Raw genomic sequence first — 72,089 nt, 5'->3', positions numbered from 1 at the left:
AAAAAGGCACTGAGTAATTTAAAAATCACATAATTGGATTGAATCTTTGCCAGGTCATAAACAAGTAAAAATTCTTATCTCAAACTGTTTTTTTTTTTTTTTTTTTTTTTTATAAATGTTTTAACTTCTCATTTAACGAAGAAATAGAATATTTAAATTATTTTCACTTTCTATATCTTTTAAATTAAGAATGAAAAAAAAAATTTGTTAGCTTTACGCAGAAATAATGCACTCCACCGACATTTTTTGCAGTTTTTTTTTTTTTTTTTTAATATATAATAGTTATAAAAAAATATTTAAGCTAGTTAAATAACAATAAATAAAAATGTAATAACAAAACTTAGATAGTAGATCTTATAAAAAAGTAAAATTTTTAGTGTGGACATTATACGCGTGTATTGAGTTATTCATCGGACAAAATCAAGGGAGATGCATTGGATCTAAAAACCGTAACAATTAAAAGTTATACCGCAGATAATGCTATAATAGATTCGTACTAGTAATGCTGGTTGCATACGGATTACAAAATCAAAAATATAGTCTGATGATGATATAACCTAGATTAATATTCCAGAATGAAATAAAAATTGCAGTGTAAATAAGCTAACCATCTTTAAATCTGTTATTTTTTATTAAAAAAGCGTACATATAAACTGTTCGATCTAGCAATAACATTTTGCTTAGTAAATCATGAATCTTTTTTAAATTCAATAGTCGAATAAGATATCATTCTAGAATAGATACTAGAAAAGAATAACAAACAGTATCTGCTTTTAGCAGCTCAAGAAGGTTTGAGTTGGTATAACAATTTTGCTATTTTCTCTTTTAGAGTGAAAAGAAAAGTTCAAGTTTTGAGGCCTGGTCGTACTAATTAAATTTTAAAACTATCGGTTCTTTCATTTTATCATCTGAACTCGATCTGTTATGTTTGAATTACGAGTATTAATACATCAAAGCTTGATGATCCTAATTTAAAACACGGTAGCACATGCAGACTTCCAATTTAAATATAAATAACAGACCCAGCTACTTCTGAATTACGACCAAATAAATCTTACACCATGAAAGTATTTGGATTACAAAAAATTTCAGTTGATATTGTTTTTACTCTCCGTAAAATCGTTCATTGCTTGGACCTCGAGAACTTATGGTTCTGAAATATGGTACTTATATTCTTTTCAAGACTACTTAAAAATAACCGCGTAACAAATCAAAATATATTAAGCAAAAACGAATAAATAATGACTGCTGTTAACAACGTAATCTTGTATTAAAAAAAAAACTGGATTTTAATCAATTAACCTGAATTAATAAATGAGTACTTATGACATGAACTTATAACTTATAAGTGAACTTATTAGACATTCCAATAATTAATACTTAAAATGCATAAAGAAAAGGAAATACCTACAATTAATTTCGACTAAATAATTAATTCAGCTTATTCCTACAAATCGTTAACACATTAGAAAAAATTAGAAAACTTAATTTTCAGTTGGCATATTTAACCGTTTTGACAGTATATTTATATGTGTTTGGGTGCAGAAGCAACAGAACATATATAAACTGCACAGTACATAATAAGTAATATACTGCCGAAAAACGCTTGACCTTGATTTAATGACATAATTTATTACATCAATATTTTTGAATTAATTACATTAGAATACATATTACATTGTTTTCCTTCATTAATGCTACAAAAATCTTTAATCCACATTTTGATATACATTCCCAGTTCTCTGTTCACTGTAATTTACTAAATTTCTCTCTTTTTATTTCAGCCAAAATGCAAAAAATAAATCCATACATATAGGAAAAAATGAAACGTCCAACTGAAAAAAATAAAAATAGAATAAAAATATTCTCATTGTAAAATTAAGAAAAAAAATAATTTAAAAAGTTTAACTTCATAAGAAATTATTTTTAAAATTCTGCAATCAACAATGAATAAACTGAACTGATGATCCGATAGTAATGATAATAAAATGAACTCGAAATCCGGAACAGCCTTATTTTTCTAAAATAACTTCGAAAATTTAATTTTAAAAGAAACCCTGAAGAAAATATTATAAATTAATTAAATCCTGTAGGTATAGGACAGTTTGAAACGCCATATAGTTAGTTTAGCACAATGACCGATTAGATTTAAAAATAACAAATAATTAAAATTATAATTTAATTTTACGTACATGTTATGTACATTTGTTATGTATCCTGTAATATATGATGTATATAAAACTATATCGACAAGAACATATGCATTAAATGAGATGGGATAAAATTATAATAATGTAGAAGTAGTGTAACAGTGTTTCGATGGGATTTATTCTACGGGTAGATACGAGTATATACAAATACGTAACGGTGATAAACACTCAGAAGAGTAAAAACTTTCCTCTTTATGTTTCCTCTTACCGTTAGATGCATCAACGCTTAAGCTTAATGATGACTATTATGATAACGCGTTAACTTTATTACATTTTAAAATAAAATGACTTACTATATATAACTTATTAATAAAGCGAAAAAACTTTCAAACGAAGCTTTTTAAAAATTCTGTTTTATAAAAATAAATACTTTTAATAAAAAATACAATCTCTAAATACAATCTGTAAATATCAATAAAATAAATTTATAATCATAATTAATGTTCATTTTTAAAAAGGTAATAAATTTTTTTGTAAATTTTTAACGATTAAATAAGTAATATATTTATTTTATTTTAAAGGTAATTTTCAGTTACTAAGGTCACACGTGTATTTAGTACTTTCGTTTAACATAACCTTGCGTAAACATATTATACTGTCATCGTAATTTCCATTAATTTCCAACTGCAAATTAACAATTTATACACAACTGATAAAAATGTCTATACCAACTTTTTAAAATAAAAGTTTGGCATTACATTTGGTTGCATGGTGGGAGTGGATGTGAAAATGAGTTTTCTTTACGTTTTTAGGTATGACGAATACAAAAAAACCATTCACTTAAATTGTAGTTTCCTTATACATTTATTTATACATATTTATTTAATTATAGGCCTATGTATAAAATTTTGTGACTGGAAAATTTCTAAAACTGGTTAATAAATTTCATTGATATTTATATAAGCTATAGTACTGTTTTTGAAGATGAGCGTGTGAAAATTTTATGAAGATTGGTTAAATTGTTCTTGAGTTACGCTCAATTTAAGATTGAAAATATTTGAGCGGGGCAAGTTAGAAGCATGGTTCATGATGCTACCAAGTTGAAACGTGGAAACAAAATAAAATAAAAAGTTGGTCTTCTTGCGCAGAACTGCGTAATTTTTTTATTTATTTTATTCAAAAGTTTTTAATAGCAGATTACTACCTAAAATCATTTTTTTAATTATATATATTTCGAATATCTTGATAAATTATACAAACTGGTGTGTAATATTTATGAAAAAGGGGAATTTCCGTCAGACTTCAAAAAAAGTGTTATAGTCATGATACCAAAGAAAGCAGGAGCAGATTAATGTGAAGAATACAGAACAATTAGTTTAACTAGTCATGCATCAAAAATCTTAACTAGAATTCTATACAGAAGAATTGAGAGGAGAGTGGAGGAAGTGTTAGGAGAAGACCAATTTGGTTTCAGGAAAAGTATAGGGACAAGGGAAGCAATTTTAGGCCTCAGATTAATAGTAGAAGGAAGATTAAAGAAAAACAAACCAACATACTTGGCGTTTATAGACCTAGAAAAGGCATTCGATAACGTAGACTGGAATAAAATGTTCAGCATTTTAAAAAAATTAGGGTTCAAATACAGAGATAGAAGAACAATTGCTAACATGTACAGGAACCAAACAGCAACAGTAACAATTGAAGAACATAAGAAAGAAGCCGTAATAAGAAAGGGAGTCCGACAAGGGTGTTCCCTTGTCGGACTCTCTGTTACTCTGTTACTTTTTAATCTTTACATGGAACTAGCAGTTAATGATGTTAAAGAACAATTTAGATTCGGAGTAACAGTACAAGGTGAAAAGATAAAGATGCTACGATTTTCTGATGATATAGTAATTCTAGCCGAGAGTAAAAAGGATGTAGAAGAAACAATGAACGGCATAGATAAAGTCCTACGCAAGAACTATCGTATGAAAATAAACAAGAACAAAACGAAAGTAATGAAATGTAGTAGAAATAACGAAGATGAACCACTGAATGTAAAAATAGGAAGAGAAAAGATTACGGAGGTGGAAGAATTTTGTTATTTGGGAAGTAGAATTACTTAAGATGGACGAAGCAGGAGCGTTATAAAATGCCGAATAGTACAGGCGAAACGAGCCTTCAGTCAGAAATGAAATTTGTTTACATCAACAATTAATTTAAACGCCAGGAAAAGATTTTTGAAAGTATATGTTTGAAGCGTGCCTTATATAGAAGTGAAACTTGGACGATCAGAATACCTGAGAAGAAAAGATTAGAAGCTTTTGAAATGTGGTGGTATAGGAGAATGTTAAAAATCAGATGGGTGGATAAAGTGATAAATGAAGTGGTATTACGGCTAATAGATGAAGAAAAAATCATTTGGAAAAATATAGTTAAAAGAAGAGACAGACTTATAGGCCACATATTTTGGCGGCGTCATGGAATAGTCGCTTTAATATTGGAAGGACAGGTAGAAGGAAAAATTGTGTAGGCAGGCCACGTTTGGAATATGTAAAACAAATTGTTAGGGATGTAGTATGTATTAAGTATACTGAAATGAAACTACTAGCACTAGATAGGGAATCTTGGAGAGCTGCATCAAACCAGTCAAATGACTGGACAAAAAAAAAATTTAGAATATGCAATTAACTTCTCTTTCTTCTTTAATATTAATTAAAATTTTTGTTAAGTTTTTAAATACTTGTTAAGATAAAAATACCAAAAAAAAAATTGCAATCAATTGGAATAAATTTATCGAATAATTTGTATCTATCATAAAGCAGATTATTTTTTATTCTAAAAGTGAACATAAGATAATATAAAATGAAAAAAGTTCACTATTTTTTTTATTTTTTTATTTGTATATACAATATTTTGAAACTAAAAATTTAATTATTTTTTTTCTATTTTTAATTACATTAATCAAAACAAAATACGAGTAATAAAACTAAAAAATATTACTAAATTGTATCACTATTCTTAATAATACTAATACCACTAGCAATCCTACCTTTCTAAACGGCATTTGTATGTGTGTCTGTGTGTGCGTCCCCCTTAGCTTAGCACCGGAATGTACCGATCACTAGCGGAATATCCCGATTCGTTCTACATGTATCGTGATGGTCTAGTGTATACTTGTTACATTATATCAAATATATATATATATTAATACATTTTTTTATGTGATATATTTATTATATTATTATTATTTATTATATTATATTATTATATTTATTTTATGTGATATATTTGATTATTTATGTTAAGACTCAGGCTTCATTTCCTCTGTTTCTATTTGTAAAAATAAGAATTTTTTACTTTTTTCTTACTCTATAAATGTTCAATCTTTCTTTTACTCTTTATAATTCTCACTTTTTTTGTTACTATTATTAAATATATTTGTCTAATGCTCTACTGTTAGTCAGTTTTGTAATAATTATAAAATAAACTAATAAATTTAACTACCGTAATTCATTCATTCAATATCGTAGCAGATCTTAAAAGACAACTATTTTCGATACAAATCAATACCGAAAATAATATCGATTATCCATTTACAATCGTATATATGATTTATTTTTGGCCTTGTAATTAAATTTAAATATACATATAGGCAAAACACGCGGGTCATATCAAATGGTAAAAAATAAAGATCAAAATTAGAAGAATTTTGAATCCTGTATATCCTTAGTGATTTATTGATTTTGAAGCCAACTTCTCTTTTCTTATTCTGTCAAGGAAGGTTAGTTTCGTAAATTGAATATAACATATAAATAATAAATTAATTAATCTAATTTATATTTAACCTTCCAGCTCTCGTATTGTTGAATTTGCATAGATATTATGTATATTGATGAAAATGTGCGATTTTTAAAAATGCCTAAACTGATCTAAACCAAATTTAATTGGTAAGATTTGCTGATATTTTTTCGCTTTTCCTTGATCATTTTTTATCATTAAAAAAAAAAAACATTTTTACAGAAGAGATAATAAATTTTGGACACCTAATAGTAGCATTCCTAGACGCAGAGCAACCCGCCCGGAGGGCCTAACTGCGGAGGCGTGACGTAGGCGCGCCATGCAGCTAGTAATATTACTATATTATTATAACTGATGCCCACATAAGCGAAAAAAAATTGTAAGTAACAATGTGATTAAAAATAGGTAACTACATAAAATTTAATAATTTTTACATTTGAACGTAAATATTACTCAATAAATCTTTTTGTACACAGAATTATAAAAATCTTTTTTTTTTAAATCGGTTTAAGGGAGGTAATTTTTTTTCAAATAAAATAATTCTTTTATGAAAAAAATATGCCGGATACAGAAATCAAAAATTATACATATAATTCTGAACAGAATAACCACATTTCAGCTGAAATTTCCTAACGGTACAAGATTAAAACAAAAACCGATCAACTACTACGGAATTAATTATGTAAATTTCAATTATATCTTTAAAGATTTTTCTTCTTACTTCATTTTTTTTACAAAGATTTTTAATTTTTGTGAACTATAAAATTAATTTAAGGATAATTAACTTATTTTTTTACCTTAAAGAATCATTATAATAGAAAATATATTACAAACAAGCATAATTTTACATGTATATTACATTAGAAAAGAGCAAAGATACTTTTACTTGATACGGTTACATATGAATTTATTCCGGATGGAATCCGTTAAACTTCTCATGAAGACGCACGGGCGAATACTGAACATTTCAAACTCAACTTACGGAGAATTTTGCTCATGCGCTGGAAGTAAGCGCGCAATGACTATTATCACCACCAACACCTCTACTATATAGTATTATTCTCACCTACCCTACTATCTGTCTCATTCCAATCTAATCCCTCTCAACCAACAGTCTGAAACATGTAACACAGTAATTATCTCATTTTTTCAGTTACATACATGAAATATTTAAAACGAGATGTAGGAACAGGTAGTTACCAAAACCTAAGCACAATCATTGTTAAATATAAAACTGTTTACCGTGTTCCAACAAACACGAAAGAAAGGAAATAAACAGATATACGACAAATTGGGGAGACTGGAAGTTTTTCATGTTATCAAACTTCGTTTTTATAAGATTTCGCTTTTTTTATTATGTAATGTAATTATTTTAAATTAAAAAAAACTTTAAAAAATGAACACATAAAAATAAGTTTAAAAAATCCGTAACAAATCAAATGAAATTAATAATTAAAATAATTAATATTTCATTAAAATTAATAATTAATAAATATATATTACGAATGGGTTGGCTTTTTCGGAAGATTTTTCGGTAATTGTGAATTTTTTGGCTAGTGCAAAAAGTTTGGCCAAAAAAAAACTTATTTGGAAAATTTTACCGCACCACCAGAATAAAACAATGAAAACCAAAAAAAAATCAAATAAGCGTATAGATAATAATTTTTTTTTAAGAATAAATTAGATAATAATTTCTTTTTGGGGTGGAGTTAGTTTATTTAAAACATTTTTGTCGATTGTAAACGTCATTTCTAGTATTCAAAATGCAACGAAATTTACACGATATATGGGTTCCCATCCCCCCACTGCGTAAGAAAACATGTTACATCTCAGGGAGGTAAGGAGATAAAATCCCTTAGGATATCAGCATCAAATTTTAATGCCATATAATATCCCAGATATAGGTATAGTATTATATGCCGTATATAATCCATATATATACTCGCATATAAAAATAAAAATAATAATATCGGTATATTATGAACCAATAGAATATATCGCTAATAACAATAAATCGGAACAATAAGAGATCATATTTTTGACTGAAAGCAATACTTTCCATTTTCCCACTGCACATACAAGAGTCGGAAACATAAAATAGATTGTTTAAAAAACAATCAATACTTTTATAGCCTTTTAATTTTGACTTAAAAGTCTATGCCATACTAAAAACAATTTATTAATTCCTAATTTAGCAACGACTTCAAAAATCGAAGTTTAAAGAAGGTTTTTAGCATGTTTTTTATGTTCATATTATTTTTAATTTTATTTTAATTTAAAAAATCAATAGCAGTTAAAATGTTTACCGTATGTTGTCTCGATGGAAATAAAAACGGAATATAGATAAATGATATGTTAAAAACTAATACTGAAAATGAACAAGGATCACTGAAATATGAATTATTTTCCCTTTAACAGCTTATCTTCTTGATTCTTCGAATGAAAATACTTTGAATATCAGAGTGACATCAAGCTGTATAACTTACAGTTCAATAATCCAATACTAATCAAAAATTTCAAAAAATGAATTTTATATAAATTGAAAATATCTATGTTCATTCCTTTATCTACAAAGCTTATTCAAGTAACACTATATTAATTAAAATCAGCGGTGCTACGATCAATCAGTGGAAATTATGACTTTAATTATTTCCAAATAATTAATAAGTTATTAATAATTATTCCTGGGAAAACTAATATCTGATAAAATTCCCGATTCCCATGGTCAAGTGGTAGTGTATCGGCCTTTTATCCAGGGGTCCTGGGTTCGAATCCCAGTCAAGAATGGTATTTTTCATACGCTACAAAATTCCATTTTCATATTCTCACGTACAAGGTTTTAAAGCTTCTGTAGTGTATTAATAAATTTATTCATCAAGCAAAAAAATACAAAAAATAAAAATTTAATGTAATTTATAAACATAAAATTGAATTTCTTCTTACTTTCTTCATGAATTTGCGCCTAAAACAAAACTGATGCTGAAATGTTAATCGTACCAGTTTATTTCCTGTTCATCATGTAACATCTGTGAAACAGATTTTAATGAAACTTGTAGGGAAGTTAATATTTACTATGATATTATATCATTGATTATAAATTACTTAACGTATCTCACCCACTTTACTTCTTTTAACTTAACAAATTTTTAATTTAATCATTCAGATTTTATTTTTTTTAAATTTTAACAAATTTTCATTTTTCATTCATTTTAGTAAAAATTTCACGGACACAAATTTTAAAAAATTTAGAGGTCGGTTTTTTTTTAAAATTGTGACCAATTGAGCTAAGTTGTAAGTAACAATGTTATTAATTTTTTTTTTGTGTCTATATATTTTTTTCTTTGGTTAATGATATAATTCACCACAAAATCTTAAGCTTGTGAATGTGAATATGCAATGAAAGTTTTGAATGCGTATGAAGAATGCCATATTAATCGAGATTTCCAAACATTTATTCGGAAATAATACCAAATGCTTCAATAATATGTGCTAATAGTACAGCGACCCGGGTGAAGCCGGTACTGGCCGCTAGTTAAAAGTAAGAAGACGATATAATTTTAATTGAAGTTTATAATTTAAATTTATAAATCTTTAAAAATAATGCTTAATTTACCCAATTGTTTAACATTATATTTCTAAAAAAAAAATAATTTCTTGATTTAAATAGCTACGTTTCTCTACCTTAAAGTTTTCTATTTTTGTTTTGAGGGTGTAGATAAACATGCTAGAAGCAAAATAATGACCAACAAACTTGGCAATGTTCTCTATTGTCGTTTAATAACCTTCATACTGTACAGTAGAGCCGAGTCGAAATGTGGGTAGAAGTATTAAATCCTATAATTCTTCATCCGCCTAAAAAACTGTTATATTTTAAAATTAGAAATGAAGTATTAATATTAGAATTTAAAGAATTTTTTTCAGAGAAATTAATATTAAAATGTTATAAAACAACAGAAGATTTATTATAGAATAAACTTTCATAGAAGTAGACCACAATCAATCAGACATTAAGATTAAGGTTTTTTAGGTTAGGATTATTATTTTTATTCAAAATTTTAATATTTTATATATAATTAATTATTTCACTTAATAAAGAAAAAGTAAATAATGCATTTCAGTATGGAAAGGAATACATTAATTTCTTCTTCATAAGAAACTGAGAGTTATTATTTTATACAGAATAACTTTAATAAGAATTCAAGATACTTTAAACACAAAGGGAAATTTTTAAAAATAAATGAAAAAAATATCAATTTTTCAGTTTGAAAAATGCTTTACAATATCGGTTGCCATATCAGAAATATTAGTCGTAGAAATCTAATATTAATGCAATTTCAAGTTTTCATTAAAAAAATTTATTCGGAAAAAAGTAGCCAAACAGAACTGTTAGAACACATAAATGAACTGACATTGATTTTCCTTAGACCAGTATACTTAAGCCAGAGATCCCCATCAATAGTTTTAATAATCCAAAACTTAACTAAACTTCTACTCTTCTCATATTTATTTCTAGCAATTCCAAAAATAGGAGACGTTCCTTTACACAATATATACAATGGTTGAGCGAAAAAAATAGTTGCTTTATATTAAGTGTTAGTATTAGTTGTTGTACATAACTTTACAGCTTGAATAATGAAAGAACTGACATAAGAAAGAACAATATTAAACGAATTAAAATTATACTAAAAAAAGATAGTATTTCATAAATACTAGATAGAATATCCTTTCCTTTTATTTAGATACATATGACCGAGGAAATACATGATAAAATCCCAATCCAAATCTTAGGATGAATAGCATAAAACTAGATAGATCGCGTCAAAAATAAAAAAATTTAAAAAAAATATTTAATTCAATTATAAATTAAAATCATAATCTCAGGCGATTAAAGTTATAACATATAACTAAATAAATATAATTAAATATTAACGTAATCATGAAATACACAAACTTACTATTTTTAAAGATGATTGGAGTTGATGTTCCGGTGTTAATTTAAATAACTGAATGATGCAAACATATCTCAGGAAGGCCCAACATTACTGAGACTGCTGAGTCGTCTTCATAAAATTGTTACTACAACATCAGATATTTATTTATTTTCGTAGCTGTAAACCAAAGTAATGTTTAAATAATCTTAAGGTCTCTGAATCGATATTTTTATGAATCCAGTTAAGATTCTCACTAACATAACAAGAAGAGAAACTTTGAGCGTAGCTCGGGCGAGTACGTTTATGTATAATACCATTGTTCAGAGTAACAGTTAAGTAATCGGGTGGGTCACTCAATATATAGTTAAAGGATAATAGATATCAATGTGACATTTCATTTATCCTAACCACCGTCCACAAAAGAACGACGTCGCCCGATTGCTTCCCAAACTTCTCTCGCCCCGCTCCTTCTATAGTTTCGTGCTTCGCTCCAGTAGATACTAGTACCAATTGATTACATTAAAGTTATTCCGATGGAAGGTTTTTCTTCCATTCTCTGTTTTTGGCCTCTATTGGCAAGCAATTTATAAAAATTAAATATGCTTTTACAGTATTTCAATATTGCAGTAATACTTTACAGGAATAAATTACTCATCCTACTAGGGATGTGATTTAAAATTTGTAGAAAAAATAAGATCTTTACCACAATATACTGGAATAAAAGTCTATCAAGTAAAAGGTATTAATTAAAATCCATCTTTATAATGTTCTGAAAAACAGTAATAAATTTACAAATGTTATACGTATTCACAAACTACATTACTGTTGGACGATTGCATTATTAATATTTGACAGATAATAAATAATTATGACCTATTAGAGATTTTAACTGAAGTATTTACAAACTGTTTTAATTGGTCTTTTCATTTCCCAAATTAAAATATTTGTAAAATTTTAAAGCAATTTCTTGTAAACTTGTAAACTCGTAGATTTGATAAATTAAACAGAAAAATAGAAAGATAGATATTCAAATTAAATCAACAGTTTAAGTTTCAGTTGCATAAAATTGATTTAAACACTAATTAATAAACATTAACATTATAAATGAGCAATATATTAATTAAAACACATAGTTTAATATAATGGCAGGCAATATAGTTTGTGACTGGTAATAATAAAAGAAAAAATTAACCACTAAATAAAACATAAGCCTATAATAATAAGATTAATTAATGCATTTCTAGAATATGACAAACTTGATCCGGCGCTTAGTGCGCATGCCAAACAAATAGTAAAACGGAAAAACATTAATGGAAACACATTTCCAATATAAAACAGTCTTATTTTAATTCCATGCCGTTTCTCTGTATGTAAAACGGAGTAGGCAGATAAGAAATTTCTTTACTGGAACAACTGCTGGCAAAAATTTTAAAGTCGTAACAGCGCCATTTAAAGCCCTAATGTAAGCGATTATCCAACTACTGTCTATTCACAAACTGAAGAAACCAATGATTTTATTGATACATATATCTTAAAAGTAAAGTGACTTAACATTCAAATCCTTCAAACTCCTCAGAAATATATCAATTAAAATCCGTTATTTTGAATTTTCCAACTAAATAACAATAAAATCTTTCAAAGTTTTGAAAATTAGTTAGTTTCTAAAGGTCATAAGTCATAAATCGTTAGTATATTTCACATAAACAAAATATATCCTACTGCTTCACACAATTTATTACATAACATTTTATTTATTTATTTTTTTTTAACATTGAAATGGATGGGAGATATATAGTTTTCAGGTAACTGTTGATTATTTAGCGATTTTAGCAGAAAAGTAATTAATTTACAACCAATTATTTTGGTTGCGAATTCAAGGATTTCAAGATTTAAAATTTACTACAAAAAAAATTCAACAGAATGATAAGGTGATCTACAGAAAAACGACAAATTCATCAACAAAAGAAAAACGTATTGTTTAAATGTCTTTTCAAGCGAATTTCAAAGAATGCCGAATGTTAGATATCTAGAAATCAGATTTATACGAAATAACATATTAAGGACATGCCGTGAAGCACGGTGGCAAGGAGGGAGAATAAATATGATAATAATAAGTGAAATATCAATTGAAGGTTTGTATTCATTTTGTAAAACAGGTACAGGTGAATTTAGTACTGATTAATTTCTTACCACTCAATAAGGTCATATTTTTTTATTACATTATTGATCAATTGACAGCGTGTATATCAACTGATAAAAGATCATTTTAACAGAGGATTTACCTTTGAATTTACGCTGATATAAAACAATCATTAGTGTTTGTTAATGTGATAAATTTGTATTTATTGACTGATGAAAACAAAATCATTATAACAGCTTTATTTCACAACTAATAACACATTTGTGGGTTTGTGTTTGTTTTTCTTTTTTTTTTTTGTAAAACGGTTGCATTGAAACTCTGAACTTAGAAATAAAGTTAGTTGAAAAACTTTTACTATATTGGGGATAAATTAAATTTCTGCACTTCCAACGAATGTAGTTTTATTTCAATGTAAACACTGCTTTTATGAAAGTGAAAATTCAGATGTATAAATATAAAAATCTTATTATAACAAATATTTGTATTACTGAAATTATATACATAATATATACAATTAGTATAATAAATGTTTCATATTTGTTTATTCATTCAGAAACAATTTTGAACGTTTTTAAATTTAGATTAAATTGATAATACAATTGTAATAATAAGTCAACTAATCCATCTATCACTTAGTAATAGGAAATAAAACATCTCATTTCCTCAGTTATGCTTATGATTTAGAGACAAGAGATTCTAAAACACCTACAAATCTATCAAAGACAGTAATCTCCTTTTCGCCTATATATTTGGTATTGTACGTAATCAAGAAAGGACGGTAATTATTTGGGGTATAGAAATAATACACTTAGAGCCGTCTTAGCTGTAATTACAGATAATAATTAATCGGATAACATGCTAAGCAATATATTCAAGCTGCTTTCCCTTTTGAATGTAACAACAATAAGAAACCGCAGGATTATATTCAAAGAGAAGACTAACAAAGCCCAAAATTTGGTCCGGCCATTAACTTTGACGTAATAACTGGAAGCGTGTAGAGTTTACATAAAATTACAACACAAGACTTATAAATAAAATGTGTGGGTGAATGTGTAGATGAGTGTTAATAAGGGTACGCTTTTCTGTATAGGAAATGCTAGAAAAGTTTGTATTGTTATGCAAATATTCCATAAACCCATTCTATGTACGTCCCAATATAAACACATTTTTTTTTTTTTAGAACAAATTATAGAAAAAGTACTTTGCAAAAACATATTTCTACTGCAGTGTAATGTTACTGTAAAGAAAGGATTATGTATAAATCTTAAACCGTAATTAATCTAAAACTTAATAATTTTAATAATGTTCCACTAAAAAGTAAAGACTGTAAACATGTCAAACATCGTACTTTATTATAGAAAGAAACGTGGTTTTTAACTTTTAAAAAAAAAAAATATTTTAAATGACTTTTAAACACACAGTAATAGGCTTGTGATTTCAGATAACGTCATCGGAAGGCTTTTTAAAGGCCATCTAATCGTTTAAAATCCGTGTAATACTAGTATCTTCATATACGGAATAATTTAGGAAATATTTTTTTATTTTTTTTAACAAATAGTCAATAAAAAAACAAGCAAATATAATCAAGCGATAGCTAGTCGAACAAAGAATAAAACAACTTGTAGCTACAAACAAAAGAAGTAAGCAAAAATAACAGCACTAGATTTGGCGATAACTGACAGATTATGCAAACTATCATTCAGTAGCACTTAAGTCGAAACGTTTCAACCTTCAGACCTCCCAACTGTTATCAAGCAGATTGATCGCTAGGAATAAAATACAAATGAGAAATTTTAAAACAAATTATTTTGTTTATTTTTATTTTTTTTTTTAAATTAATCATTTTTTGCCAAAAAGAGTTGAATTTTTAAAGATAATTTGTACATCTTGGTATTTCGTGTGTGTAAAAAAAAATATTTTTGATAAGAAAAATTTCAAACAGATGAAAATATTTAAATGTAAATCAATAAGTAAGATTTTTCCCAAAACCTTACTTAAAAAGTCATCTTGTAAAGAAAATTTACTGTGAGGTTTGGCTGCCAGATTCAAACATTTAATATTATCCCTTCGTTAATTCAGTACTTGCAGTATTTTTTTGTCCGTTTTGTAATTAAAACTGAAAATTAAATCAATTAACTTTCCTCATTGATTATCTAAAAAAACTATTTTTATTGGATTAAAAGTACATATTTTTATTGAATTAAAAGTTTTCCAAATTGAAAAAAATATATATATTTTAGCTGTTGTATTGGACTATCGTAGAATTTTTATAATCAGTTGTTAGTTCAAATCCAAGCAAAGGTACCATTATTTTTAATTGGATTAAATCTAGTGTAAATAATTCATTTAAAACTGTTGTATAACTTAAAAATCTGTTGCAACTTATACCTATAATTCAATTTTATATTTTTGATTAGGTTTCAATTAATTTAACTGATTCAGGATTAACGATCTAAGTCTGGGAACGGAACCAGTGATAAATTAAATTGAACTCTCAATAACGTTGCATTAAAATAAATGAATAACTACCCTCCACACTATCTCATTAGTTTGTTAGAAGCATTACACTGGAAGATCTGTGCATAATTCAGGTAAGATCCAAGCTTTTAGAGTCCCAATCTAACTACCATGAGTTTAATTAAAAGTTTTGACAACAGATTGCAGCTATTAAATAATGCAACCCTACGTAGTTTTCAGGAGATAAATGAGATTGCTATTCCACTTTCGTTGCGGCTTCTTACTTACAGAATTTAAGACCAAATATTTTAATGAATAATTTTTATTCTCTTTTTGCAGGCTCTAACCGTCTAATCATTCAGTATTTCTTCAATCTATACTCAGCTTCTTATCTATATTGTCAGGAAGAAAACAGTCCTTCAGTACCAAAAATTGTTTTCTTTCTTGACAAATCTGTTTTCTATGTCATGTTACTATCTCAACAAAAACCTTAAAATATTATACGAATATCGAAATAAATATTGCACGAATATTCATACTCTGAGAAATTGTTAGAAAGCCTGCGTTTATCTTATTAAAAATATTGAACTAAAATCCTATTTCTAGTCCGACCGAGCGTTCTACTGGACGGATCGGGCTGATTTTTTTATTCTGCTCAGAATGACCACCAGGTATGTCATCAAGCACCACCGGACCCCAAACTTGAGTCTCCTCTGATAAATCCTCAAAAAACCCACATTCATTTCTTAATTGAGGGGATTTCTAAGGTTATTACTCACAGAAAATTGCTTTGAGGTCCGTTGATGCTTGATATATCTGCAGGCCATTCGGAGAGAATAAAAAAAGATTATCCCTAACCGGCTAGTAGAACGTTTTGGCGGAGTGGAAATAGGTTTTGAGCATACATTCTACCTGTAGTAGAATAGGGGAAAAAAACAAGAGGGTGAGAGATGAGACGTGTTGCAAACAGAATAGAATTTTAGACGATTTTTTAATATATAGTATCGCTGAGAAGCAACAAGGGGCCACTAGTAAATAAATACATTTAGATCGCAAATGCCCTTATAATTCATTAGGAATTTTTATAATTTTATAATTCTTATAAAAATAACAACAATCTAGCATTATCGGTTTAAAAAAAAACTTTCAATAAACCTCTTGTACCATCACTATTAGCTTACGGTAAATTACCTTCAAACACAATCTCATACACTTTTACTTAGCAAGAGATTCTCTCTCTTCGTTTAAATACCTCGTACTTACAACTGTCTAATAAATTTTTAAGTTCACAAACCTCAAAATAATATTCATGTATATTAAAATTTTGTTAAGATTTTAAATTAGCTATTAGTTTCCATTATATTATGGAAATATAATGGAAACTAATAGCTATAATATAACTATAATATTATTGTTAATTTGAACGCAAGGATAGCGGGAGTTTATTATCTCCATACTAATCACAAAGCGTGGAAAAATGTCCCGTGCTACTGTGTCTTTGGTTTATCGGGCGGGTCATTATTTATTTAGGGGCGGTAAAAGATTTTATGTGTTTTATTTATGGACGAATTTGGTATTTGCGTTCCGGTCCCTTAGATCAATGAGAAATAATTGCCGGGCTAATCGTAGGAGCTAAGCGCATATGAGCTCTTGAAGCGGCATGATTCCCCTTCTGTCCCTCTCCTGAAGTCCTTGCGATGCTAGCGCCTTTCGACCTAACAGGAATTTTCCTTCCCGGGACCCTAGTGTTTGGAGGAAGCAATGAGCTCACTCCCCTTTCCGGAGGGAGACGCATGTGCTGGTTGGGAGCATAATTGTAAGAGTTTAGGTAAAGTTGATAGTGGTTGACAGGTGAAGTGAAATTGTTTGTGAAGTTTGTACTCTTCCTTCACTTGGGCTGCCTTCGCTGCTGCGTCTCTGCTGGGCTCCGTCGTGCCGGATTCCTCTTCGTGTTGGCGGGCCGATTTTTACTCGTTTTTCTTCTGTTCTTCTGTAGCCTGCCTTTCCGGAAACCGGCTGTAAGTAATTTACAAACCGTAACCCCGTAGCACGGGGAAAAGAGCAGGCCTCTTCTCTCTTCCATCGGGTGACTGCTAGGCTTTTCTTCCACAATCTTCACTGTCCGCCGGTGGTCAAAGAGGCTCAATAAATGTAGAACTACATCTGTGTTTGTGTGTGTGTATGTGTGTTTATGTGTGTGTGTGTGTGTGTGTGTGTGTGTGTGTGTGTGTGTGTGTGTGTTTATTTATATATATATATATATATATATATATGTGTGTGTGTGTGTGTGTGTGTGTGTCTGTGTGTGTGTGTCTGTGTGTGTGTGTGTGATATTTTGTGATACAAATCATTACAACGGAAAGATATTTTTTTATTTTTTTTGTTGAGGTTTTTAGGGGCATCGACTACTTTGGTCATTAGCACTGTCCAACTTCAAAAAAAAAAAATAAAAGGTCATAATTTCAGATTTCCATTTCACTTTCGTATCCTAATTTTTAACGCCTAGGCTTTCCTTTCGGCCATCCTTTCTTGCACCGCTTTTCCATTCTTCTTACGGCCTCAACTTCTGATGATAGTGTGTCTGAGGCCTCGAACATGGCATCTTCTTCTCATGCCAACGACGTTCTCCGGCTTCCATCAGGTGATGAAAGCTTCGTTGGTGCAGTTAGCATCGTTGCTATTGAATCTAAACTAGCAAGCGATGCATTTTCGCGGCTGATGAACTGGATTCGATCTCTAAGGGTGTGCTGGGGCCGGCTGAAATAGACGCTCTCACCGAAGCTGTTCTCTGTGCTTTTGGAGGCTCTATTGGTACAGTTTTTATATCGTCTGTGTCTGGTGCTTTCTCGATAATGACTTGCACCTCCACTTCGGTAGACTCAGATTTTTTCTGTACTCTTGTCACAATTTCCTTAGCCTTATGACTAGACGACAGAGTGATCTTTTTTCTTTTCCAGATAAATCAGGATTTTTATTTGTTACGTCAATTGGTGGCGTTATGATCGCAGGTTTTGCTAGTTTTTTATGCTGCGCTGGTATGTTTCTTATATCAACGACGTCAGTACGAAAATGAGCCTTCTCATGTTTAATTGGTTCTGTCCGATGAGTCGACTCAATCTTTGAATCAATGATTCTTTCTATCATTGTCGCAAGACTTGGTGCCATCGTATTAAGCAACTGCTCTACGTTAATTTTAGATGTGGAAGGGGCAGCAGCTGCTTCTGCCTATGTGGTTGATGGTCGTGGTGTTCGTGCATTGACAATTTTCTTCGCTTCAGGATAACTTACTTTTTGGAGCGTTTTAACTTCCTGAATAGCCGTTTCAAATTTATATACTGGGCAGTTCCTTGATCGACAGTTGTGGTGCCCTTTACTGTGATGCAGATTGGAGGGTCTTTACATGGATCACCCTCATGTGTTTTCATTCCACATACGCAAATTTCTGGCGCTTCGCATCTGGCTACAGTGTGTCCGAATCGTTACTCTAGAGGAACCGGCACATATCCTGGCAGAGAGCGGATGCGCAATCTCTGCACTGACTCCAGGCTCCTACTCACCGAAGCTTTCAGAGCTCCCATGCACGAACATACATGAGCACCACTGCTATATGCTTGCCATCGCAGGGGGCATGTGGACAACGGAAGGGTCTCCGTTACACCTGCAACAACATTGACCCTGGCCGCCACATCGCCAGCTCTAAATACGGTATGAGTCCACTTCCAAATCGTTTAGTTGTCCATGATCTGCAGGTGGCCGATAATTCCAGTCCGTCTGGTGACCTGAAGGTGTAAACAGGTCAAAAAGTGTAACATATCCGAGGAATTTACTCGGAGCCCCGTTAGCCAGCTATATGTATTGAACGTAAGTACAGGTGTTGCCGACCTGGACGTGGAACGTAAATGTTGTGTTCCGGACGTGAGGATTATCTACCTCAGGGGATTATTATTATTATTTATGAATGACACCGTTAAAAAACACTGTAAGTTGTATACTGCACATAATCATTCATTCTCACATCTGTAACTTTCAGCGCATAAAGGATTAAGTTTTTAACTTGTTTGTATATAAACATATTGTAACAAAGTATCCATGTATTACTATAATGCACACTTTTATAAAATCATATGAGAAATTATTTCATTCTTTATGCATTTTATATAAGATCGTTATGCAGTTAAAACTATTGTCATTTCCAATTAAAATTTTTCGAAGGAATAATAAAACTTTATCTTAAGATATAAGTACGACAATAAAATGTATTATTATTCATAAAGTAAATTTATTGCTGACAACATTATGTACATGGAGAACCGCTAGTTCCTCTATAATGTCATTTAACAGCACCGTATCTCTTTCAAATAAGGGAATCATTTTTTTATTAATTTTGCTAATCAATATATTTTAATACTGCCTTCTTAAAATCAATGTATCTTAAATTTCATAATTTAATGATTGTAAATGACTTGTAATGAGTCGCTAATCACTTATGAAAATTACATAAATTACTCCCAGAGAAAGTAACTCTGGCTGGTGCCTTTGAAAGACTTTGAAGAAACAGTGTGAAGCAACAAATAATTCATCCCTTTCTTTTGTAGAACAGTAGAAAGAATGTGTTCTTAAACATACGGCTTTAAATCAGAAAAGAACTCCTAAACAAAAAACTAACGTAAAATTTATTTCTTAGAAATAAACTTGACTGTGATACTATAATTAGCTTGAAAAGCTGATGAGGAATCTTATACTTGGCTGAGCGAAGAAGATAACATAAAACCACTTCATTCCTTATACTTTTCCTGACAACCTGTGGATATGCTAGTTATTTCAATAACAAGCATTAAAATGTTATTTCATGACATGCTTATTATTCCTAAGAATGGCTATGTAGTTTTTGTTACTCAATTATGACTAATGTCAGATCGTATACAACTGTTAACGGTTATGGACTACATACATACAAATACAAAAAAAAAATCTGTGCTAATTTATTTATATATTTTTTTTATATCAACATAACCTTTCTTTACTGGCCTTACTTGGACTTGACGATGGAACTCTCGACTTCGAAATCAGCTGATTTGGGAAGACTCGTTCACCACTAGACCAACCCAATGGGTTTTATCAACCAACCTTTTTCTTTCTTTTCCTGTTTAGCCTCTGTTAATTACCGTTCAGATAATACTTCAGAATATGAATAAGGATAATACGTATGAGTATAAATGAAATGAAGTCTTGTATAGTCTCAGTTCGACCATTCCTGAGATGTGTGGTTAATTGAAACCCAACCACCAAAGAACACCGGTATCCACGATCTAGTATTCAAATCCGTGTAAAAATAACTTTCTAGGACTTGAACGCTGGAACTCTCTACTTCCAAATCAGCTGATTCGGGAAGACGCGTTCACCACTAGACCAACCCGGTGGGTTTTGTGCTATCTCCTAGGCAAAATTATTCATAGGAAGTTTTATATGATGAAATAAGGTAAACGTATTTCAAAATCCCTTTACAAATACTTTTTCATGTTTTTGCAGATCTCGTTGTTTTTTCATTTAATCTAATATTTTATTGACTTTTCAGGCGAAAAATAGTTTTAAATAATATGCTTCTGAATTTATACTCTTCACATGTATATAATAAAACTTTAATGGTAATATATAATATTTTAACAGGAGGTTGCCCTTAAATCCAGGTAGAACGACCTTAAGACAGATTGCTCTTAGAACGCTCAATGTTTGAAGCTAGAAAATTAGATGTTCAATTAAATATCACAGGAAGGAAAATGGATACAAAATGATTATTTTACTTGGAGACAGATACGATAATTGAAGGTAGATGAATGACTACTGCGGAGTAATTCTCAATTCTCATTTAAATCACATAAAAGAAATCATATCTTAAAGGCTTTAAAATAGTTTTCCTATCTTACTTTTTTTAGCTGTTATTATTTTTGTAACACAATTACGGCAACAAAATTTAACTTCGTTATTTTTAGCTAAGAGAAAATCATTGAATTTCTTTTATAACAAATGTATAGCAGCAGATACAAAAAATTAGCAACTTTGAAAGAAATTATTTTATATATTCTTTGTACAAAGTACAAGAAGTATTGTGATCGCGTAAAATTTTGGTTTTCAGATTTCAACGGAAGTCTATTTTGACCATCCCTGAATCCATTTTTACTAGTTTCGGCGTAAGGTCTGTACGTACGTACGTATGAATCTCGCATAATTCAAAAACGATTAGCCGTAGAATATTGAAATTTTGGATTTAGGACTGTTGTAACATCTCGTTGTGCACCTCCCCTTTTGATTGCAATCGACTAGACCAAGACTGTCCAAAAAAGCCCCAAATCCCAAAAAGTTGCAATTTGGACTTTTTCTTAACAGAAAGTATATTTTATTTAGGTAATAAGAGAATTATATAATATTTTTAATTCGTAAATAGTAATTGTTTATTTAAGATATAGTAACAAATAATTCAGTATGCATCACTTAAGAGCTAAGTACAAAGATTTTACTGGTTGTTTAATAGTAAAAGGCATGCATTTTTATTTAGTATTGGTACCAGAATTATAACCAAATGAAACATTAATTAATGAAATTTTTGGATCGGACAAAAAGAAAACATATCGGTTTAAATCAGACTTCATTTCATTTTTTTTTTAACTTTTTTTCATTTAAATATATTGATTTATTAACAATTATTAACCACCGATTGTAAAAAAATGTGTATATATAATTTAGTAGGCGTATAAGGAAGTCATATGGTGTCCACATCAGATATTTTAACACAATTTTATCGAATTTTTTTTATAATAGTGATTGATTTAATAATAATCATTCTGAAATAATCGATGTTTAATTTACTTTTACATGCATTGGTATTTATTTTCGCATACATACAATGACAACTGTTTTATATTCTATCGAATAACAAAATACTAACCTTTTCTTCTATTATAATAAAATTTTGAGGTTAAAAAATAAGCAGAGTGATCGTTCAGTTTTTCCTTTTAATAATACTCCCATTTTGAGATCAATCCTATTTCATATTCTTTACAAACGTCGACGGTTCTTGATTTCCCTCACCATTTTCCTTCATTCCTTTAAATTGGCTGCCATATTATGCTAGTCCCCTATCTTTGATACCAATTTTGTGAAATATTTCTTTACCCCATCCCCATTTGTTCCGTGACCAAGAATCTTTCAACCAGATAAAATAATCCAATAAAAAAACTGTAATATATAATAACATTCTAATGGCATTACTGCTGATTAGTTTTTCTGCTGACAGAACAATTTCGTCTAATGCAACTTCATTCTCTTAACGGCCATTTATATAAATGACAAGTACCGTTAATATATTTTATTTAGGTTATAACAGAATTAAATAATATTTTTAATTCCTAAATAGTAATTGTATATATAAAATACAGTAACAAATAATTCAGTTTGCATAAGAGCAAAGTACAAAGATTTTACTGGTTGTTTAATAGAAAAAAAGGCATGCATTTTTATTTACTAATGTACAGTCCTTAAACAAGATATCAGTCGTTCACTACTCTCTAAAGATGGTTCAAAATTACATATTAAAAATTAATTAATTATATAAAATTATTTATTTTTGCTACATTATTAATTTACGCTATAACTTCAAAGCTTATGGGTAGGAATATGATATGAAATATGTACGAAAAATGCTAAACCTGCCAGGATTCCAACCCAGAGCCTTCCAGATGAAAAAAGAAGACGTTGCCATTCCCCCGCGAAGATCGGCGTAAAATAACAAATATTCATTTCATTATTAGAATTATTAATTTCATTTTTAAAAATAGCTGGCTTTCCCGGTTACGCCGGTCAAATCATGACTTCCAAAATAAAATTTAATCATCGAGATTCTCAAATTTCAAAGAGAAAACCTTTTCATTTTAGGGGTTCTATACTCTGTGGGGAAATTTTATGAAAAGTTTATTTGTATACAATTGATCTCCAAAAGAAAGAGATTAATTTAGAAGAAAATTGTTTAAAAAATCCGATACCCTATTTTTGACATGATCACCTTACTTTGCCCTGTGATACAGCTATTCTAGCTATATTTTCCGCGGAATTAAAACTATTGAAAAGATAATATATATAACCTCTATAAAAGAAACGAAAAAATTGCTTCTCATTTTTGAGCTCGGAATATAATACAGGTGATAAAGCTACTTTAATTCAATACTCCTTTATATTAAGTGATGAAGAAAAATACAAAATAATAAAAATTAAAATAGTTAGAACCAAAAAACAAAAAACAGTACATAATTTTTTAGAGGTGGGGAATAAATTTTAAGAAAAGCTTTTGAAAACATATTCCTACATAGGTTAAGCTTAACAAATTTGCTTCAGTAAACTTTCTCTAAATCTAACACACCCTTCAATAAAGGCTAAATAAAAAAAATAAAATTTTCAAAAAACTTTCTTGCATTTTAGGTCAGGGGTCTATAATTATAAAAATTTTGGCATTTCTTGATAACTCTATATCTGAAGAATAAAGCTACAACATAATTTTTAAAAAATTTAAACCGAAGGGAGTTAGAGCAAAAGAACAAAAACGTATACGTATTTCAATTTTAAAAGGTGGGAGTTGATTTTTGTATTATTTATTTATATATATATATATATATATATATATTGTAGGTAACATATTTCCTTTAATAGAGTTTTCTCTAAAATACCTTTGGAGAAAATCGAAATGGTTTTTTCGCGATATTCCCCACCCCTTAACAAATTTTGAAAAAAATATTATGATCAATGTCTCCCACATATAGAAATATTTGAGGCAAATTTGAAGAAAATCGGTTCGGTCAATCCTGAGATTTAGGCCAAAAGCAGTGCGACATACGTACATACATATGTTTGTTTTTTTGTCTAAATGAACTAGTTTTACCCTAAAACGTGAACATTTGCAAAATACCAATAGCTTATTTTTGACATGATCACATTAATAGACATTACCTATTAACAGAGTTATTAGTAAAAAAGTTATTGTAACTATATTCACCGGGAAAGTAAAAATAAAAAGAAAATTGCAAGTCTCATTTGTCGATTCTTTCTAGAAAAAAATCAATTGAATCTTTCTAGAATGAGCAGTCTCTAACAATTGAGAAAGGTACTTTGTAAAGTACGATATGATGAAATAATAGAAAAAAAAGACAAAAAAAAACAAATAAATACGTAAAAGAAATTGATTAGATGTAGTATTATTATCTCTTATTGTTATTAATATGTGCAATAAATATGTGAGAAGGTAATCAAGATTTATTGCCAAATTTAATAACTCGTTTCGCAAACAATATATTACACGACATAAAGAATTGCCTCTATAACTTAAGACTAACAATTCTTACACTAGTAAACAAGATATGAAAACAATATTAAAATTAATTTATTTTTTAAATATTAAATCGATTCAAAAGTGATTTTTAATCATTATACATATTTTATCTTCGTTATGTAATTAAAATGGTAGATATTTTTTTTTGTTTACTCGCTTTTATTCTGAAAATTTATCTAATACAAATTTTCAGACAAACTACTTGAAAAACATGTCAATTGAATATTTTTTCCTTTATTGAAGCTCCTAAACTGTCTCGTAAAAATATTATTTTATGTTATCTTCTGAAGGAAATGAATAAATTCAGAAAATAATATGCTTTGATAAAGAATGCCATTTATCACATTGCCATTTATCACAACTGTACTAAGGAGTATGTAAAAAGCTATACACTCTACGGGTTGGCATACTGCGTCCTGTATCTTGCAGTACTCCTTATGTTACGAGTAATAATTTTACAAACTTTTACAGGTACAGATAGGTATTAAACGAATCGAACACACAAATTTCCTTTTTCATATTGAAAAAAAATAAAACTCAAACAGAAAAGTTAAATTAATTTGTTACTTTACTCCATCTGTCCCAGCCATTTTTATAGCTTTATCGCGTGCAAAACTTCTGGGATACTAGAAGCACTACTCAGATTTACTTTTTCTTAGAGCAATAACGTTTTGTATACACCCATTTCCAGTAGTGAACATGGTGAAGATATTATCAGCATTGAATATGTCCTGCATTTTGGTGAGTTAGGCATGTCGAATGCAAAAGTATATTTGGCTAAAAAAATTTGTTAAAATATAACTTAAAAATTAAAAAAAAACTAAAACTGTATTATAAAAAAAATCCTTTCCCATTTTATTAATCCTGAACTCAAAAGAAATAGCATTTATTGGAACACACTTTTTAAAGCTTTTAGAGTTAAATTCAAAAACAAGAAATAAAGATTAAAAATTAAAATACACTAAACAAAAATTAAAAACAACTGCTAAAAAAAAACATTGCGCCTTAATATAGGATAATGAAAGAGCTTGTGGGTGACAATTTTGTACATAGTATTTGTAGATAATATAATTTTTTTTCTATGTTTTTTAAATTTATTTTAACATATATAGTTTACATATATATTTATGTAGCCTATGCCACTCCTGGTAACGTAAGGATTCTAACGCGGAAGTCATACGTCTAAATCGGTTCAGCCGTTGAGCTTCTACAGTGAAACAAACATACAAACACCCAAATACACTAAACTCCGTTTTGGGTAGTCGTGTAGAAAATTAAACTTGATAATTTTAATAAATATATAATTTTAATTGTAACAGAAAAAATTAATTTTGAGAAAAATGTATAGGAAGCTAAATATTATATATACGACTGTGTGTGGGGGGTGTGAGGGTGTGTGTGTGCGTGCGTGTGAGAGCGTGTGTGTGTGTGTGTGTATATATATATATATATATATATATAAATAATTATTTTGTATATTTAATTTTAAAGACTACTCTAAAAAAAATGTTAAAAGTTTAATGAACTAGATCAACAATTTTAATGTCTCTGAGAAATTTTCAAAACTGATGCCCTTAGTTTTCCCTATAAATCATTGACTGAAATTGTGAAAATGATATAAATTCGATTGTGAATTTTTAACCTCCGGGACCATCAGGGATTGCTTCAGAGGTTGAGATGAATGATTTGTAGCGTGTTTGAAAATGCCATGCCTGACCGGGATTCGAACTCGGAACCTCCAGATGAAAGGCCGTGACACTACCACTCGCGCCACGGAGCCGGCAGGAATTTAATATTGCCTGTAAATAAATCAACTCTTAAAAAAATATGAAAATCTAATGAACATTTTCTTTTTATATATATTATAAAATAATCTATAAATCAAACTTTAACCGGAAGATATATCATATCTAAAAGTGTTTCTGATAAAAAAAGGAACAGATCACTATCCTATTCCATTTATTTAAGATTACAATACTAGTAACGACTATAAAGCAGCTGCTAATGATTAGAATGGACAGTTTAAACTAGACTAGGTAGATGATTCGAAAAGAACAAAAGTTTTGCTAATAGAAAACAGTAAAATTAGGAACTAATAGATAAATTTATATTTCACTGATTATTAATTTTCTTGTACTTAATTCCAGATTATACAAATTATAAATTTTAAACATCATTTAACAGCTAAGAGTTCAGAAAAACTTGTTTAGAATAAAAATATCTCATACGACGCGAATTTAGAAGTAGAGCGGCTCATTACGTTTTTTTTATATGAAAACAGAAAAAAAAATTCTTTATTTGGATGAAACTGTAATTATAGTAATGTTTTTTAAAAATAAATTACTTGATTTAAATTCTGAAACGGTATTTCAACACATATAAATGATAAAATGATATGGGAAATTATACTAAATTTTTTTTAACAACACAATATAACATCAGATACATAAAATTTTACAACACATTTTACATGTCCTAGATAAATGTAAATAATATTCACTTTTCTTGTAAAACATATTATTATATTACGTTATGTTAAGTAACTTCAGTTATTAATGGTACTAAACAGAATATTTATATGTAACCACGCGGTGGTAACCGCTAAGTTGAAAAACCTTTGCTTAAATAATCTAACCATATAAATAATCAAAATGATAACAATAAAAACAGATACTTAACACGTAAAATCAAGAATAATAAATATTTTGTAAATTTTAAACAAATAAAAATTTTGAATGTATTCATATCAGCAAAAGCCTAACCATTACATAACACGAATGGTATATTTAATATGAATTTTACGTTTTACGTTTACTAAATACAATACTGAAAGAATTACGTAATTTCCGAATCGGAGTGGTTTTCTTAACAAAACCTATTCCCATAATAAATCAGTACTCTATTGTAATGAACCCATTTTCATACAGCTTTTTTTTTTGTTTAATCTCCCGGTCTACCGTTAGGTATTGCTTCAGAGGATGAGATGAATGATTTGTAGCGTGTGTGAAAGTGCATGCCTGACCGGGATTCGAACCCGGGACCTCCGGATGAAAGGCCGAGACGCTACCACTCGCGCCAAGGAGGCCGGCCAAATTTTCATTCAGCTTCAGAAATTTCATAGCGACTCACAACGCTAATAAAGTAATAAGACAGATAAAATTTAGTTACTGTTTTCTTAATTAAGAATACAACTTCCAGTAATAAAGAATTTGATAGGAAAGTCTATTAGTTTAGTTGTACACTTTTAAGTGCTACAAATATCTAATAATTTGCAAGAATGTATTTCTTTCGAAAATCCGAGCAATTTTGGGTGGCCATTTAGTTCCCGAAGAAAAGGAAAGGTTTATTACAGGATACAGTTAAGCTACTCAACGTAGTAAGATGCTAGTCTATCCTAGCTACATAAATACCCCGATCTTCCACGAAACTGAAGGCAGAACACCGCCCGCTACTAAACTCTAAGCGTATTTGATTCTTTTTTATTAACGTTTTCCTTTTTATTTAGATTGACTTTCTCACTTTTCTTCCCCTCCTATTCCCATTTCTTGCCTCTTTTATTCATCCTTGAGTCCTCCCTTTACACAAAGTTCAGTAAGATTGGTAATGATCCCTATTCCCCTAAGCGTTGCAGGTTTTTGGAATGGGCCGGGTTTATTTGATCACCAGTTCGAGAACTATGTTTCCCTTATAACGATGGCACAATAATCTTAATAGCTGTAATGCTTCTTGAAATTCCTCTTAATATTATAAGTTACGAAGTAAAAGAGAAAAATAAAAATTAAGATGCATACAAATATATATATATAAAGGATATATATATTTTTTTTTTTTTGTTATTATTGAATTATTATTTATTATATTTTTTTTATTATAATCACGGGTTAATAATAAATATTAATAAATTAACATATTTAAATTTAAAAAAAGTTAAAAAACTAAATATAAAAAAAGAAGTGAAGTCTCATTCGAACCGATGTGCCTCCCTTGTAAAATCCAAATATTTCATTAATTAAAATTTTATTTTGCTAAACTCTAGAATCAATGAAAATAAGTTCCACTTATTATAATACAGTTGGAATTATAACCCCTCAGTGAGGGGTTATTAATGCAGTTAAGAAAAAGTCAAAAATCCAAATTTTGGGGAATTTTAGCCTTTTCTGGACCCTTTTGGTTAGTCGATTGCAGGCAAAACAGGAATTAAACAACTAGATGTTACAACAATCCTACATCAGAAACTATGAGTAGTCTAAGAATGCAGGTTTCAAAATAGTCGGGCATCATCTTAAGAATATTAGTTATAACTGGTTACCCGTACCAAGTACGGTTAAAAATTATTTCGTCCGGTTCTTAGCGATAACTGGTTACCCGTACCAAGTACGGTTAAAAATTATTTCGTCCGGTTCTTAGCGTTACTTTATAAGCATCAATAGGAGGTGCCTGTACTTTTTTCTCATTTTTTAAAATCTTTAATTACTTCTGTTTTATGTTTTGGCGTGAAACGTCTTTAAAATCACATCGAAACATACGGGTACCAGAACAGATATTTGTAGCGTAACAAAAAGGTCTATATCGTCCTCCCTTAATAACTCCATAAATATTAGTTTCAGAGACCTAGATGCCGTGCCATTTTATAACTTACATGGTCAGCTCACCGATACGACTTTGAGTTTGCGTCACTGGTGAACGGGTTGGTAGTGAGGAAGCACAGCGCAGATTGCAAAACTGGCGCTCTCACTTATTTCCATTCAGTGTAGCTCACGATTTAGACGTGATAGCGCGGTGATTCGTGTGTTTGTGTTTAGAGTTTGTTGAGATAGATCGATTTAAGTAATAATAAGTTTCTTTTGGGCAATATTTAAGTGTAAAAAATTAAATTAAACGTGTAAAAAAGTATGAAAATTCAATATGTCAGCCTGAGCCCGCACAAAAGCCAGCCGGAAATATAAATTACGCATATCGTTGGAAAGAAAAAGTTATGGGTCACGCACAGGTACCGCAGGTGTCCGGTGCCGAGCGTTTGAGACTGTTTTAGGAGCGTCGCAAAACTGGCACAGCGCGGTCAGTGAACGACGCCAACGGCGCGAGCACCTCTACCGCTGCTTATTATACCTTATGTCTCTTACTTCTCATATCACAGACTAATGTTGAACAAAATTGTCAAGTATTAGTCAAAATAAATATCATGTACCATTTAGTGTCTGTTTTATGTTAAAATTAATTTTAGTACGCAGTCAATGTCTCGTTTTTATTTCAATCCAATACGACTAAAAGTAACTAAAAGCACACAACCGTTGGTTTAACGTGAAACCGTGCAGACCTTGGATGAAGTTCCTCTGAGCTACAGACCGACCAATGTAACTGTAGAGTTGGCCAAATGAAGAAACTAAAATTTTCCATTGGAGACTTTTAAATTTGTTCAAAAAAAAATACGATGGCGGCTCTCCCACTTAACTCTACAGATAAGTTGGTCAGTCTGTAGCTAGGAAGAACTTCACCCAAGATTTGTAAGATTTTACGTTAAACCAACGGCCGTGCGCCCCGACACAGCCCCATCCGATTTTTGTTTTAGTCAATAACCGAAGGCAGATACAGCCAGTCATGTCGCACATATAGTAACAATGGCTGAGTTGGTTGAGCCCCCACGCCGTACACCGCCGCACCCCTTAAAAAGTTGAAATAAAAAAAGGCCCAAAATTGGTTTTTATATTATTATCTGAACAGTATTTTCAACCACCATTCTAGTAATTACCTTGTTTAGAATAGTCAGAAGTGGGGAAAATTTGGAATCATCGTCCATATTTATTTTACTTTCCTTCACCTTTTTAAGGTCGAATTTCGATAAATCTAGAAATCAATTTTTAGATATTTATACGAAAATTACACACACCAAAAATCTCAAAATTAATTTTAACCCTTTAAACTCGGAATTTCAAAACATCTAGAAATTGGTGTTTAGATATTATTCACACGAAGATTAGACACACCAAAAATCATATCGATATGTTCATTTGTTACCTATAAATTAAAAAAACATCTTTTCTTAGAGGGCACGTCACCGTAAAAAAAATAATAAATATATATATATTGTCATCAATTTCTCTTCCTTAGTTTTTGCTGGGCGTTGATGAATCATTCAATCAGTCAGTCAGTCAGGACAAGATACGATAATATTAAAATTAAATCACAGCAATCGGTACACATATTCTTCTCACGTACAGTAGCAACAATTTTATAAAGTAAAATATTGGGCGTTAATTTTTTTTTTTTTTTTGTTATTTATAACAACTTTTACTGCTACACTTTATTGCTATACCTGTGGATTTAACAGCTATTATTAACGAGCAATAACAAACAGAAGAGTATTAATAAAACGCAATATATTGCAGACCTTCAAATATTCAGAAAGACAAACGAGACGGTTTCGAAAGTTTTACATTTAATCAGTGGCGGTCCGTAACAATTAATGAACGATTTAAAATATTTGAATTATTTATGAAACTATTTGATTAAATAAACTCTTTAATTTACATTTTTCATTTCTTATATACTGTTGTTAAATCATATAAAAAAGCTGGATCAAATAAAAAAAGCGGTAAAGTAAATTGGTAAATGAATATTCGGAAGGAATGAACCTTAAATCTCTAAAAAAAGAGGTTGGAAAAGATATTAGTAATTCTGTTTAGAGTCCCCAATTATTGATGATTATTTTATTAAATATAATTCCTTACAAATACTTAAAAATGCATAAATTTTCTCTGTGTTTGCACGTGTGTTAATCACTATCTATTTTTATAACTGTATTTCATATAAATCAAATGATTGGTTGACCACAATATTTTTGTTAAAATTACTTCTAGTTACAATATTTCTAACAATTATTTCTATAACGGAAATTATTGACAAGAGTGTAAACAAAATTAAGTAATTTTTGTTTTGTTTCTCCGGGAAAAATAAATAAATATGAAAAAAAGAATAAAAATCGAAACTGTTTACAATTATTTACTCTCTCGTCCCACAAGCCACGATTATTAAACAATAATGTTGTTTTATCACTCTTCAATGATATGTTTTGTGAACTAAAAAAACAACAAACATGTTTTAAGTGGCCATCTATGGTTAGTCCTAAAATTGAAAATTCTTAAGGAGGCTATTTCTATAGTGAAGGAAATAATAAAATGACTAACTCGTCACTCGCTTGAGTATTTGCTATAAAAAAGTTACATTTCCAGACAGTCAGATAAGAAAGTTATGTAGTTCTTTTCAGCGTCGATTCGTATAAATTTAAATCTATTCTAAGAAAATCCTCATAACTTGATATAAAAGGAAAATTTATTTTCCTGTTTTACGTCTGTTTATCCATTTATAGGGATAAAATATTCTGTATTTCATTAGAGAAAAGTTATAAAAAAAATCGTCATTTGTTTTTAAAACACGTGTATTCTTTATCAATTTATAGTCAATATTTTATTTAGACCAAAAAACTAAATAAATAAGATGTTAATCGATCACAAAAACCCTATCGTTTGAAACTTTTAAAGATAACTTTATCATTTAAAAATATCTTTATCACTTTAAAGATATTTTTGTTATTTTAAAATTCTAAAAACCAGGGAAAAAATTGTCTCTGTACATATAATTACTCTCTAGATACGAAAAATCACAGAAAATGCTGAAAATTAAAAAAAATCTTTCCTTTGAGATCATTTAAAATGTACGCTTGTTATTACAATAGTAACATCGTTAAAGTTGAAGGTTATTTAACTAATAAAAAACAATTAATTGCTGTGTAAGATGTTTTTTTTTTTTAACATAACTACAGTTACAAAATATTGAACTATATAACGAAGTAAATATTAATGTTAAAAACAGAAATAGAAATATTTACTATTAAAATCATACTTTATATTTTGACGAATAATGTGCGATATAAAATTTAAAAAAAACACTATCGTAGAAGGGAATGATTAATTTATTTAATATGATTAAAAGCGTACAGCAGTTGATTTATTTTGTTTAAATTAAAAATAAGTTCAAAAAAATCTGATGTGAACAACAGATGACACTTCCTTGTACGCCTATTAAATTACATTTACACATTTTTTTAAAATGAAAAGTATATAAAATTTTATTTCATTAACTTTTGATGTTTTTTTGTGTTATTATTTTTTTTACAATGTGCAATTTTTTTACAATGAGAGGTTAATAATTATTAATAAATCAATATATTGAAATTAAAAAAAAGGAGATGAAATCTGATTCGAACCAATGTGCCTTCCCCTAATATCCAAATATTTCACTGATTAAAATTTTATTTGGCTGCATCTCTGGAACCGATGAAAATAAGTACCACTTTATGATAGATATATTGTTGAAAAACACTCAAAATGAGAGTTTATCGCTGCAGTTAAGAAGTTCAAAATCCAATTTTTTTCGATCACACTTTTTGTTCAGTCGATTACAAACAAAATGGGAGGTGTACAACTAGATGTTACAACAATCCTAAATCCAAAATTCAACATCCTATGGCTAATGGTTTTTGAGTTATACGAGATACATACGTACGTACATACATACAGACGTCACGCCGAAACCAGTCAAAATGGATTCAGGGATGTTCAGAATGGATATTTCCGTTGAAATTTGGAAACCGAAATTTTTCGCTTTCGCAATAATTCCTTTACTTCGTACAAGGAAGTAAAAAAGGATTAATTACAGAATTTACAAAACCAGTCTGTCTACTCTGCATACTTCTAAAGAAAGGCAACCTTTATATAAATAATATTTTTACACCCGCGCACACAAATATACCTACCCATAAGCAAACTCGCGCGCGCGCACACACACACATGTGTTAGAATTTAATGATTTCTACACAAGTTAAGAAATAAATAAAACTGGAAAAAAGTAATTGTGCTAAACAAGACCTCAATTCATATAAATATAAAATACACTCAGTACTAAATTACACAATCCTAAAACAAAAAAGGATAAATTAAATTATGGTTTTGCGTATTAATAAAATTGTCTCGTTAAACAAAACAATTTCTGTTTGAAGCTAAATATCACAGCAAAGAATATTTTGCAATACACTGATGAAACATATTATTCCCAACTACAAAAAATTAAAAATAATTAATGTTCTAGATTTTATACAGATATACCAAACGCGCGCGCACACAGGTACAATGCAGTAAAGATGTAGAAGATAAGAGTAGAATATTTTTTCAAACAATTCTGTAGAGTACGCGTTAAACAATAAATTTTGAGCACAAGTTATAAACATAAATTATTGTTAGATTGCTTCTTTAAATTAACCTCAATGAATACTATAACAGACATAAGCCTATTCACTAGATTAAAATAATAATAATAAGAATAACAGATCTATTTCTTACTGCCGTTAGGCTAAAAACATGCACCGCCAAAAATAAAACTACGTCCTTCTGATCTACAACTCAAACGATGAATGTTCTCCTCAACTTTGATCAATTAAAATTTAAATCTGAAATATTAACAAAGAATTTTTTTTAGAATCGATGAATTAGCCTACAAATAAGTTTAATTTATTTTATTAACATTACGGTAACGAAAAAATCAACTTTTCTATACGAATGAAATACACCGAATCAAATAACGAATAATAGAAAAAATATTTGAATAATTTAAAAAAATAAAAAAACAGCTTATTGAGTAAATAATTATTCTGATGGGAACCAGATAATATATTACTAGTGCAAGGAAAAATATAATTCAGTATAATTTTGAGACTATTTGTAAAGGCTGAGCATCTGTTTTATATATTAAGAGATTAAAAATTAGTCAAGTCAAATTGCTATAGTAATAAATTCTTTTGAAAATTAAAAAAGAAAACGTGTAATTTAAAAGAAAGTTATTCTTATTGAAAATTAAATTCTTATCATGAAAATTCATAAAGCATTATTTTACTCATTTATCTATAGGTTACTTTACATAGAAAAATTACATTTTTAATTGGTAAAATTACATTGCATTAATACATACCAGTTAATATTGTGAAAATGTACTTGTTGTTGTGAAAATGCACTTATTTTTAAATAAGTACGTACATTTATAATGGAATAATGTGATGAAAAAACGTATCCGATAAATGTTCATTTAACACTTACACAAATTAAACCGATAGTAATTAAAAAAACAATACGCATAACTTGTAATTAGATAAAAATACGATTAAATACCATGAAAAACTGTAAAATATTTCGCTTTACAATTAACAGTAACTCGCACAAAATAATCATAATGCAATTTTAAATTTCACCTGACAACAAACACAGTCAACCTCACCCGCACGGGAACGATAAACAACTGGCAACTGTAGGCTGATAAAGACGGAATACAGATAGAAGACTGCTTACACACAGTGGTCAGTCGACGATCATATTAACAAAAACATCTACAGTAACTCTGATCTCCCACTCCCTCCTTCTACACAATTAAAATAAATTCATAAACCCACCGTGACTTATTAATTGCATTTATACAGTCTAACTACATATTAATAAGTTATTAAATATTATACTTTGTTTAAAATTGTTTATTAAATAATAACATATCAAATAGCTATTATAGTGTCCACCATCATTTAATAAAAAGATTGTTTTTGAAGTGAGATTGTATTGTGAACCGCTTGATGAAAATAATTGAGTTTTGTATTTATTATTAAACCTTATTATTTTCTGCGTTATACTTGTTTTAATCTATCTGAAGAGAATTTTTACTTAAAGGATTACCTTAATTTACTCACAAAAAGTATCTCGTTCTTCCGGTAGTCAATTTCAACGATATGTAACTTCATTAATAAATGAATATATAAAACTTTGCGTATAAATTTATTTCCGAACATGATTTTATGTGATTTCTAATGTTTATAAAATGTCTCTCGTGTTGGATTTCAATACAGTCTCCATTTAAAACAAAAATTGCTGTTTGTAACGGTAGGAAATCATTTTACACTGAACTGTATTTTATCAGAAATATTACGAGTACATGTGCCTTTACATAATTTCACTCAAAAAGGGATGGGTAAAGATTTATGAAGAAAAGAACTTCTATTAAAATTGGTAGATGTAATGTTGATCGACTATTAAAAACAACAGCATTGCTTCACTTACAAGCTTACAATATTGTACGGACCTAATATTTGTCTGTACTTCTATTGTGCTGTGGAAAACTGAGCGACTGCATTCCTCTTTAACAAATTTTCGATATTTTTTCAATGGCAAAAATACATTCTGTTATAAACCTTTATCGTCCTATTGTTAATATAATTATAAAAATTTTCATCAATTTATCGCTTTCTTAATTTTAAATTGTTTTTAACATTTAATAATAAACAGGATTTATTTTAATAAGTTCCGAGATTTTTGACTGGCTTTCAAGATTTTTGACCGACTGATGAATTTATAATGACGAATCTTATTTATAATTTATCAGGCATATTGTCGTCGGCATAATTATAGACTGAAAAATTAGATAAAGTTTTTAAATTTTTCTAAAATTAATATTCTGCAAGTAAAATTCTCATTACAAGTTATATCTCTAGAATTTTTTTAACATAGATTTTGTAAAAATAAATATAAAAAACTTTAAACTGGTATATTTTTTTAATTTCGATTCTTTTAAAGGTTAATAAAAAAAATAATACCAACATTATTTTTTAAATCGCTTTAAGAAAAGATTTTTTAAATTTCAACAATATTAGTTTGGTGTCATATTAAAAAAAAACAATTGGTAACAACTTACTAATTTAGTGAATAACAGAGGTACTAAAAATAATTACAAGATAATATTAATTTAAGATCTAAAAGTAATTCATAGATATACTAATAGTAAAGCTGTAAATAATTATATAATACTATTTTAAGGAACAGTTTTATTGAAGTCGTTGCATTTAATAAAATTAAATTTTGATAATATATCTTGTTTAATGTTAAGACTGGTCAAATTGGGAATTTTCTATCTTTTTGAACCTGATTAATAAAAATAAAGTCTGATAAGGAAAATCTATTAACAATAAGTGATAATTTTTTTTTAATCTTCTTCTAAATTTCGAACGTAAGAAATCAGCATCAAATAAAACAACTAAAGAAGGTTTAATTTGAGCCGAATTTAAAGAGTCAAATTTTTAAATAACATTGAAAAACTGTTGGATTTTTTTTTAATGCAGTTTTACAAATCATGTTGCGTTTGCAAGAAATGAAAATATGGGAAACTTGCAATGTGATAAAATAATGCAAAGAAATGAAGTAAACAGACTGCTACCGAGCGAGAACTAAAGCATTCTGAAACGCAAAAAAGCATTTTATAATCGGCAGTCAGGAATAGCGCTATTTTCTTGCAATAAAAATTAATATTTTTTCGATAGTTTTGACGTGATAGAGGAAGCTTGTAGAAACAAGATATAATCAGTTCCCTTTCAGGCTTAAGGGTCAACAAAGTTTTTACAACCTTCAAATGCCAAAGAAAACACCCAGATCATAAAATCGCAGATTACAAAGATGCTATAAATAGTTATACAAAAACTTTTAAAAGATGGATTATTTATTTATATAATAATAATAATAATAACAATAAACTTGAAAATAGATTTGAAGGGGATTAAACAAAATCAATTATAAAAATAAAAAAAGATCGTATTTAATCATAAAAGTTTTTTTTTTAAATAATAAACATTAAAAAGTAATTTAAGATAGACTGAAACTTATTTATTAGAAATTATTAAACAGAAATAGTTAAAAATTATTGAAGTAACAAAAAAGCTGACAAGTCAAAAATATGTTATGAATAATTTTTTCAATTTTAAAACATCTGAATTTTCATGAATAATGTATCAAAATCCTTGTATATATCATAAGAGTAACATTTTGTTTATGCTAATTTAAAAAAAAAAAAAATAATGTAAAACAACTTTCGTTAATGTTGTACAGTCATTTTTTATTTACATAAATTCTTATTGTAATGTCGGACTCTTCTATAGTCCATTTTTCTTCATTTTTAACGTCCTCCTGGTTTATTATTTGAAGGTGTTCTGACATAATTTTTTACCATCAAATGTCATGAAAAGTATTTCGTTGTCAAGTTGTTTTGTCAATTTTTTAACATCTATTAATATTTTGAATGTCACTGATGGCATTTTCTTTCTTAATTATACACAAACATTAATCGAATTTAAATATAAAAGCACATTTACTTAAAGAAATATATTAATGGATTCGTCTTCCATAAAGTTTTATATTTGTTGTAAAATATTGTTCCTGTAAACAAAAAAAAAAAGATTAATAATAAAATAAACAGCTGTATTTTAATTAAACACACTGAACAAAATTCACTTAACCTGAAAATCACATGATATAGGCTACCAGATCATCTCGCAAATTTGAAGAACTTTTAAATAATTTATTATTATCGCTATTTAAACCAACAAAAAAGAAAGTTTTTTACTTACCTTACGAAGCAAATGAAATAGAACTCTTTGAAACCGAATATTAGATCATGTTGGTATAGTTACACGATTTGAAAAGTGCTTTTATAATTTATAAATTTATATTTAACATATATATCGACCCAATTAAGTGATATTTAATTTACAGTGTACGAAAATGATTAAAAGTGCATTGAAAACGAATCTAAAATATTTAACTTTCCTTCATAAAAAAGCTTACATTAACGGGGAATGGGTGCATGCAAACAGCAAAAAAACATTTAAAGTAATTAATCCTGCTAATTTAATGGAAATTTCTCTTGTACCTGACATGAATTTACCTGATGTTCAGGAGGCGATAAAGGCAGCTCATACCGCGTTTCCTGCATGGTCATCATTAACAGCTAAGGTAATCTTTTTAAATTTATTCATAAAAGTTTAGGTAAACTTATAAGGCTGGTATTGAGTCAATTTTTTCAACATACTGTAAAAACATTTGTCTAGGACTTTTCAGTTGCTTATTTTTTGCCTGTAATTTTTATTTTTCATCGATTATTCACTTATAATCGAAAAAAAATTCAGTAGGAATGTTTTTATATATATATATCACCTTATCTTACGTTAATTGTGATAAAAATTATTTTGGTTATGCAAATGTATTTGCGTTTTTTTTTTGTTTTTTTTTTTAAGGAAAGAGGTAGTGTATTAAAAAAACTGTGCAACCTACTCCTACAAAACATTGATGAATTTGCTAAAATTTTGACTTTGGAATCTGGAAAACCGATAGCCGAAGCAAAACAAGAAATCCTGTACAGTTCCTCATTTTTTGAATGGTTTGCAGAAGAAGCTAGAAGAATATACGTAAGTAAAGTGTACATTTTAAGTTAGTTCTATTTATCTTAATTCCTTCTTCTTTCCGCATAAATTAATTTTTAATTTTTTTGAAAGTTTTTTTGTAAGAAAATTATATATATTAAAAGAATGAAATTAAATTTTAATATAGATGTAAAAAGAGTTACATTACTAGATTTTATATAATTTTTTTCTGAATATTTAAGCTACTAATCGATTATTCGTTTCACGTATCTCAGTATTTTTCTTAATTAATACTCCTTTCAGAGGAGCTGAATATTTTATGCATATCACGTTATATTGTTAACTAAAAATCAAAAATACCAATAAAAAATTAATATTATTACCTACCCTGAGACTTAATGTGCACGAAGAACGAATTACTACACCAAAGAAAATCACGGTTTTAAATTTTGATGTTTCAAGTTTATAAAAACTTATAAACTTTATAAAAACAGTAATTCATATACAATGAAATGTGACATTTTAGTAACTAATTGCAATTTCTGTACTAAATAATTAAAAGTACTTAATAATTATTATTAAGTAATAATTATTATTATTATTATTATTAAGTACTTAAATAATTATTTAGTACTTCTGTAAAACAGAAGTATTTAGTAATGCTATAAAACAGTATTAGAGGTGCTAAAGTTTATATGTTATCATAAGAAGTTTTAAATCGAGTGCTTCACTGAGATACCAAAAAGTACAAAAAGGACTTTTTTTAATATTTATGTTAAAATATTACGTAAAATATTTTATAAATATCGAGATATAATTGTATAGAATATAAATTAGTCCCAAAACTATTCTATAATTTTGTAAATACATTATAATGTTTTTCAAGAAGATTTAAAAGCATTTAAACAAAGTCATAAAAGTCTATAAACATTAAAAGAATTTGTATAGAGTATAGAAACTATACTCATTACCTTTGTGCAATACTCGTTCAGATACATACATCATGATATTTTTCTGAATAAACAAGTAAGTAGCATACACATATAATATGTATGTAGTGCTACCCAAACAATCAATTGTTTTTGTTTTTTACATGTTGAAAATGGAATATTGAGAAAGTATTGTGGGATTTGCATTTAGGATGTGACCTAAAGGTCACATTTATAAGTTAACTTACTGTACCTTATAAACCCCACGCTAGAAATACAAAAGTGAAGGAAAACAGTCTTCAAGTTATTCTAGAGAAATGAACACCAGAAAGTAGAAGTGCTTTACATTTGTCTATGCATTCATTTAATGATTAATTTTTAACTTTTTAATGGATCAACTGACTTCATAGCAGATATCAAATATAATAAGATTTTTTTCAAGGAACATCTTTACAAATGTTTTACTTCTTTTTTAACCTGGCAAATTGAATTTGTTTCTATTACATACTCATATTACATATTACTCCATCCAGTTTTCTGTTTTAAATTCTTTATTTTATTCAGGTAATCTATAATTTTATTAAGCTAAATTATTATGTGCATACACAAACTATAATGACCAGTTGGAGAATAGAAATGAATAAGGCAATTATTCTGTAAACTATGATGAAGTTTTCTAATACAAAGTTGATTTTTAACAAATAGTTCTTATCAAAACTATTTACAGAGAAAAGGTTTTATCTCATTCAAAATAAATCTATCGAATCTCTCTGAAGATTTAATCATGATAAATTTTCAAAATGATCATTCCTTTGGGAATTAAAAACAAAATTTAATACTACTCAGTGTCCAACTATGCAATTTCACAATAATTCATTAATTAAAGCTTAATATATATTTCTAACATAACCGCTATTACTATTGTGTATTTATTACTATTTTAAGTGTTATTGTATTTCATGTACATATCCAGTTGCTACACAGTGACAACTAAAAGTCTCAGTTCCTTTGTATATATAATTGCTATGTAAATACTCATGTACAATGATGATAAACATGATTTATATTCCATGTGTTAATTTACGTTGTTTATTTCAAATGCTAACCTCTGTTTATTTCATTTGTAGAAAAAGCAGATGCATTATATATTCAAGACTTTTTAATTATTATACTGTAATGTAATGATAATTTAAAAAATATTAGTCATTAAAACCTGTGTTTTTTTTAAATTCATTTATATTTAACATTACTTTTTCCAGGGAGATATTTTCCAAAGCCCATTTCAATCAAGTGAAGTAATTACAATCAAACAACCAATTGGTGTTGCTGCTCTTATAACTCCAGTTAGTAATAGTTTATTATTATTAATATTATTATTATCATTAATATTATGTACATAGTCTGTACAAATTGTTCCAAGACTAAGGCTATAAAACAAAAATAAAATCATAAAAAACTCTTCATATTGACCAAAACAAAATATTTCAACTAACCCAGCCTAAAAAAATATAAATGCGTAAAAATTATTTTTATGGTTTGTTTAGGTTTTTTCTTGTATAATTAAAATTATTTATTTATTTTTTTCTACATAACCTCCCACAAAGTGATAGAATTTCTAGATCAGTTACAAAGGTAATTAAAAGCCCTAGAGAAGTTTCTCTTTTAATGCCTTTAGGATGCTAGTAACACATTCCTCTATGGCAACCCGTACTGAGTCAATAGATTGTACTGTGTAATAAAATGTCATCAATAAGATGGCCTCCTTCATGGCCATCTTGACTTTAGGAAGTAGAAAATTGTACACAGGGGCTATATTTGATGAGGATTATTAAAACTGTCACCTGTCATTTGATCAAAAACTGCGTACAGCAATCTTTGATCAATATATTTAGCTCATATAGCCATCATTGTACAAATAATGGCTATATGAGCTATGCATTGTCATGAAGCAGAAATCAATCTTTGGTTTTATGAAAATGCGGTCACTCAACAAATTCATTTCAAAACATCTTGGGTAGACAGCAATGAGTAATTCATGCACAGTAGACAGCATTCAGTAATTTGCAAAGCCACTATTGATGTTTTCATTGCTACAATATGTTAACTGTCTCTTCTATCATCTTGACATCAGACCATCACAAAAATAAGCAATCACTTGAACACATGCATTCAAAATTCATTGCCACACATTTTTTTCATAATTTCAAACATTTCTTTAGTACTTTCCAAGCATGAAACAAAATTTTATGTAGACTCATTGTTCCTTTTTTTAACTACAACATGCTCAAAGATCCTTTCACAAAACCAGATACATAACTCAAAACCACTAATCCATACTAAATGAGTTTAGATGTTGCTCACAAGGCTTCTCTCGATAAGTTACAACCTCACCCAAGAGAGTTGTTCTTTTGTTTTAAAAGAAAATTTGTTATCTTTGATGACAAAATAAATCATTTTTTTTACAAAGCATGTTTTCTTTCAAACATTTGCTTGTACTTAGGTAGATAATTGGTGATTTCTAAAGACATTGCAAAATGCAACAATCAAAACTTATTTTATGGTTCATCTCTGTTAATAGCAAATAAGCTAATCTCAGGTAAAATGGTTTAAAAGTCAATTGAATACTTTCACATAATTCTGAGGATGAGCATTTTTTTTGTTTTTTGTTTTTTTTTAAGAAACCACTGTTGTCTTAGATAATTATTTAATATCTGGGGAAATTTAATATATTGCAGGCAACATATGAACTGATCAGAGTAAAACCACTGATATGGTTAGTAATATGCCATTTCAGTGCTGAGTAAAAACACCTATATCTTCTTAGGAATTATGGTTAGGACAGATGTCTTCTGTGTGAATGAAGCCTTAAAATAAATCTAAGTGGATTTTTGCCTTGTTTCATGTCAATCCTTCCTCACTAAACACTTTTTCTGTAATCCTTGATCCCTTCCTCCATAGCGATGTTCTACAGTTTTGTCTCTAAAGACTAACTGCATTCATGCTACAATTAGTGATCCATGTCATTTTGTGATTCTGTTTCTTTTGTATATACATGGTTTTGTGAGAGCAGTTCTACTTAAGACCTACCCATGGGTTTACTATTTGGTACTGTATAAAGTCTAATCTGCTGCTGAGATACTAAATCAGGAAGGCTGAGCACATAATCCTTTCTAATCCCTCCTAATATATACATTAATAATATCTAAGCTATCAAAGCAGCTCAATTTATAACTGATCTATTTCATACATTGTTTATTTTTTTATTGTTTTAGTGGAATTTTCCGCTTTCATCAATAACGAAAAAAGTTGGAGCTGCTCTTGCAGCTGGTTGTACATGCATTGTTAAGCCATCAGAACATACACCACTTTCTGCTCTCGCATTGTGTGATTTAGTTACCCAAGCTGGTAATTGTAACTGATATTTTCTAGCTTGTAGTGAAAGGTTTAACCTGAAGCAGAATTTGTTAATTTTTACATGTGATAAGGATTATTAAACAGGATCACAAAAACCACAATCTATGAACTTATGACACATATCAGCAGCACAAAATCAAGCCACATCTGAACAATAAGATCAGTCACTTTGCATACAAGTGAGAAAAAACAACACATGAAATTGAAGTCTAAGCGTAAAAATTTTTAAATTCTGCTTAAAGTTTCTGTTTAAAGATTGCTAGTAATAATGCTACTAAAAATTAAATAATTATATCATTATTCTGCTCAAAAAAAATTGAATCTCAATTCTGTACATTTTAAAGATAATGTCTTCATTTACTTAGTATTATTATTATTATAAATTATTTTAATTACTATTCCTGTTGTTTTTATTATTATTGATAAATTGTCCTGTATAAATATAGATTGTCTCACATGAGTGAGACAGTTTTAGATGTAATATAGAAATAATTAAAAGAAAATTAATGTTTGTATGAATAAGCTTCATGAACTAATGTCTGTAAATAATAAATAGTAGTTTATAATTTTAAAGGAGTAATGACATATCAATTAAAAATCGACTGAAAGATTTTATGAACATCCTTACCACAACTTTACCAACAGATATTGGTACAAAAAACTTTTGTTAATAATACATTTGGTTCTTTATTCAAAACAGATGCTAGCAAATAGTAAAAATAAACAATAATTTGTCAATAACTGGAGATAACTCCATTACTCCTCATGGTACTACTCATCAAATGTGAGATAAAACACAGTATATTGCATAGTTTGTGCTTGATGATTATATTATAACTTTGCTCATTATTTTTTTCTGGTTCAAAGACATGAAATTGTTACTCATTGAACTTCTATTATACCGCTTTGACTGTAAAATACCCTGTATTGGTTAAACAGAATGTAGCTTCAAATAAAGATTCAATCAAGTCAGAGTTAGAATTTCGCAACAAATAATCTCATGGATGTAAATTACAAATGCACAAATAGAAAATTTTAATATTCTACACATATGCAAAAGAGTAGCCCTTTTTTGTGTTGATGTTCTTGAATATTATAAAATGTATAAACATGCAAAAACATACAAAAATATTCTAAATGATCAAACACAATTCAAACCAAACAAATATTTGAGCAAATTCTAAATATTTTCTTCTACATTACTTTGTCAACTCTAACAATCACCAGAAATAACATTAGCTCATGCCAGGTTGAAAACATAGGCATCTATGACTGAAGATGGCTGCAAGAGAAACAAAAAATGTTTTAAAAATTACATATTTATTAAATTTAGTTAGCTTGTCCTTTAAGAAATTTATTGTTTTAAAAAACAAAGTTTTCAAAAAATAAATATCTTATCCAAATTCTATGTTTTTTATTTTATGAGAGCCGATTGAAAAGTAATGCACACTCATTAATAATTGACAAATGGAAAAAGATATTTAAACGCAAAGAAAGATAACCTTCCTTTTTGTCCAAGTCATTTTATTAGCTATAAGACTTTACCTTTACTTTTGAACTTAGTCATCATTTACAGCTGTACATTTCTCCCGACAGTGAATCAGTTTCCTCATCCCATCAGTGAAACCTCATCCCGGTTGTCTTTCCTGAATCCACGTCCTCACTGGCTTCTGCACTTCATCGTTCGTGGTGAAATGAATGCGTTTAAGTTTCCCTTTAAAATTGAGAAGTGATAATCACTTTCCTGTAAATCCGGCGAGGATAGAGAATTCGAATTTCAACTAACAACAGCCTAAACTATAGCTAACTATGTGTGTGGTCAGGAATTATCGTGTTGCAAGATTATCAACACAGAGTTTTGTAGTAAATCAAACTGCAACACAGGTTGATTTTCAACACGACATAAACGTCTTATGAAGTATTTTAACGTCTCCATACATATAAAGTCCCATATTTCTTACCGATCATAGGAAAGGTTCGACCACTGCGAGATGCATCCTCAATATTCGCTTAACAATTCCCGAAACACTAAATTTTATTGCCCACCTATTCATAAAACCTTGATCAAGTTCCATCACCTTGAAATGACGAATAATAAATGGCTAATGATTATCACCACGTTCGCTTTTTCAGCAGTTAAAAGTAAAATCCCCACACATTTTAGACGACTGATAGCAGGCATCCTCGAATTCTACGTAACGGCTACTTAAAAACAACGTGTGAATAGAATTGAATGAGACTTGGAAAATTTATATAATATGAAGGAAAGTAACGACGCTGTAGCAGCACATACCGTTTTGTAGGATGTTTTGTTTTTCCGTTATATTCTGTTACCCGTTACTTACCAGTCGTGCCTCTATGTTTATGCTCTATGTATCTTAATTTAACTGTCGAGTGAATTTAGTTTTATACTTGGCAAAAATTATAAAACAAAGTGGAATTATAACCTCCGTCAGCATATTAATAATCGTGATGACGAATGTTTCAACAAAACTATTTGTATACTCCACAAAATGTCAGTATAATAAGACACCAAAAGAGAAAATTTATTTAAATGTGTTACTCAAATTCCGATTTTTTATTTATTTTTATTGAAATTCTATAAATATTTTGTTATAAAATTTAACATGATCAAATTCTTAAACATTTTAAAACAAATTTATAACTTTTCCTATTCTTCTGCTCTATGACAGTTGGTTTCTATTATACATCTATTTCATGTACAGCCTTCATATCAAATTCCTATTCCAATTAATTTCACGGATTAGATTACTTGGTAAAATTTCATCTCAATTTCAATACCATAGAAAATGAATATAAAAATCTCCTTCTTAGCAGGAGGTTTACATTACAAAACAAAGCTACCTGTCAAGTTTCAAGCATCCAGCTCTTGGGATTAGGAGAAACAGTGATGAGTACGCCAGTAAGTCAGTAAGGTCTCTGACAAACAAATATGTGCATTAGTAAACAGTGACAAGCACAAGATGCATTTGAGAATAGAGGAAAGTTGTAAATCTGAATACATTCTCAGAAGGATTTATAATACCATTTGGATGCAAATGAGAATATTTTTAGTTGGAAATGTCTTAAATAATGAATGATGCAACACACTCAGTAAGCATGATTTTTAATTTTTATTTTTTTTATTTGTAAATTTTTCAAGATTATTTTGAATCCTATCACAATTGTCAAAAATGTCATTTTCCATTATAAAGGTGCACATTTTCTAGTAAATTTCCTACCTCATTCTCCAGTGAGCCTATTTTACATACACACCGTAGTTATTCGAATTTAAGACGCATTAGAACTTTAGTAGATAATTTCTGCAAAAAATAAAAATATCCAATAGAAATATTAAAATACTACATAATTTATTTATGATAGATTACGGTAAAGTCATATAAACACTTTGTATGTATTTGTATTTTTCATTAAGTTCATCCAACTTTGGAAAATGAATATAAAACTTTGGAAAATGAATATAAAAAGTTAAATAGTAGCTATTTAGAACAATTTATTGAATAATACAAATACGCAGTAAAACGCCTAAATCGAAAGGACTTAACACTATATTTTCTATTATAGTACCTCAAATGTAATGTAGTTAGTTACAGTCACTTTGTATGTATTTGTATTTTTCATTAAGTTCATCCAACTTTGGAAAATGGAAAATAAAACTTTGGAAAATGAATATAAAACTTTGGAAAATGAATATAAAAAGTTAAATAGTAGCTATTTAGAACAATTTATTGAATAATACAAATACGCAGTAAAACGCCTAAATCGAAAGGACTTAACACTATATTTTCTATTATAGTACCTCAAATGTAATGTAGTTAGTTACGTACGTATTTAGCTTTATAAGTACAGTATCTACTAACCACAGTAATCTTACGTGACTAAACAGTGTGTCTCGTTAGCTTTATATGTTGTTGCCGAGTCGTCATCGTCGTCTTCAGTTTCATCAGAGTCGAATTTTGAATCGGATTCATTTGCGTCACTATGATTTTTTCTTCAGAACCATCCAATGCATTCGACAAGCAGCACTTCAAGAATGAAAATTTCTGATGGAATCATTCCAAGCTTTCGAAATCCATTCTACAATCGTAGCTGCTGACGCTCGTTTAATTTTGCCGCACGGTGTAAGAGTATGATCGTTTTCAGTCAACCACTGATTTTATTGTGTACGAATACGATCTTTAAAAGATTTATTAACCTCGACACTCAACGGTTGTAATGAACTTGTCATACCTCCAGGGAATTACAATTAAATCAAATTTTCCATTTGTCAGTTTGTTTTAATGTTGTCAGACAAATGATCATCCAACTCTAACATACTCTTTTGTTTCAGAAGTCCACCCGGCCTACATTCCCACACATATCCTATCCGATCTTGCATTAGATCGCTCGTCATCTAAGCGTTCTGTTGAGCTCGAACAATTATACCATCACAGAACCTTTCTTTTGGCACAGTTTTCCTGTTCAAAATTAAAAATTTTAAAAACGATAATATATTTCCGTCGGCAATAGCACTCAACATAACAGTTTCTCTTACTTTCTCGTATTCAGCTGTTTTTACCGTTAATTATTTTTGTCCCTTCTCACTTACTGTGTAATTTGGTGTCATATCAAAGAACTCAGCAACTTCATCAGCATTACCAGTTTGACTGAAACAATATTGTTTCTTTAATCGTAGATCGATTACGTAACGTTGATGTTACACTAATTTATGCTCGTAATCTGTTTGTAACTTCTGACAAATGGAGGTTCTGCGACGCAATGACATATTGCCTTTTCATGAATTTCTCACACTATCCACCGCAAGCTTTAAATTGAAGACCATTATTTCTGGCAATTTCCCTGGCCTTTTAAGATCAGTTCATCTCTTTATCACTGGAAGATCTTTTGTGCGGAGTTCCTTGAAATAGGCTTAAACAGCAGCATCAATTTGCTGATATTTTCCTTGTTTTGGACCTGAAAAAGTTTCTTTGTTTGTTTACACGCAAATAATTTCTATTTCATACTACGCCACCGACGTACATTCGCTTTATTTACTGAGAATGTTTACCGGCGGCACGATTTTCGATCTGTTCAGCACCTAAAATAATCTTGCGTTTAATGTCTCCGTCGTTTATGAAACGCTTTTCCATGATTGTGAAATGTTTAGAAAACAAATTAAATAAGTAGAACGGAACGATTAAGAAAAAATGCACCTATTTACAAATATAGTAGTAATACTGATTGTTCAACATCGAATGGAGGTTAGACAGAAAACCTAGAAGAACGTTTGTCATCATGCATAGAGCTGAAATTCCAGAACGATGACTCATCACTAAATTATGATGTCAATAGCGACAAATTTGTTGAGATATAAATTTGTTTGAGATAGTCATATTTCTAAAAATTTGTGTACGTTCTCTACACGATGACAAATTTTCTTTCACGTTTCCTGCCTGGTCTTCGTTCGATGTTTAACAGGCGTACGAATTCAGAAACTTTAGCTTTATACCTATTAATTATGCGTTTATGTCAAATAGCAATAGACTCCGGTTGAAGACTCACCTCGACTTAAGACGCACCTGACATTTTAACCCTTTAATGTATAAAAAAATGATGCGTATTAAAATCGAACTAAGTGCGGTATATATTTGTTATTACTACTACCACCTCTCCCTTACGTCATCTCTGGTTAGATTCATTTCATTTCTAATTTATCATTATTAAAAATAAATTTTCCTCACCATTGAAAAATTGTTATTTGTTTTATGATTAAATCGTTTTAGGTGTACCTAATGGTGTAATAAATGTGGTAACATGCAGTCATTTTAACGCTCCTGCAATTTGCAAGGAATTTTGTCAGAATCCTTCAGTTGCTGGTTTATCTTTTACTGGTAAGTTAATTTTGATAATTTTTAAACATAATATTAATTTCTCATAATCATCATTGATAGCCCTAATAGATTTTGACACCACTACCATCTGCAGTTAGGTTAACTTTCTTTAAGTAACTATTTCAAGAAAAAATAAACTTGTTTTTTTTAAATCACAAATAGAAAAACGAATCAGAAATAGTTTTAATATTTTATTATTTGTTATATAAAATAAAATGACATAAAATTTTCTGTTCAGTTATTTTAGGGTCAAAAAATTTAACTTTGTCTCATATTGAATTTTATTGAATTTGAGTACACGATACAAAATTAAAATTATATAAATTTTATAAACTGTCGTAAATATATTTTTTTTATCTTTCTGTAAAAATTTCATATTATATCTTTTAACCTATTTCAAATTATTTTATACAAGGTAGAAAAAATTACTTACAAAGTATATTCAAAAAAAAGGAAATGAAGAGGAAATTTTGACTGGTTATGTCAATTTGTAATTTTTGATTTGATAATTTTAGAATGAAAAATATAGTGATCACATCAATCAGACTGTGATGCCCAGGAAATAGAATTACTCCATTGTAGGATATTAATTATTTTTAATTGTTTACAGGTAGGAATATTATATTTCATCAGTGTATTGAACAGTAGGTCTTTGTTGGATATTTAATTTCAATTGAAAATTGAAAACAATTTAACTGAAAACATGATATTAGGATTGTGTAATTTAGCATCCACGTGCATTGAATATTTATATAAACTGATTTCTAGTTTATATATTTTTGTTTTTTATAGTTTGTTTTTTATAGTTTTATTTATTTTTTAACATAATTAGTAAATTTTAATATCTGTATTTTAAACTGACAAAATTTCCATTTTTGGTTGTAAATTTTATTTAAATATAGATTTAAATTAAAAGGTTTCCAAAATAGGCCTCTATATTCCATTAACTGTATCAGTAAAATAAATATTTAAATGATTTTTTTCACCCATCCCCTGGAGAAATCACATAATAAAAATGAAAAAAAGAAAACATAGATGTAATGAAAACTAAAATTCTATAAGATTATCTTTACGTTGTGTTCGTAACTCAAACAGCATATTAAATAATATTAGTTTGTAAACTTAAAATTAATAAACAAAATTGTTTTAAACAGGTTCGACTTCAATTGGTAAATTACTATATGAGCAATGTGCTAGTAGTATTAAAAGACTTAGTCTTGAATTAGGTGGCAATGCTCCTTTTATAGTATTCAACAATGCTAATATTAACAAAGCCATTGATGGGGCTATACAATCCAAATTCAGAAACAATGGGCAGGTATTTATGTATTTATTTTTTAATGTATTTTCTCATTATATTATTAAAGATCTTATAAAAATTAGGATGTAAATCATCTGATTTTGAGTTCTATTTAAAACAATATATAAAAAAATGTCCTTTATTCTTAATAATAATTTCAACTAGAAGTAACATTGTTATGTTGCTAAATAATATTATGCCAAACTTGTGTATCAAACACATAAATAAATGCTCATTGCTAAAGTAATGAACAGTTTGGAATCAGAACAAATATAATACTTTTTATGTAAGTATGTAGCCTCCAGATGCTATGCTCAGAACAGATTTCCCCCTGTGACCCCCTAGCTATGCCATTGCATTTACTTATCCTGAAGAAAATAACTTTGAGCAAACATGACTGGGGAGAGTTTTATCTGTTTTATGGAAATGTGCTGATTTTTCCATTTCTATACATCATAAATAATGAAGATGCTGTTATCAGAATTAGGATATATAAGAAATAATTATATGAGAATTGATTACTTAAAGACCAATGTGTTTTTTATGTTGCATCAATACAGTTTAAACTAGATGGTGAAAAAGTAACAAAACTTAAACTAGTGTCATTAATTACACCTAGTATCATTCACTAGGCAGGCACTGAAAAAAGATTTAAAAAAGTATGCTTTTGGACAGGCCTGGATGTCAATACTTAAATTAGTTAATGGTCTATTCACAACTCTCATGACTATTTCATTAAAGTGTCATTTTTACATGAAAATATTTAACATAACAAGTGACAAAGAAGCACCTTTTACTCATGCAGAATAGTAATTTGAATTGTACTTGTCCACTTTTAATAATTTGTTAATCTAATGTATAAAATAATTTCTTTTTTTTTTTCCAACTCTAGCTACTTTTGTGGTAAAGATTTATTAAATTGCCATTCTGTTATTTATTATTATTTATTTAAAACATTCAGCCAAGAATTTAGGATTTATGTATACCTGTAAGATAAGCTTACAGAGTAGGAAAAAAGAAAGTAAGTGCTATCACTTCATCTTTAATTCACAAAATTCTGAATTTGAATACCACTTGGCATTTTTCTTATGCTACAAAATTTTTCATAAACTACATATCCATCTGTAAGCTTCGTCTAAGTTATGTGTTGAATTAAACAATTTTAAAAAAAAAAGGTCAGCCACCTACAGTGGAAAATCAAGATGAGTGATGAGTGACAATTTATATGGTTCAAACTCTGAAGGACAAACTCGAAACCGGATGCAGATCTGAAATTTATCTTATCCCAAGATATCACTAACATCAGGAATACACAAAGCCTTTCAAACTGATTCAATCTCAAGCAAACTATTAAGCATATTTAGAATTGCACTATTTACAGCATACAATTACTTGTACTATTACATGTGTAGCATACAGTATTTACTTCTTTGATAAATTCTCAATTACAAATATATGCATTTTGATTGCATCTCTGAACTTCATTAATTTGTATTTTTTGTCCTTCACTTTAAACTCACATTTAATATTTAAAGTGAAATTTAAAACTGAATTTATTTTGCAATTTTAATTTAGATGTGACCACAGGAAGAAAAAATTTAGGGTACTCCCAGGGAGGTAAGCGTCCCTCTTATTTGGATCATTCAGAAATTATTTGATATATATTTCACTGATTTTACCCTCCCCCTGGCCAACTCCTTGTACATTTGTAATGCCCAGCAGCTACTACACTTAAAAATTATGTGAATTATGTCATTAAATCCACTGTAACCACGCAAAACTAAGATTTTAATATTAAATTAATATAAATAAATATGCACGATTACTGATTAATTAATTTAATTTTTCCCTATACTTCTAATATCAGTCAGAATAAAATTTAAATAAAAATAAATTGAATAGCACCTGTACATCAAAATAAATGTTAAAAATTTTAAGTAAGAATTTTTATAACTACTCATAATATACTTAATCACACCTACGTTATCCATGAATGTACATACACATGTTTTAATTGCTGCTAAACTAACATAAGTAAAATATACTGACAAAAATTTTTTTAAATAAAGAATAATGAGCAAAAAAAATTGTCTCAATAACAGAAATAGACATTGTTCTTTAAAAGTTATAGATTACCTTTTTCACACATTTCACTAGCCTGTCAAAGAACAACTGATTCAGAAATTAGGATACATTCTCTATGAAAGATTATGTGTAACAGTTATTTATCCCCTTCAATCTAAATATTTACTTACTTTTTAATTTAAAATTATTACTTTTGAGGAAACTTTTGACCTCAATTCTCCATGATGGCACCATAACAAATAAAACTTCCTTCCCTCACCAGCATGTGACATATCTATGTAAACACTTTAAAAAAGTGTTTAAAAAAAGAACAGTTGATTTCAGTCAAGATTTTATCTTAAATAAACAAAAAATATAACTAATTACTTAGATGATACTAACTTATGAAATATTATATTTAAACTACATTATATTAGTTTTTACAAAATTTCTATTACAACCCTTAAAATCTTCTGCTCTCCTTTCTTTTTGTAGCATTTAAAATCCACCTTTATTGTTAGATTAAGCTTATTTATAAAATTATATAAATTGTTATAGGAATAATAAGCAAACATAGTACTCAATAATACATCCTCTCAAATGACTTTTTATGAATATAAGATGTAGTTTGATACTAGTAATAAATAAAATATACAAAAATAAAATTCTACACGCAGTCTTCATATTTGGTAATTTAATCACATTACATTATTTTCTCAAGTAACCATTGCATCAAATTTTATCATTATTTCCTAAAAAATGAATGTACTTATTACACTGTAAATTTTATTTTATATGCTTAATTAATGTATACAATGCATGTTATTCCAGGCATGTGTCAGTGTTAACCGATTTTTGATACAAGAAGGTATTTTTGATTTATTTGTCTATAAATTAGAGAAAAGAATGCTTGATTTGAAGTTAGGAAATGGTATGGATGAGGGTGTTAATCAAGGACCACTCATAAATTTAAATCACATAGCTACGGTGAGTTTAATTATACATTTTATACCGAATTATTTTGTTGGAATTAATCATTTTAAGATTCACATTACTCTTCTGTAATGTTAAATTATATTTTGAATTTGATTAACATAAACCACCTATTACAGAATTTTAAGATAAAAGTTAAGAATTTTAAAGATAAAAGTTGAGGTAAGGTATGTTACCTTAACTTTTATCATTATAATACTTTCATGGGATCCTGCATCTTCAGTTATGACTGAAATCATTTAATTAAACTGCATATTAAATAAAGATATTAAAAATGTTAAAAATTAAAAATACAAAAACAAACCATGTGTATGGTATAATGTTCATTATACTACTGTAAAGAACATTTGATACATTTATACTGAATTTGTAAAAATATTCTTTTTCATGAACACATAAATAATCTTATCGTTGCACACAATCTAATTGTATCTTTCCCTTTTTTTATAAAGAATTTAAAATTATAACTACAGTGACTACAGAGTTGTTTTTTTTTAGAAACTATATAACTGGGACAGAGAATCTTCCGAAATCTAAAATTTTGTTAATGTAACAAATAAGTTAAATGCGTATTAAAAATGTCATACAAGTATTTAATTTTAATTATTTATGATCACATTCAGGACTTAACAATCTTAAGAATACTGAATTAAAAATTTCCAGATTTTAATAGATTTGTAGGACAATCTTTCCATTTTTTTCATTGAGCAAGGATAAGGATAATTCTCTTAAAGCTTTTTAAGGTTAAGGTTTCACACATTCTTTTGTAGAATCTTACTGTAAGCAATAATGTTAAATGCCTAACTTAATGCAAGAAAACTGCATACTAGTTTCTAAAGTATATTTCTTTCCTTTTGTATTATGTTGTCAGTTTAATACAGAATAAGAAACTAGGGAATTATTTGTAGGAAATTACAAAGCGAATATAAAAACCATCCAGTGAACCATTATAACCTGATGTTTCTATAACTTCCAGAATATTTTCAGATATAGCAACCTAAAAATGAATAGGTAAAATGAAATAGTAACAGCTGATAACAAATTTAACAAACGTTAATTCTTGTTGACAAAAGTAAATTAAGTTTTAATTCCATTAGATTAGTGATCTAAGTCTAAGTGTAGGTTTCTGCATGTTACTGGCTATGATTAGACACTATTGATTATTTCTGTCTATGCCATTTAAAATTTATTATATATATGAAAAGAACAAGGAGATAGAGTGAATTAAGGTTTTTAAACTGTAAAAAAAATTTCAAAGTATTAGAGAAATTACTGTAGTATTGGCTGGTTTCAAATACCATCAGAAACTAGTAATGCATTAAGCATTCAATCTGTTGACAATATTGTCAAGTATAAAAAATTACATATAGAAGGTAAAGATGCAATGTAAAGTGAAAAGTGTAAATTGTAAATAACTGGAGTCAAATTAGGCAATTAATTTTAATCAGTGTATTTATATTTATTTTGTTACTCCATTTTCAGATTGAAAATATTGTAAAAGATGCTACAGATAAAGGAGCAAAAGTAATATTAGGAGGTGAACGTGCAAGAGAAATAGGTGAACAATTCTACAAACCTACTCTTCTGACAAATATTCAACCAAACATGTTATGCTACAATGAAGAAATATTTGGTCCAGTAGCCGTCTGTATCAAGTAAATTTCATTACAATTCATTAATTTCTTTTTATTTCTTTCAGTAAATTTAGAGTTAAAAACAATCAAAAATAAAACTTAGTCTTAATGATAACACTGATAATGATGATAAAACTTTAAACTTAATGATTGTAAACATATTTCATTAACAGTTAAAAAGAATACAATATATTACATAACGGTTTTATTATGCCTAAGGAATAATTCATTGTAATGCAGATTTGCTGTTTAAAATACTTACACTCAAAAATTTAAATTCAACCATTTTTATGCTAAATTTTTTGACACGTGTTAGAATTTATTGTAATGAATCTCTTAATATATACTTAATATGTAGAATAAAGGTAATTTATAGTAGAGTACATATCATCAGAGTGGTCTAAAGATCAATAATGTATTCTATTCTGGATATCCACTAGCTGAAAGAAATCTTGATCACACCTTTGGGTAGGATTATTTGTCTCTTTGTGGTCCCTCTATTGATAGATTATCCTTTTGTATTTTTGGTATTTGCATGGTTTATTAGAAGCAGCTCTACATATGGACCTATCCAAGGACTCTGTGTCCTATCCAATAGCTTTGCAAAAATCTCAACTGGGAGCTAAGGTCCTCAAAAGGTAAAGAAAAAGTATTCAAATGTTAAATGTCCTGATGTGATATTTTTTCACTATGTGAAAAAATCTTAAGAGTTGTATTACAAAAATTCAAGTCTGAGATACATATTACTCTCATTTGTAGTAATGAAAACACCCATGTAAATTTTTGATAAATTTCCAGCCACAATAGAGTTTGAAAAATAGTGAACAAGCCAAATTATCAATGAAAAAAGATTATACTTAACTATTTTTTGGAACAGTTTTATTACGTCAAATAATTTATACACAATATCACATAAAATTTATGCTACAGTTGACCTTCTCATATGGCTGAAAAAAGCATTTGAATGCTTTAACAAAGTTGACAGTTTATTCAACTGCTTATTCAAAAGCTATTGTACAACAGTCTATGGCATATAAAAGATATGCTATTGCTATAAAAATAATATTACTTGATACTCAGTAAATAACTTTATATTCATTTGGATGAAGCATCTTTTGTCATTTATATGATCTGATAATGTACAGATTTTTCAAGTCCTTTTCTAATGTTCCACAAAACTCAAAATTTAACATTTTATCAGATGAACTAAATTTTGATAAAATGTTAGTTTTATCATACTTTCCTTAATCATTTTATTTAATTTTATGTTGCATACCCTACTAATGATATTTTTAATTATTAAGCAGTTGAAATTGATAAATTTATCTAATTATTAGTTGAAATTGATAATTTTATAAGTTAAACTAATAACCTGAATCTAGTTTTTTTTTCTCTGTAGTGAACAATCACTATTTGTTCAATCAAATAGTGAACAATTCAATCATGATTCTTTTACTTAAATTTAATTTTAAAAAATTATAAAATTAATTTATTTTAAGATGATATTTTTACTTGATTTTTTCAGTAACCACAACAAATCATAAATTTTTATACTTTTAATTATGGTTGTTTTACATGTAGCTTCTTTAACCATGCTTTTGAGTGTTTTATTGTCAAATGTTGATTGTTTTTAAAATCAACATTTGATAATGTTGTATTATTTTTATTACAAAGCAATCAGTTGTATTATTTTGACTGCATCTCTTCTTTTCAATTTCTTTTTAACATTATCAAAATTCTTTTACGAGCAATACCAAAATCATGTTACTCCTCCATTCGTAATAGACCATTCATATTAAAATTCAGACTCTCATATCTTACTATTTTTTGTTCTTCAACAAAAGATTAGGCAATCTTTCTTCATCATTAAAAAATCTTACTTTATTCTTTTCCTTTCAAACAAAAATAATCTTTATTAAAATACATTTTTTTCAGGTTCTCTTCAGAAAGTGAGGCAATAGAGATAAGTAATAACACAAAATTTGGTCTTGCTGGTTATTTTTATTCAAATGATCTTAGTCAGATTTGGCGAGTTGCAAAAAATCTACATGTCGGTATGGTTGGAGTTAATGAAAGCCTAATTTCAACAGCAGAAGCTCCATTTGGTGGTATTAAAGAGTCTGGAATTGGTCGAGAAGGTTCATACCATGGAATTGAAGAATTTGTTTTTACTAAGTGCATATGTTTAGGAAATCTACAATGAAATAATATAATTTTTACAGTTTATTTTTATTTAAAATAGTTAAAATGCAGGCAATGAATATATTGCATATGAAATATTTTAATTGACCATTGTTTTGAATAGTTTTAATGAATATAAAAGTGATGGTAGTTAATATTTCACATCCTTAATCTTATTCTTAAATAAACTTAATCCCTTAATTTGATTATTCTTTATCTACACTGTTTCATATTTATTTTACACTGTCTACCACAATTAATTTTATTTTTTACTTTGCTAATAATGTCATTTGCTTTCAACTACAATAACACATCATAATTTTGTTTTATACTATAACAACCTAACTAATTCTTTCTATGAAGATTAATTAATTAAGATAATTCTTAACGACATAACCAATCACTTTTAATATATCTAACAATATGGAGATAGTGAGAATGTTTTCTTTGACAATTAACATCAATGAGTCTGGTTTTATAATACAGACGATAGCTAAAATTTCATAATTATAAATTTTATGATTCTTTTTTCAGTAACTTAAACTTATCCATCCATAATAGGTCATATTGTTATGACCTAACTACTTGTATCCTGTATCCCATGCATGCAAAAGATTTTTCCTGTCAGTCTTGTAAGTACAATTTACATTATAACTGTCTAATTTCTATGATTAGAAGTTCATTTTTTAACTTCTTTGATACTTTAATTACATTCTTATATTCCTATATTTTCTATATGTATTTATAGATTTCTTTTTCTATGTTTTCTATATACAATTCATACTTCTATACATAGATATGACAATTGTTTCTGTTTATTTATTATCTCAATGTTGGTAAATTTATGAATTTTTTAATCTAGCCGATAATTTTATTGAATTGCTGAGAGATGTACCTGAATCTCCAATACATATTTCTGAAAGAAAATTTGAACTCCTTGAAATATCAGATACAAATAATCTAGTACATGATGTAAAAAATAAAATAATACTTAAAAGAAGAAAGTTATTATTAAATGAGGATAAAAAATGAAATAACTGATATTAACATTAAAATATTACTGCAGCAAACTGATCTAATGTTATTATAAAATCAAAAAAAGAATGACAAATGAAAGACAGGAGTCCTTTGATAATAAACTGCATATCAGTACATAATAAAATGCATACTAATTGGATATTATATTTTAGTTTCATTGTAAAGCAATAGATGTAATGGTAAGAAAATTAATTACAAATAGAATGTATTACATTATAAAAATTAGAAAACAAAAGATATACTTTATAATGAAATGTAGATTGTATAAGAGGATTGAACATAAATTCCAAAGAATATAATATAATTTCAACTAAAACAAAGAAGTTTATTAAATTGAATAACAAACTAGATGTATATTAAAATGAATAAAGTAAATACAAAATAAAGTAAATCTGTAACTCCTTTGGTAATATGAAGATTATCTTTTTCACATTAAGATATATTGTTTCTCTGTAAAAACATATTATTATTTTAAACATGAAAACAAACAAAAAAAGTTCTGTATGTAATATGCAAACGCATATATATTCCTGTGATAATGTAGGATCATAATGATAACGTTAAATACATCTGTTTATCTTTTTTTTATTAAGATATTGATTGTCTTCATAGAATGCGGAAATCTAAGCTTGGTCACACTACATGACACAACCCTATAGATAAGTCAAATAGAAGCCTCTTTTCTGCTCTATTAAAAACAGTCAGTACTCAATACTTTAATTTTTCATTGACTTTCTGCCATAGGAAAACTTGTTACATTTAAGACATTTAAATTTTAAGTTAGGGAAGCTTTACTCCATATAGTTCGAGAGCTCTGTTTAAGGTAGGTATGAAACAAAATCGAAGACCTTGCTGAAGGCTAGTGGGGCCTAGCCAACCCTGGGATTTTTAATTTTGTGAAATTTTATTTGCTAAAAGAATCATTGAGGCATTTTGAAATTTTTTAATACCTTCAAATTTAGTATTTAATGAAATAAAAAATAAAAACGGCACATTATTTGTTTTTTTTTCATTTTCCTCTTCTTCTCTTTACCTTTTTTGATTCTTCCCTTTTACGATTTTTCCCTTTCTTACTTTTCCCCCGCTAGTAAATCGGTCCAGTAGTTTTTTAGTCTGTAGCGGACACAAATATCGAAAACATTGAAATGGAATCATAAAATATTTAGTATAGCGTGTGTTGCTTACGTCCAACAGATAGCGCTGTTTTTTTTAAAAAATCATATTTTTTACTTGTCATAGGTGTGACATCTTAGGTACACATAAGATGTTATATAAAAACGCGCGCGTATTCGAATGCAAAGTTGTGTCAAAATTTCAAAGCAATTTGTGAAGAACTTTCGGAGATTTAAGATTTTGAACTAAGGAACACTTACATTTTTGTTTATACAGATTCGTAATTTATGGTAAGTGTAGTTTTATAATAGATAGTATCTTAGCAGAAAATAAACTAAAAAGTAGAAGAAAGGTCGAATTAAAGAAAAAATAAATATAGTTAGTATTAACAAAGAAATTTATTTAAAGCAAACTCAACAAAAAATGATATGAATATTTCATGAGAAATTACATTTTTTTTAAATTTCACGAAATGGATCAGTGAAAGTGTTTGTTACAACTTTCATTACCTAGATGTTAGTAACGAAAAAACGTCCATATTTGACAATTGATTTTGGAAATTTAGAGAAGTTATTCTTTATCAAAGGAACTACACGGATGTTTAAATAAATTAAAATTTGATATTGTCTAATTATGATATATACCGATAATAATTACCGTATTTATTCGAGTACCCCCATACTTTTATTCTTGGAATTGGAGAGAAAAATTAAGGGGCTTACTTGAAACATAGCCTTTAGCAAGGATAATTTGTGTAAAGTAAACATTACTTAGAAGTACCTAAATTCAATCACATAAATATAGTTGCATAAGGCTTTCGTTATCAATACCGGATGCTGCTTATACAGAATACATCCTTAATTATTAACATCCTGTTCATATTATCTATAGGAACGAGTTACGGTATTTTTATAAAACTGTTTCATCCTGGTTAGGCTGCATCCGGTTCTAATGACACTACAGTTACAGTATCAGTTACCTATCGTCGTCTTGTCTATTGCCACAGTCATTGTACTGTTTGTATATGTGGATGGTTATTTGCATTTTATCTGTTTAGTTTATCTTGTAAAGTTTAATACGGTGATTTATTTTAATTACGAGTACAAAAGGACAGCGTCTACGATCTTTTACAGTAAATGAAAAACTGCGCGTTATAGAAGAGGCTGAAAAAAATGGAAATTGGTGGGCACGAAGAAAATTTGACGTAGATGAAAGCTGTATTCGAGACTGACGTAAGAAGAAACAACTTCTGGTGAAAGGCGCTGGTAATAAAAGAGCTTTTTGTGGCTTAAAACTAAAATACACAGACGTAGAAAAAAAATTGTATGACTTTGTTATGGAAAGGAAATGCGGTTATGCTGTCACGACAGAAATGTGTCAATCATATGCTCGTTTAATCGCTAAATCATTGAATAAAGTTGATTTTCAAGCAAGCCGTGGATGGATAACACGATTTTTTGCACGAAATGATTTGTCAATAAGACGAAAGACAACCATTTCTCAACGACTTCCAGACGCTTATGAACAAAAAATATTACATTTTCACAAATACACAATAAATCTTAGAAAAGATAAAGGTTATTTTCCTTCTCAAATAGGAAACACTGACCAAACCCTCGTATATTTTGAAATGCCAGATATAACCGTAAACAAAAAAGGTTAAAAAGGTTTTAGGATTCGCACTGGCGGTAATGAAAAACAAAGGTCTAGTGTTATGCTTTGCATTACTTCTGGTGTATCAAAATTAGCTCCGAACATTGTTTTTAAAAGAAAAATTCTTCCTACCGTACAGGTAAATGGAGTTTATCAGAGCACATGAATCAGGTTGGATGGACGAAACCTTAATTATAGATTGGATCAGGTGTGTATGGCAAAAGCGATCAGGAGATTTACTTAATAAAAAAAATACCGGTATGCTAGTAATGGATAGTTATCGGGAGCATACGACTGATAAAGTGAAAGACATTTTTAAAAAGAGTATGACAGACCAAGTAATAATTCCAGGCGGATTGACATCTCTATTGCAACCGCTAGATGTCTGCATTAATAAACCGTTCAAATCTGCATTAAAACAACTGTACAGTAAATGGATGGCTGATGAAAATTTCTTTCTCACGCCTACAGGAAGAATCAAACGCCCTGATTTTACCAGATTTGTGTTTGGTTAAAAGATGCTTGGGAAGGTATTTCCACGGAATTAATAAGGAAAAGTTTAAAAAAATGCGGAATATCTAATGAACTTTATGGTAGTGAAGACGATCGATCACCTTTGGCAGAGCGACGATGAGACTACCGGTAAGTCTTCCACACACATTGACAGTAACAGTGAGTGATTAATTAAAAATAAAGTCCCATATTAAAAAGTTATTGAAATGATCCTTTTCAACACGATACTTTCTTTTCGATTTACTGGCCTACTGATTCTGAACTAAACTAGTACTTACGGTAATTAACTGTTAATATCATATTAACATTGTAATTTAAATGAACGAATTAAATGCTTTACTTTATGAATATTTTCAGATTTACGTATTTTTTTATCAAATCTGTTGCACTTTAAAATAACAGTATACTTTTTTTTAGATTTTCGGTCCGGAAAATCGAGGTGCGGAGCTTATTCAATGGCGGGGGGTACTCGAATAAATACGGTATATGAAAACTATTATATAGAAATATTACATAAATATTTTTTAAAAGTATTAATATTCAGTAGCAGAATGTAGCTTACAATTAAAATTTACAACATTTTAGTGTAATAATAATAGCAAATTTTAAAAAACTGACTTCAAAATGCACTTTAACAGTAAAAGTTTGTATTAAAATACTTTGCATATTTTTTAGTATATGACATATTAGACATAATCAGAATATTATAATGGTTTCAGACTGTAATCATTATGAAATCCAATTCATTGATAATGTTCATCATAATTCTTAATATTTGTCATCATTAAGAAATTATGATGGCAATCAAAAAAGTAACTTCAACGTGTCGTAATTTTTCGTTTAAAAAAATTCTTCCTAGTTTCTAGTAGAAAACTTTTATTGGAACATAGAGGAATATTTCTAACAAAATAAAAAAATAATCATCGAAACTGGTGTATTAGATATTACGTAAACCCTGAGCATGCATTAAAAATACCATATGAATTAAATTCCCTATTTTTTTAAGTCTATTGAAAAAGATATATAAGTGTAAATTAAAAAATATATGATAAAGATTGCCTGTAAACAAGTATGCGTGATTATTTGGAAGAGTTTTCTATTACAGAATTTTATTTCGCTGTTAATAATAAACTAACTACAAATCTCATATTTAAATTCTTTGCATATTAATTAAATTTTTTTATGCTCATTTGCTTAAGCTAATAGCATGACATGATTTTTTTATGCAAAACCAAAAACTGCACATTATTAAAGTAACAGCTCAGCATAATAAGATGAATAAAAGCAGACTTAAAAACATTTTATGTAGTTTTGTAAACCCATTACTTTAAACAACACTCGAATAAATCAATCCCTTCCCAAGGCGTAAAGTCACAATTCAAACAAACAGTCGTATGAAATCAGTACTTAAAATTTAATAAATCAAATTTGAGTTTAAAATGTTCTCAATCTCAAACTGAAATGATTTTATGTAACCTAAGAAAAAGTACTGTTAAAAATACTATTCATTTTTGTTAGTTCCTTAATTTTTCTTAGTTAAACTTAATATACACAGAAAATAGAATTACTGCGCAAAATGTTAGCGATAATATTTTAAAATATTATAATTATAGGCCGTATTAGTGTAAATACAATTAATTATAAAGTTACAATAAAGCAAATAATAGTAAAAATCTATTATTTATTAGAAAAGCACGCTTTTTTATTAGCATAATAATTAGCCTTCTTGTAATAATTTGCAATAAACTTTTAAAAAAAAATTATTAACTAGAACCAATTTATTACCTATATAATAAAATTTGTTAAATGGTTTGAATCCGTTACTCATGAGGTTACATTGACAGAATTTGTCAAATCCTTCATGTAAACTTCCTTCAGAATCGTCAATAGGTAAAGAATTCCCCATCTTACAGAAATATAGCCCATCGGGCTGGTCTAGGGCTTAACTCGACATCACATTATGTGTGATGTCGAGTTCAGCTGATTTTTGAAGTTTAAGATGCTGCAGTTCAAATCCTAGTAAAGGTTAGTTACTCTTTTACACGAGTATTTAGGGTGTATGTATATATGTTTGTTCCACCGTAGCGCTCAACGGCTGTACCGATTTAGATGCATGACCCCGCGTTGGAATTCTTACGTTACCGGAAGTGTCATATGCTATATAAATATGTCTGTATATATGTTTAAATAAATTTAAAAATCTTATGCGGATACCACATTTCCTTGTACGTCTTTTACATACGCAGATTTTTTTTGAATGAAAAGTACATAAAATTTTATTTCATTAATAACTTCGGATATTTTTTCATTTTTTTTTTTTTTTTATTGTTATTATTTATCGTAAAACTTTTTTTTTAAATCAGAGGTTAATAATTATTATTAATAAAACAATAAATTTAAGTTAAAAAAAGGAGATGAATTCTGATTCGAACCGATGTGCCCTCCCCTTGTAAGATCCAAATATTTCATTAATTAAAATTTCATTTGGCTATAACTCTGGAACGAATGAAAATAAGTACCACTTAAGAAAAATTGTTGAAAAGCTCTCAATGAGAGCTTATTACTGCAGTAAAGAAAAAGTACAAAATCCAAATTCTTTTTTGGCTTTTGGGCTTTTTTGGACACTTTTGGTTCAGTCGATTGCAATCAAAAGGGGAGGTGCACATCTAGATGTTGCAACAGTTTTTAATCCAAAATTTCAACATCCTACGGCTAATGGTTTTTGCGTTATGCGAGATACGTACGTACAGAATTCACGCCAAAACTAGTCAAGATGGATTCAGAAATGATCAAAATGGATATTTCCGTTGAATGATCAAAATGGATATTTCCGTTGAAATCTGAAAACCGAAATTGTTCGCGATCACAATATTTCCTTTGCTTCGTAAAACGAAGTAAAAATTTGAAAAAATTTATCGGACAAAAGAGTCGTTTTTTACTAACTCGCATCTCAACAATACATAAACGATTCGGATACCTCTTACCTCATACGTGTGAAGTTGTTGTCTTACTAATGTTTTTACACAACTGCCCAAAAAGGAGAATAATGTATTGAGGATGTATGTATGTATGTTTGTTCCACCGTAGCAGCTCAACGACTGAACCGATTTATATGTATTACCCGCGTTGAAAACCTTACGTTAACGGGACTGTCATAGGCTATATATTACATACATATTTTACTTAAAAATATATTTACTTATTTCGACATATTTTACTTAAAAATATTATCTTTCTTAATCTCTTGGATTAACCAATCAACTATACAAACTTATAAATTAAATACACTACGTTTCACTTAGAATTATCTAAGCTTCCTCAGGTGACAACATACATTCATACTCACATCATACAAAATTATATTGCATACTAAGAAATTAACTGGTCTACCTATCCTAGACAACAATATTTTATCCTCACCCTTGTTGTAGTAGATCCCCCTAATCATAAATGACTTATCTTATCTTTAGATAATTATATGCATTTCTTTATGTAACTTGATTGCTATTAACCGTGTATTGAAACCTTTACAATGCACATATTTTTCTCAAAAATTACAAGCATTAAACATTATTTTCCTTAAAACTAAATTAAATATATAAATATGATTTTTTAAATTAAATTAATATATATGTTGCTTAATCCGACTATGTCCGTTCTATTGTTGATAGCGTTTGCATTTTTCTTGATGTATATTATATCATTTATGTCATAATACATATCATTTATGACATATAGGTCATTTTATATGTATTTTTCCTTTGTCTAATATTTTGGTGCTGTTGGTTAAGCTAAGAGATTAATAAATATAATATTTTTAAGTAAAATATGTCTTGTTATTATAATTAATTCTATCCAATCAAGAGGAAAATAAACTTAAATAAATTACGAAAATAAATTACGTTAAATTTATATAATTTTAAAAAATTGAAGAAAAATGATACTATATCACAAATAATATAAACAGAATTGTCACCTGCACTCTCTACTAATTATTCTATATAAAAGAGCAATATATTTTTTTTGGCAGTCGTGTTTTTTTAGTTTTTAACATTTAGCTCTTGTTTTTGTTTATAACTTGTTGAATACACTAGACAGTGATACCGGTGTATTTTGGTGGTTGGGGGTTTAATTAACCACACGTCTCATGAATGATCGGCCCGAGTCTGTACAAGGCTACACCTCATTTAAATCTCATACATATCATCCTCATCTCATTGGGCCGTAGGGAGTTGCTTATTGTTCAATGGTTAAACAGATTGCAACTTACACATTAGGAAAAATAGATATAAAAAGAGGAGCAATACTATATACAGAGTGATTTACGAATAATGTCACAAACTTTCAGGACATGTTCTATTGGTGAAAATAAAGTAAGTTTACAAAGACATAGGTTCGTTAGTCGCCATTGTCGTTGGGAAAAGATTCGCTCTGATTTCTGCGCCTTCGGTATAATTAAGCCAGACTGTAATTCTTGGGATTCAGTTAAAAGAATAAATTTAATCTTTTTATTTTAAGTATTTTTCGAGGAATTTGGGCTAAAAGACTAAAAATGGGTCGAAAATCACACTAAATAACTTTGTTAAATAAGTAATAAATGTTTTAAATAAAACTTTTATTCTGAGTAACATAGTATAAATAAAGTTCACAGAAACTAGATATAAAGAATTTGGAGGTTTATTAAAAACAAAATATATCAAAATGTGGAATATTGTAACTAGGTATTAAACAAAACAAAATAATTAAATATTTTAGAAAAATAATAAATTCAATTCACAATCAATTGAACCTATGTATATAAGACTTCTTTTAACTAGTAGAATGTTCTACATACTTCGTGAATTGTTTTGTATATGTCTCACGTAGTTTATTAACATTGAATCTATTTTTTGTAATGCTACTTTCAGCCTCTATAAATCAATGTCAACTTTATTGTTTAATTTAAAAAACAATTTATTTCTAATTGCATATGCAACCGTTTAAATTAAATATTTTTTAGTTATCGATTGAGTCAAAAGAAAATAAATAGAAGAGTTAAAATAATCATGTAGTTGTGTATGTTTACGCGCGCATGCGCCCATGTGTTGTATGAGTATATCTACGTTAAAAGACACATACTACTTACAGCTATTATTAAAATAATCAATTTTCTTTTTTAAATAACCAAATACATGTTTACAATAATAAAAATTAACGGGTTCCGCATACAATTTCACCCTTTTACATATAAAATAATTTCATTTCCAGTACATTTTCATACCATAAACTTTCAAAATTTACTGAAATGAATTCAAGATTAGACTACTTGAATTCTGAATCTTGAAAATATATTTTCCATATATTCTCAAAAGAAAAACTGTTTTATTAATATGAGATGTTATTAGAAAATCCGAAAATATTTCAAGAATTGTCAAGTTCATCAACGCACATTATAATTTGTAATAATTTTAAATACATGCACTCAAAACTGTACGGTACAATAGAAAATTTAAACCAATTCACCATTGTACCATGATTATAGCATAGAAACACCGCATTATTAAAATAGAAATTACAGATTTATAAATGCAGGAAAATAAAATTACTGTAATATAAAAGAAACGAAACATAAATTTGATTTTTATAAAGTAAATGGTTTCTAATAAATGAAAAGACTACTTCAAAAGATATAAAGGAGTTTAAAAGTAAATTGTCTTACACTTGGCATACGGCAGTATGGTAATTTTATACATAAAATTATATTTCATTTTTACAAAATAAATTTTTATAATTTATTTCATTAACTGTTAAATTTAGAAAGTTTTTTTTCTAATTTGTAATGTAACTTGCAATATAGGAGGGAAATATTTGCATTAGGCATTAGGAAAAGAGAATGCATGGATGATAAGAGGTCATTTTAACAGCAGTGTAGATAAAAGACACGAAATGGTATTGGGGATATGGCAGTGGGATAGAATCTGTATTGTACAAATACGCGGATGGTATGTCAAAGTTTGTTCGAACGAAATTTTTGAATAAGATAAACTTTAAAACGCGTAAAATTATAATCAAGGCATTGAGAGTGGTAGTGTGTTGAATAATTTATCAAAAGCTTCGTTACATAAAACAAAAAATAAATTTAATTTTAATAGTAGTAAATATAATTTGTGTGTGTGTGTGTGTGTGTTACCTTTAATGGTTAATAAAATTAATCATTAATTAATTAACTTTAAGGTAACTAATAAAACAGAATTAGACTAGAAATTATGTAAAATACAAAACTGATTAAATCTTCTCAGAACAAAAATAAATGCTTTACAATAATTATAAATTTTAACTAAATTCCGATTGTTTCCAAAAAATAATAAATTAATTTTTTTTCTTCTTTCCTAATGTGTACGTTGCAATTTGTTTAACTAATGAACAATAAGGAACCCTCCACGGCCCAATGATATGAAAGACATGTAAATGAGGTGAATTCTTGTACAGACTCAGGCCCACCGCTCTTGAGACGTGTGCTTAATTGAACCTCAGAACCTTCGACTTCGAAAATCAACTGTTAAACGACTGATTTGCGATGACGAGTTAACTATTAGACCAGCTCGGTGAACGAATAAAAAAGAAAGAGAAAAATACCACATTTTCTTTCAATATGAATTTGACCTCGCCCTACCTAATATTTTGCAATTGCAATTTTTTCTTCTGAATCCTTTCAAACTAAGCAAGAACTTTTCGAAAGGTTTTACAAACATTTTGATAAAAAAATGATCAGACATGTCGTAATATTTCTTCATTAACAATTAGTCTTCTTATAATTACCAAGATATATTTTAAAATTGTCTTTATAAGAAAAAAGTTATTTTATTGTCTCATGTATGGACTTCCTTGCAATAATTAAGTTGCTTATAAGTGATATACTAATTCCAAAACATTTACGAATGTTTAAGAGAAAAACAGTTGGTCATACACTACCTCCCAACCAGGGTAATTAACATCTAATCACACGCCTATTATAATGAGGTATAGTTTTAACTGGATAATATATACATGTTATGTATGGATTGCGAAACTTAAGCAGGTATATCAGTTCAACGAGCTGATACATACATAAGGCATATATGGCGTAAATATATCTTGTTTAATTTTTTACTAAAAATACATATATAATTTTAATTATCATCTTACTCATACATTTGTCATAAGAATTTCTTACATTTTTCAACGCATCAATGTACTCGTATAAGTACCATCATGGAAAAAAAATACTCACCTTTCGTCAGTTTTACAAACAAAATCACATAACATCACACCACAATATTACACATTAAAATATATATATTTGCAAGAATATATATATATATATATATATATACAATACATTTGTTAATAAAATATTTGGATCTTACAAGGGGAAGGCACATCGGTTCGAATCAGACTTCATCACTTTTTTTTTAATTTAAATATTTTGATTTATTAATAATTATTAACCTCTGATTGTAACCAATTGTTTACGATAAATATTAATTCAATAATAACATTAAAAATATAAATATGAAAAAATATCATAAGTTATTAATGAAATTAAATTGTATGTACCTTTCACTTACAAAAAAAAATCTGTGTATGTAATTTAATAGGCACACAAGGTAGTCGTGTGGTGTCCATATCAGATTTTTTTTTATTGCTATTATTGAATTATTATTCATTGTAAAAAACGGTTTACAATCAGAGGTTAATAATTATTAATAAATCAATATAATTATATTAAAAAAAAGGGAACTGAAATCGGATTCGAACCGATGTGCCTTCCCCTTGTAAGATCCAAATATTTCATTAATTAAAGTTTTATTTGGCTGTAACACTGGAACCAATGAAAATAAGTACGACTTATCATATATCATTGAAAAGCTCTCAATAAGGGCTTATTACAGCAGTTAAGAAGAAGTCCAAAATCCAAATTTTTTGGATTTTGAGTTTTTTGATCAAGTCTATCCAAAGCAATCAAAAGACGTGCACAACTAAATGTTACAACAGTCCTAAATCTAAAATTTCAACATTCTACAGTTAATTGTTTTTGAATTATGCGTGATACATACACATGAACAGACATCACGCCGAAAATAGTCAAAATGGATTCAGGAATGGTCAGAATAGATATTTCCCTTGAAATCTGAAAACCGAAATTTTTCACGATTACAATACTTCCTTTACTTCGTACTAGGAAGTAAAAATATATATAACACAAATTAAATTTAGACCACTAGAAACTACCATTACTATGACGATAAGTGGCTTTAATAATTAAATTATTGTGAAAAAACGTTTTATATTTATTTTCGGATCTCCGGGTGGGGACTACTAAGGAAGGGGTCACCAGAAAAGTAAAAAATAACATTCTACGAGTCGGAGCGTGGAATGTTAGAAGCTTAAAAAAGGTTGGTAGGGTAGAAAATTTAAAAAGGGAAATGGATAGGGTAAAGGTGGATATAGTAGGAATTAGTGAGGTTCGGTGGGAAGAGGAAGGCGACTTTTGGACAGGGGACTTTAGAGTAATTAACTCAGCGTCAAATAATGGGAAGGCAGGAGTAGGTTTCGTGATGAACAAGAAGATAGGGAGGGGAGTGGAGTATTTCAAGAAGCATAGCGATAGAGTCATTGTAATAAGGATAAAATCAAAACCTAAACCGACAACGATTGTTAACGTCTATATGCCTACAAGCGTCCATGATGATATGAGGTAGAGTGTGTATACGAAGAGATTGATGAAGCAATTAAACACGTAAAAGGGGATGAAAATTTAATAATAGTTGGAGATTGGAATGCAAGCATTGGAAAAGGCAAGGAAGGAAATATAGTGGGTGAATACGGGCTGGGCAAAAGGAATGAAAGAGGGGACTGACTTATAGAGTTTTGCACGAAGTATAATTTAGTAATTGCCAACACCCAATTTAAAAATCATAATAGAAGAATATACACTTGGAAAAAGCCAGGCGATACTGCAAGGTATCAGATAGATTATATCATGGTTAAGCAAAGATTTAGAAATCAACTCGTTGACTGCAAAACTTACCCTGGAGCAGACATTGATAGCGACCATAATTTAGTGATAATGAAATGTAGATTGGGGTTTAAAAACCTGAAGAAAAAGTGTCAGATGAATCGGTGGAATTTAGAGAAGCTTGAGGAAGAGGAGGTAAAGAAGATTTTTGAGGAGGACATCGCAAGAGGTCTGAGTAAAAAAGATAAGGTAGAAAATGTAGAAGAAGAATGCGAGAATGTTAAAAAGGAAATTCTTAAATCAGCAGAACCAAACTTAGGCGGAATAAAGAGAACTGGTAGAAAACCTTGGGTTTCAGACGATATATTGCAGCTGATGGATGAACGTAGAAAATATAAGAATGCTAGTGATGAAGAAAGTAAAAGGAACTATCGGCAATTAAGAAATGCTATAAACAGGAAGTGCAAACTGGCGAAAGAAGAGTGGATTAAAGAAAAGTGTTCAGAAGTGGAAAGAGAAATGAACATTGGTAAAATAGGGGTACATAAATTAAAATCTAATAATGTGTTAAACAAAGATGGTACACCAATATATAATACGAAAGGTAAAGTCGATAGATGGGTGGAATATATTGAAGAGTTATACGGAGGAAATGAATTAGAAAATGGTGTTATAGAGGAAGAAGAGGAAGTTGAGAAGGATGAAATGGGAGAAACAATACTGAGATCTGAATTTAAGAGAGCATTAAAAGATTTAAATGGCAGAAAGGCTCCTGGAATAGACGGAATACCTGTAGAATTACTGCGCAGTGCAGGTGAGGAAGCGATTGATAGATTATACAAATTGGTGTGTAATATTTATGAATAAGGGGAATTTCCGTCAGACTTCAAAAAAAGTGTTATAGTCATGATACCAAAGAAAGCAGGGGCAGATAAATGTGAAGAATACAGAACAATTAGTTTAACTAGTCATGCATCAAAAATCTTAACTAGAATTCTATACAGAAGAATTGAGAGGAGAGTGGAGGAAGTGTTAGGAGAAGACCAATTTGGTTTCAGGAAAAGTATAGGGACAAGGGAAGCAATCTTAGGCCTCAGATTAATAGTAGAAGGAAGATTAAAGAAAAACAAACCAACATACTTGGCGTTTATAGACCTAGAAAAGGCATTCGATAACGTAGACTGGAATAAAATGTTCAGCATTTTTTAAAAATTAGGATTCAAATACAGAGATAGAAGAACAATTGCTAACATGTACAGGAACCAAACAGCAACAGTAAC

General features: G+C 28.6%; 2 protein-coding genes across 2 annotated transcripts in view; one reads left to right on the top strand and one right to left on the bottom strand.

The window, feature by feature from the left end:
• The window catches only part of LOC142322041 (RYamide receptor-like), a 591,685-nt gene extending 556,454 nt beyond the window's left edge, over window positions 1-35,231 (bottom strand). The window contains exon 1 of the mRNA XM_075360648.1: window positions 34,855-35,231. The gene's annotated coding sequence lies outside the window, so the exon portion shown is untranslated. The remainder of the gene's footprint in view (window positions 1-34,854) is intronic.
• A 3,240-nt stretch (window positions 35,232-38,471) lies between these two features.
• On the top strand, window positions 38,472-57,537 carry LOC142321216 (succinate-semialdehyde dehydrogenase, mitochondrial-like). The gene is made up of 9 exons (XM_075359211.1): window positions 38,472-38,702; window positions 38,984-39,154; window positions 41,298-41,381; window positions 43,311-43,443; window positions 49,236-49,343; window positions 50,498-50,661; window positions 53,539-53,694; window positions 55,183-55,355; window positions 57,270-57,537. The coding sequence occupies exons 1-9, from the start codon at window positions 38,472-38,474 to the stop codon at window positions 57,535-57,537; spliced, it is 1,488 nt and encodes a 495-aa protein (XP_075215326.1).
• Window positions 57,538-72,089: the final 14,552 nt, after the last annotated feature.

Source organism: Lycorma delicatula, chromosome 3 (genome assembly GCF_047948215.1).
Source record: "Lycorma delicatula isolate Av1 chromosome 3, ASM4794821v1, whole genome shotgun sequence".
Taxonomy (NCBI): Eukaryota; Metazoa; Arthropoda; class Insecta; order Hemiptera; family Fulgoridae; genus Lycorma; species Lycorma delicatula.
Note: the sequence above shows the minus strand (reverse complement) of the source record. Positions and strands in the feature narration are given on the sequence as shown.

Excerpts from the sequence above, each read along its gene's own strand:
- LOC142321216 (XM_075359211.1), top strand. The coding sequence starts at position 38,472 with ATGATTAAAAGTGCATTGAAAACGAATCTAAAATATTTAACTTTCCTT. Across the intron at positions 38,703-38,983 it reads GGTCATCATTAACAGCTAAG|GAAAGAGGTAGTGTATTAAA; the intron begins GTAATCTTTTTA and ends TTTTTTTTTAAG. Across the intron at positions 50,662-53,538 it reads AATTCAGAAACAATGGGCAG|GCATGTGTCAGTGTTAACCG; the intron begins GTATTTATGTAT and ends ATGTTATTCCAG.